Source organism: Peromyscus leucopus, chromosome 9 (assembly GCF_004664715.2).
Source record: "Peromyscus leucopus breed LL Stock chromosome 9, UCI_PerLeu_2.1, whole genome shotgun sequence".
In the NCBI taxonomy this organism is placed as follows: Eukaryota; Metazoa; Chordata; class Mammalia; order Rodentia; family Cricetidae; genus Peromyscus; species Peromyscus leucopus.
In genome coordinates this window covers 71,805,776-71,877,864 of record NC_051070.1, presented here as the reverse complement: position 1 = coordinate 71,877,864, position 72,089 = coordinate 71,805,776, and the positions used below count along the sequence as shown (strand labels likewise).

The 72,089-nt window shown below is 37.6% G+C and overlaps 7 protein-coding genes and 2 pseudogenes across 7 annotated transcripts; 8 read left to right on the top strand and 1 right to left on the bottom strand.

Moving 5' to 3' along the window:
* Positions 1-4,027: 4,027 nt before the first annotated feature.
* On the top strand, positions 4,028-4,948 carry LOC114682282 (annotated as a pseudogene).
* Positions 4,949-7,530: 2,582 nt separating this feature from the next.
* Positions 7,531-8,493, bottom strand: LOC114682255 (MOB-like protein phocein). The gene is given in 1 exon segment (XM_037208546.1): positions 7,531-8,493. A coding segment is annotated over 1 exon segment (678 nt). The 3' UTR covers positions 7,531-7,815.
* Positions 8,494-15,073: 6,580 nt separating this feature from the next.
* LOC114682254 (olfactory receptor 7E24-like) lies at positions 15,074-16,040 on the top strand. Its single transcript, XM_028856107.1, has one exon. It carries the CDS (start codon positions 15,078-15,080, stop codon positions 16,038-16,040), a length of 963 nt encoding a protein of 320 aa, XP_028711940.1. The 5' UTR covers positions 15,074-15,077.
* Positions 16,041-28,337: 12,297 nt separating this feature from the next.
* LOC114682283 lies at positions 28,338-29,242 on the top strand (annotated as a pseudogene).
* A 7,460-nt stretch (positions 29,243-36,702) lies between these two features.
* Positions 36,703-37,696, top strand: LOC114682250 (olfactory receptor 7E24-like). The gene has a single exon (XM_028856102.1). The coding sequence runs from the start codon at positions 36,707-36,709 to the stop codon at positions 37,694-37,696; it is 990 nt and encodes a 329-aa protein (XP_028711935.1). The 5' UTR covers positions 36,703-36,706.
* A 4,750-nt stretch (positions 37,697-42,446) lies between these two features.
* On the top strand, positions 42,447-46,126 carry LOC114682266 (olfactory receptor 7E24-like). Its single transcript, XM_028856121.1, has 2 exons — positions 42,447-42,476; positions 45,209-46,126. The coding sequence occupies exons 1-2, from the start codon at positions 42,447-42,449 to the stop codon at positions 46,124-46,126; spliced, it is 948 nt and encodes a 315-aa protein (XP_028711954.1).
* A 7,591-nt stretch (positions 46,127-53,717) lies between these two features.
* LOC114682253 (olfactory receptor 7E24-like) lies at positions 53,718-54,644 on the top strand. Its single transcript, XM_028856106.1, has one exon. The coding sequence runs from the start codon at positions 53,718-53,720 to the stop codon at positions 54,642-54,644; it is 927 nt and encodes a 308-aa protein (XP_028711939.1).
* Positions 54,645-62,135: 7,491 nt separating this feature from the next.
* LOC114682256 (olfactory receptor 7E24-like) lies at positions 62,136-63,129 on the top strand. The gene has a single exon (XM_028856108.2). The coding sequence runs from the start codon at positions 62,140-62,142 to the stop codon at positions 63,127-63,129; it is 990 nt and encodes a 329-aa protein (XP_028711941.2). The 5' UTR covers positions 62,136-62,139.
* A 7,712-nt stretch (positions 63,130-70,841) lies between these two features.
* Positions 70,842-71,768, top strand: LOC114682257 (olfactory receptor 18-like). The gene has a single exon (XM_028856109.1). The coding sequence runs from the start codon at positions 70,842-70,844 to the stop codon at positions 71,766-71,768; it is 927 nt and encodes a 308-aa protein (XP_028711942.1).
* Positions 71,769-72,089: the final 321 nt, after the last annotated feature.

The window sequence follows — 72,089 nt, the reverse complement described above, 5'->3', positions numbered from 1 at the left end:
GATTATTTCCTGGCGTCTATTTCTCCTGGGTGAGTTTGTTTCTTTTTGTTCTAGAGCTTTCAGTTGTGCTGTTAATTTATTGGTATGGGATTGCTCCATCTTCTTTATGTGTGCATTTAGAGTTATGAATTTTCCTCTTAGCACTGCTTTCATAGTGTCCCATAAGTTTGGGTATGTTGTACTTTCATTTTCATTGAATTCTAGGAAATCTTTAATTTCTTTTTTTATTTCTTCCTTGACCCATTGATGTTTCAGGTGGGCATTATTCAGTTTCCATGAGTTTGTGGGTTTTCTATAATTTTTGTTGTTGATGAGGTCTAACTTTAAGGCATGGTGGTCTGATAAGATACAGGAGGTTATTCCAATTTTTTTGTATCTGTTGAGATTTGTTTTGTGTCCAAGCATGTGGTCAATTTTTGAGAAGGTTCCATGGGGTGCTGAGAAGAAGGTATATTCTTTTGTGGTAGAATGGAATGTTCTGTAGATATCAATTAAGTCCATTTGAGTCATAACATCTGTTAGGTCCTTTATTTCTTTGCTAAGTTTCAGTCTGGTAGATCTGTCTTTTGGTGAGAGTAGTGTGTTAAAATCTCCCACTACTAATGTGTGGGGTTTGATGTGCGTTTTAAACTTTAGTAGTGTTTCTTTTATGAATGTGGGTGCTTTTGAATTTGGAGCATAAATGTTTAGAATCGAGACTTCATCTTGGTGGATTTTTCCCGTGATAAATATGTAATGTCCATCCTGATCTCTTTTGATTGATTGTAGTTTGAAGTCTATTTTATTAGATATTAGGATAGCTACACCAGCTTGTTTCTTAGGTCCATTTGCTTGGAAAGCTTTTTCCCAGCCCTTTACTTGGAGGTAGTGTCTGTCTTTGAAGTTAAGGTGTGTTTCTTGTATGCAGCAGATGGATGGGTCCTGTTTTCTTATCCATTCTGTTAGCCTGTGTCTTTTTATAGGTGAGTTGAGACCATTGATATTGATGGATATTAATGACCAGTGATTGTTAATTCCTGTTATTTTTGTGGTTGTGTTGTGTTCTCCTTCTGTGGTGTATGTTGGTGTGGGATTATCTATTGCTTGATTTTTCATGGATGTGTTTAGCTTCTTTGGGTTGGATTTTCCCTTCTAGTGCTTTCTGTAGGGCTGGGTTTGTGGACAGGTATTGATTAAATCTGGTTTTATCCTGGAATATTTTGTTTACTCCGCCTATGGTGATTGAGATTTGCTGGGTATAATAGTCTGGGTTGGCATCTGTGGTCTCTTAGTGTCTGCATGAGTTTTGTACATGATCTTCTAGCTTTCCTAGTCTCTATTGAGTAGTCTGGTGTTATTCTGATGGGTTTGCCTTAATATGTTACTTGGTCTTTTTCCTTTGCAGCTCTTAATATTTTTTCTTTGTTCTGTGTGTTTAGGGTTTTGATTATTATGTGGCGAGGGGACTTTTTTTTTGGACCCAGCCTATTCGGTGTTCTGTAAGCTTCTTGTATCTTCACAGGTATTTGTTTCTTTAGGTTAGGAAAGTTTTCTTCTATGATTTTGTTGAATATATTTTCTGTGCCTTTGAGTTGGTATTCTTCTCCTTCTTCTATCCCTATTTATTCTTAGGTTTGGTCTTTTTATGGTGTCTCAAATTTCCTGGACGTTTTGTGTTACCACTTTTTTGTCTTTAGTGTTTTCTTTGACTGACGAGTCTATTTTCTCTATTGTGTCTTCAGTGTCAAAGATCCTCTGTTCCATCTCTTGCAATCAGTTGGTTATGCTTGTTTCTGTAGTTCCTGTTCGTTTAGTCAGGATTTCTATTTCCAGCATTCCCTCAGCATGTGTTTTCTTTATTGTCTTAAATTCATTTTTCAGATCTTGGAATGTTTCTTTCATCTGTTTAATTGCTTTTTCTTGGCTTGATTTGATTTCTTCCCATTTTTTGTTCGTTTTTTCTTCCATTTCATTAAGGGAATTTTTTATTTCCTCTTTAATGGAGTTTTTCATTTCCTCTTTAAGGGAAGTTTTTATTTCCTCTTTAAGGGAGTTTTTCATTTCCTCTTTAAGGAAAGTTTTTATCTCCTCTTTGAGGGAATGTTTTATTTCTTCTTTAAGGGCCTCTATCATCTTCTTAAAGTCATTTTTAGGGTTGATTTCTTCTGTTTCTTTTGTCTTGGTATGTTCAGGTGTAGAATCACTAAGTTCTGATGTTGCCATATAGGTCTTTATATTGTTGCCTGTATTTTTGCACTGGCGTCTACTCATCTCTTCCTCTGTGCGGTGCAGGTGGTGTCTGTGTCTGAGAGTGCCTCTCTTGTTCTAATTTTTAGTCTTGGTTTAGTAGGGGTTCTTGGTTAAATTGGAGCTACTGGGCTATTTCTTCAGGGGCAGCTGATTTCAATCGGTGAATTATATACTTATGATTCTGGTGATCTGGTTTGGTGGCTGGGTAGCGCCTTCTTCTGTGTTCCCAGGTCACGTTTTGTTCATTCGTCAACTCCTCAGCTGATCTTGTTTCTTCAGACTTCAAACTGTAGGCATCTGAATCCTCTCCCAGATGGGTTTCAGCTGAGCGGGGTAGTCTCACCAACACCCCTGTTGGGTTTCACAGGATCAGCAGCTGGGCCCTTGGTTGTCCTCAGACAGAGTGTTCAGATTCGTTCTGGTTCCGTCCCATGGAGATAGCTTCTTCCTCAGGTGTTGGGGTTAGAGGCATCCCTGTTCCAAGCTGCGTCTGCTTTTCTCCATCCCTGGGCCTGCCTACCTCTGCGGTCTGCGCCGGGCCTGTATGTCCCTGTCAGCTGCCGCTGGGTCTGTCTGCCTTTGCGGGCTGCCGCCGGGCCTGTATGTCTCTGCCAGCTGCTGCTGCCGGGCCTGTATGTCTCTGCCGGCTGCTGCCGCCGCGGGCCTACCTACCTCTGCTTGTCACTGCCGCTGGGCCCATCTACTGTATGTCTCTGTATGTCTCTGCCGGCTGCTGCTGGGCCTGTATGTGCCTGTCTGCCGCCTCTGCAGGGCCCGTCTACCTCTGTGGACCGCCGCTGGGCTCGTCTACCTCTGCGGGCCACCACCGGGCCTGTATGTCTGTGCTGGCTACCTGTTGGCCGCCGCCGCCAGGCCTGTCTACCCCTCTGGGCCGCCGCTGGGCTCGTCTACCTCTGTGGGCCACTGCCGCAGGCCTGCCTGTGTCTGCTTGTCTCCTCCGCCAGGCCTGTCTACCTCTGTGGACCACTGCTGGGCCTGAATGTCTCTGCCTGCTGCCGCAGGGCCTGAATGTCCCTGTCGGCCGCCGCCGGGCCTGTCTACCTCTGCGGGTCGCCGCTGGGCTCTACCTTTGTGGGCCGCCGCCGCAGGCCTGCCTGCATCTGCTTTTCTCTGCCTCATGGCCTGTCTACGTACTAATAGGTTTTAAAGATCTAATTTTGAAAGGAAGACTTAAATCTCAAAACAAAAATATGAAGAATATTCTTTTTAAGTAAAGCAAAAAACAAACAAAAAGAAACCTATAGAAGACACTGGAACCTGAAAATAATTATCTGGGTAGGAATTGTTAATTTTTAGTTATAGACTAGGACTTTACACTGTCAGATATATACTAAGAAAAATAAACCTGCTCCATGTTATTGCAATAAAAAGCAGTATGTTTAAGTGCTTCAAGTTTTTATTTGATTTAATTGACAGATTTCTTAAAGTGAAGCTTCTGCAAAATATCCATTTTGTCTTAAAGGTATTTGCTTCATTTTACTGTGCTACAGGCCAGCTGTTTACAGTAATTCTAGCTTCACATCACATAGATCACTGTATTCAATAAGGTTCTCATAATAGGTAACACATGAGCCAAGAACACAACACTATTTGGTAAATGGCATTTACCACAACTGAGGAATTATGAATGAAGTCACAATAGGCTTGAGAAAATACTATTTGAACTTACTTTACTCAAATTATGAAAAATGTCTATATGCATGCTGGTACCATTGTTAAAAACATTTTTGGTTTCCTCCAGAAGATGTTCAAGAAATAAAAACATGAGAAACTCAACATGTGTACCAGAATTCCATTTCATTCACTCTCGGAGGATCCAGACGTCCAGCCTGTCCTCTTAGGTCCTCTTAGGCCTTTTGTTGTCTATGTATCTCTTGGCCGTGTTTGGAAACCTGCTCATCATCCTGACCGTAAGCTCTGACTCCCATCTCCACACACCCATGTACTTCTTCCTCTCCAACCTGTCCATAGTTGATATTTGTTTCATCTCCACCACTGTTCCAAGGGTAATTGTGGACTTCCAAAATCACTGCCAAGTCATCTCCTATGTGGGCTGCCTGACACAGATGTCACTGTTTATAATTTTTGGATGTATGGATGACATGCTTCTGGCTGTGATGGCATATGACCGGTTTGTGGCCATCTGCCATCCCCTGTACTAACAGGTCATTATGAATCCAACTCTCTGTGGGGTGTTGCTTCTAGGGTCTTTTCTCCTTAGCTTTGCAGAATTGCAGTGGCACTATGTAGCAATATTCAATTTTTCCAAATGTGAGGATTTTATTGAAATTTACAACTTCTTCTGTGGCCCTTCTGAAGTCCTTAAACTTGCCCATTTTGATACTGTCACCAATACCATAGTCAAATTCAGTATAGGCACTGTCTTTGGGTTAATTCCTATTTCAGGAATTGTTTTCTCTTACTTTAAAATAGTTTCCTCCATCATAAGATCACCATCATCAAGTGGGAAGCACAAAACCTCTCCACCTGTGGGTCTCATTTGTCCGTTGTTTGCCTGTTTTATGGAACAGGACTAGGAGTGTACTTGAGCTCCTCTTGGTCACATACTCCAAGAAGCAATGCAGTGGCCTCAGTGATGTACACTGTGGTCACACCTATGTTGAATCCCTTCATCTACAGCCTGCGGAACAAGGACATTAAAACTGCCTTAAGGAAGATTCTTAGCAGAGCATTCTAATCACTGACATTCTTTATAAATTTACACACACACACACACACACACACACACACACACACACAGCCACATACATGCACAAACTGTACATGTAAATCCCAGTTATTGACTCATGCATTATTACTAAATGATACTTCACAATATTGCATGATAAAATGGTGGTCATTGAAGTTGTATTATGGTGGATGGGTAGTTTTAGAAATGCACAAAAATTGAAGTTGAAACTTTTCTATCGACGAATGGTGCACATTATTGAACAACACCTTACAGTATGAATGAGAGCAACACCTAAATGCTGCTCATCAGCCAATTTAAAGTGGCTAGTCTGCTGAGATTGTGTTTTAGAAATGACAGATAACCAGTCTTGTCAACCAGGCTGCCTTGAAGAGGCCATGAATAAGGGAGAAATGAATAGACATGATTATGTGGAAGGGGAAAGCTCAGTATGCCTCATCTTTAGACATCCTAGACCTGAAGGTTTCACTTGGATTTTCTCTCCCATTGATCCTGAGGATAGCTTGAGACAATGATCAATGGTGGATGTTAGATATGAGCCCCTCTACTTGCCCCTCTATCTCCCAGAAATCAAGCTACACTCTCCTGTAGTCTGTCTTCTCTAAAGACAACCCTGCTTAGAGCACTTACTCTGGAGTGAGTGAATGGATGGGGGGCGGGAACCAGTCTAATTCCAACTCCTTACAATGGCAAGATAAATTCATGATCCTACTCAGTACCTGACTCTTCCATTTCCCTTGGCATGCTGGTTAGTTTTTCCCAAATAGAGTCAGTGGGAAGAAGGAATGTCTATTGAGGAAAAGCTCCCATTAGAATTTTCTGTAAGCATGTCTACGTGACATTTTCTTGAGTGATGATTGATGTGGTAGGGCCCAGCCCACTTTGGGCACTGCTACCTTTGGGCAGGTGGTTCCTGGAGGTATAAGAAAGGTACTTGAAAAAGAGCTTAGAAACAAGCCAGTAAGTAGCTTTCTTCCATGATTTCCACTTCTTCTTCTTTTTTTTTTTTTTAGGAAAAAAAAACATACTTTATTTTCCTGTTAACACTAAGCCATATATTCACAAAGCGTTCCAATTACTCAGTCAGCTCTACAGCCCAGTCACTACCTTAAATGTTCACTGAGAAATAGTCAAGAGACAGAAATCACTATGGGGCTCCCAACTGGAGAACAGCAGCATTGCTACATATAATTTATGCACTTATCCAGTCTCTCAGATATTTACCCCGTTTTTTAAAAAATTACTAACACCAGTGGTTATGGTAACAGTAATATAAACACCTGATTTCAGTCGATGTTCTAGTCACTGTGAACATAAAACTTCAAAGACAGTTGCAGACTACAGTGCAGTGGTGACCATGACCGCAGGCACAGGGCAGGCTGGGACAGGCATCAACTATACACTCTCAGTATGCTGTCATTTCCCACACTGTTCTGTGCACACTTGTCTCATAATATAAACCATTTCTTCAAATAATTAGAAAAACAAACAAGATGAATGCATTTTTCAATTTCATTTGAAAATAACTTAAAAAAATAAGTTCCTCGTTTGTCAAGTCAGTAGAAATGGCTGGCTCCAACTGTCCCAACTGAGGCACAGTCCCATCCCATCTTACTGCCATCACAGCGTGGCACTGAGACCCCAGCATGTTAGGAGAACTTCACCAAATACGTTGCACTAAATCTGCACTTAAATTTTTAAGACAGAAGAAATCAAAAAGTATGACAATTCATCAACACCACTGGAACCTGTGAATTATTGTAAATAATCTTATATGTGCATATAGTCCAAACAATAAGCTTCTGGAGGGAGAATAAAATAAATACACTCTTTTCCATATGTATTTAATGCTGCCTAGAGTTAGATGAAAAGATTAATATTACTAACAGGAAGAACCAAACTATATTCAGGACTATTTTCTAAGTAGTTACAACAATTTCCCAAAATAAAGGTAGGCAGGAGCCTCTGCAGTACAGACTTCCTGTAGTGTAGCGTCACTTGCTATTATGAGGTATGCTCTGTAAGCAATTAATACGAATATAAATAGGGAGAAGCCACCACTAACCATAGGTTGGTAAATAAATGTCTTGACTAATATAGTTTAGGGAAAGGACCAAGGGAAACAAGAAGGGGCAGGTATCCATGGGAACATCATGTATGTGCCTTATTATCACCAGGGGCAGGTGTCCATGGGAACGTCCTGTATGTGCCTTATCATCATCACCAGCTATTCGACAATCTACTGTCACAAAAAAAGATAATGTTTCCAAGTACACTGCCTAGAATATACTTTATGTAGCAGAGTGAGATTATTTAAGTATTACTAACACCTCCTTGCATTTCTCTGAACATATACATAATTGGTTATGCATATCAAAAATTATAAACAGACCTTTTAAACACTTTTATCTCATTTTGGAAAAGTTAGCAGTACAGATGGAATACTACTGAATTTTCTAAAATATCAAAACTTACAGGGTGAAACTAAAGAAAATATCTCTTTAGTAAATGGCTTGTGTGAAACCCAAGCTCACTCTTATAGATTTGAAAGGATTGTGATCCAATGATTGTTTAGCAGCAATTTTACCAAACTGTAAATTCTTTTATTAACAAGCATTATAAACAGATAACACTAAACTTATTTAAAAACCATGAGTGCCACACCAGTGAATATACAGCTCATGAATAACTTAAAATGTATTTCCCATTTTAAAAGGCAACACATAGCATACAAAAACCTACCCTAAACAAATAAGCTATACTATGGATACATGATTGACATGTCTAAAATGATAGATATATACAGTACATAATTGTTAATTATGTGATCAGTACATTGTTCTACACGACTCCCTTCATGCTTCACTTTCTCCAGAAACTGAATTCTGAACTTCCTCTTCTAAAATTGGTACAATCAGGTTATCCTTTGACATCAAATTATATTTCTTCACAAATTTAGTAAACCGATGACATAAAAATGTTTCATTTTCATATTCATCAAATATCTGCCGGTGATGAAAATAGGCATGTGAAAATATTCTATAAATCCTACGGCACACTGACCCTAGTTTTGCTACAGATGATTCTTTTATGCTAACCCTGCTGGGAAAATATTTATTGCTATTCAGAAGACATGCAGCACCATCAAGCGTGTGTCTTGTGTAATCTATAGCAGGATACTCTTATGGAGTTTTATGAACTGCACAAAGAAAAATCCACTGTTCAGTTGCTGTCATTTGAGTACAGGTATCTGGATGGCATTCACTCTGAAGTTTGACAGCAAGTCCATTTAGTTCAAGACAGAATTGCCTTAAATGTTTATACTTCCATACACCTTCATCTTGGCCTTCAGGTGGTTCAAGAATTTTGTCAATATTGGAGCAGTCTGCCCTTATATTCTGCTGAATATACTGTTGAACAGCAAGTGTACTGTCCATTTCATCAAATGATTCATCAGGCCAATTATAGAAATCCTGCGCCTTCGTGCCTGGCCTGTTCCGCCTAAGCATTGCTGTCCCCTCTACCATGACCATAGTGCCAGCAGCATCTGGGCGGCTGGCATCAGGACCCGGATGTGGGGGGGCCGGCGACTTGCGCGGGGGGCGGGGCGCTCAGGGCGACGCCTGCTGCGGCAGCAGCGGCGCTCCGTGCGGCTGCAGGGAGGGGCGGCCCATCTCCACTTCTGTTTGAGTTCTGACACCAGCTTCCCTCAATGGTGGACAGTGATTGGGATGTATACATCAAATAAACTGTTTCCTACCCAAGTTGCTTTTGGTCATGGCATTTATCACAGCAGTAGAAAGCACTAGGAAACATGTACACTGTGTCTGACCAATGAAATGGTGAGGGACTTCCTACCCCCAGACAAACTATACAAGTAATAAACACTTGTTCTGTAGGATGTTTCTGAGGGCCACTGAGGGGCCTATCTTTTTCTTTTAGAACTCACATCATGCTGTACATGGCAGGTAACTTTCCTTTTCTCTCACATCAAGCATCTCACCCTTCACAGCCCCACCATGCTGCCTCTGGTGTGAGGTCCTTTGAATGAACTTCTGCTTCAAGGTCTGATAATACCCCTTTCACACTATGGCCACAAGACTATCTCCTAATTGATGAATCTTGTGTCACCTCCTTTCTGGATTCTGCTGCCCTGACATTCTGTTCTCTGATTTATAACAGTGAAGGACTGGGAAAATATCATTTTCCATTATATGCACTGGGATTTATGGCTGTGTGGAATTGTCTGGATGATTTCCTGTGAAGGTGTTTGCCTCCCTCCAGAATGAGACAGAGTGAGAGCCTAACCTGTGGATGCACTCCTGGGGTTGTTTGGAGTCCACAGTTGTTTACTCTGACTGACTTTGTTGGTAATGTATGGTTACTCTATTTAGAGAGATAGCCTTGGATGAAGAAATGTACTTAAAGTGGAAAATTTATAAAAGTAAAATAAAATTGTGAATTAAACAGATGTTTCAATGGCATTTGTTCTTAATGTATTGATCCTGGTCTTAGTCCACTAATTTCCTGATCATTGGAGATCACAAATGTTACTAGAGGGAATGTGCCCTCTGAAAATTATATGTACACTTGAATGTAATACTATATAATGAACAGTATGTCTTTTAATTCACACCTGTATTTTGAATAACATTTGTGAAGGCTTTTCTGTCATAACCATGGTCAGTGAAACAAATTAAAACAGGATTTTAATCTTCTCTTCCTCCTTTTTCTCATCATTTTCATCTCTAAATAGAGCTTGTTAACTGATTTGGAAATAAAATCATTACAATTTTTTTTAAACTTTTTCTTTTTGTGTTTTTGAAATAGGATTTCTTGGTGTAACAGCCCTGGCTATCACAGAACTCACTTTGTAGATGAGTCTGGCCCTGAACTCATAGAGATATCCTGCCACTGTGAGGGTCTTTTAGATGTCAGTGGAGGCACTGCTGAGCACAGAAGCTTGTAAGAGACCATTTGAGGAACAGAGGTCAATCTCAACAGTGGGATTCTCTGAGCGTCAAAGATCTCTCTGGCATATATCTTGAGATTGAATCTTGGTCTTCAGATTGTCACACAAGAAAGAAATAGATTTCTGCAGATACAGAAGAGCACATTCAGTTGAATTTAACAACACAAAACAACAACATCATCATCAACAACAGAACTACTAAAGAGAGCCCAAACTGAAATAAAATGGAAAACGAATAAATTTAGGACCTCATACTTAATGCATTGATAACATCTCTTCTGCTTCCTCCATTAACAGCAGGAATTCCTTGGAGACTGCAATATTTTGAACCACTATTAGTAATCACCAGCTCTGTGCATTGAGTTTCTAAGGTTTTGTAAGAATAATTAGTTAACCTGTCCCTCCTGGTCGTCAGGTTGGTCTGTGTAATTGGGACTATATATCCCTATTTGCTCTTCCTACAGTGTTGTTTCTGCATCAGGAAGCTCTTGCTTTTATATTCACTTCAGGATTCAAGTGAGCCTTCACCAGCAAACAAGCAAGGAATGTTTGCCATATCTACAGCCTTTCATCATGGCCACACAGACCCACAGTTTAGTCATGTAAGTTCTGAGGGAATTGAGGATGAAGAAGAGTTGACAAGAATTATTATTTCTTTCTAATCATATGAACTGTGATAATTTGGGTAGCCTGATGGTATAATAACTATAATTTGAACCTATCTTCTGGTATCTCATGTTCTTAGTTGAGATGGTAGTCCTCAAATTCTCATCAGACTGTCCCTAGTGTCTCTTCTGCTTACTCCTATGACCAAAGAGAGCAGCAAATATGTCCAACTAAGTTGTTTTATAAGCAATCTAAAGTACTGCGAATGGGATGGTAGGGTGATTCAGTAATTACAGATTTGAAGAAAGCAACTATGGGTGTGTGACCTTTAAGATCTTCCCTGATGAAGATCTGAGCTCTATATTTTATGTATCTTACTTCAACTGAATAGTTTTCCAAAGTTCCAAAATTATAAGCTTCTGCCTAATTATTATTTTATAGAAAATGAAATGGGTGAAGTTTGTGTTAGTTACTTTGCCTGAGTAAAACACAAAATGATCTTTTCTGTTAACAGTTATTTCATGATGCTTTATTCCAGAAAATAAAAGGCCCATGTCTTCTTTCCCTTGTGGTTTCTAGATCTTTTATAATGGAATGTTTAGTTCTGCTGTGTGAATTGCGGGTAGTATATTCGAGGTGCATTTGGAACAGTCTCAAAACAATGAAACAATAATTCAACTCAGTCTTTTCTAGTTCCCTTGGTCCATATTTGGCTTCACCCTCTGAAGTGCTGGGTTTACAGGTCTACAAAGACTGTGTTCTATTTTCCTGGATATTTTTGTGGCTCTCAGCATCCTCCATCATTTTGAATCTCAGCCAGTAATTTTTCATGAGGAAATGCGATCAGATAGCTATATAATTTGTAGTTTGAAAACATGAGTGCTTAAAAAAAAGATATGTGCTATTAAGACCTCTGAATTTCTTGTTAAAACCATATGATTAGTAAAATGAAAAAAATATACACTTTAATGAAATGATAATGAATGTGCACAACAGCTATGAATGTGAAGTAGAGTGGGGTGAGTTATATAGAGGGTTTTGAGAGTGAAATGGAAGGAAGTATATATATGTTATATTATCATTTTACTATAATTTGATATATAAAAATAATCAAATAAAAAATAAAACTAGACCAAAACACTCCTGATTAAAAGAATGACACATTTATTTTGAATTATTTTGTCTCCGCTATATATTTATGTGAGTTAGGACATGTCATTAATAATTCTGAGATACCTTAAGTATCATGTGACCAAATTTTAGTATTTTTTCTATGTGTTATCCTTCTTATATAAATATATTTTGTACATTGATATAACTTAACACTTTTAACGTTCATCTTTTGGTTTCATAGGGCGTAAAGAGTCATTGGCACAGATGTGAAATAAACAATACACATTTTAAACATAAAGTAGACCCTTTCTCCTCTCAAAACACTGACTTCCACATATTTGTTTCCTTTACATTTTATTCAATTCAAGGATGTAACCTAGAAATTGATGCAAGATAAATTTTTCTGGTGTTTGGTTCTGTGTCATGTTGGGTCATCTCATGGTATTTGATAGCTGCACTACTGGGTTATCCAAAAATGGAGCATAACTCCCCAGAAGACAAAAGGATGTACAGGCATCAAAAGAAATGGAAGGTCAATTTTGTGTATTGTGTGAAGACACACTTTAGAGTTTCACATAATTCTATGGTCCAATGGCCTTTGGAAATACTCCCCAGTAAATTCATATTTTCTATATTCATAGGATTTTAAATTTGGACAGATAAATCCAATGCCAATTTTATCAGTTTCTGAATGGTGATGGGTTGTTATCCTGTGGTGTATATGAGCATGTGGCTATGGAACAAATCATAAATTTTCTCTCAGTTCAGTGTTTCCAAATCACGGGTCACTGTTTTCCTTATTGGAAACAAATGGAAGTATATTCTACATGTGAGTGCATGTCCTATTGCATTATCTTAGAAGAATTATAATTAAGTATATTTTGCCTTTTTTGATGGCACATATTAGGAGGATGTCATTCATGGGTAAAAGGCGAAAATAATCATACAAAGCAGATGATATTTATATGTTATAGTATCAAAAATTCAATAGTTTAAACAGTGATACAAAAAGGGGTAATAGGATTCAGGTGCTATTGACTGTTTTTATAGGAACAATTAACTGATGAATATTAATAGACACATACATCTCTTGTTGCAAGTCTGACAGTTACCACATTTTTTCTAATTACCATATTTTTTAAAAGGTAACTAAGTAGCTACTGGCATGAACAGAGGAAGATAGATGCACTTTTGGATGACTGAAGTAATTTTGTGACAGAATTAACAAGCCTGGTCAGTTAGAAACCACTTGACTACTTAGAGATTAACAAGGGAAAATTCTTTTAGTCAGTGTGCATGCCTGGGTGAATGGACAAAAGGGAGCCAGTCAGGGTCAGAAATCTCTGTTAGCTTTTATACTTTCATATCCCCAAGTTACGATTTGAGTAATTAACTATGTTTTACAGAGACAGAAATTCCAATGTGATTGTTTGGACAAAGGGGAGATTTTCAATGTATACTGTTGTCATAGTTCTCTGGGGACAGACCAGGACTGCTTTGACGGGGTGGCTGTTGATCAAAGTTCTTCTGTCTGCCTGGCAGAACTGTGCTCTCCTGAAAAGACAACTGGGAGCACTCCTTTAGCTACTTTCTGTGGTTTAATATTTCCTAAGCAATCTATAGGTCCTATTAAATGTCAGTTTATTATCCTTAGTTTCCAGTTTTTCCTATAATAATATGGCACTTAAACACTAATGCATGTCTGTCCATGAGAGAATGATTCAGCTAATACCTGTACAATAGATACGGGAAACTCACAGACAGACTTAGAACCACATTTCAGTGTCAGCAAATAGGTTTTAGGAACAGCATGTGCTGTGTTGCATACTACTGAATGAGTATCACATATGTATTAGGTTAGTTTAAAATGTCTTTTTATAAATACTTCAATAGATATTTATATAGTAATATCGCTGTAAAAAATTCTTTCTGCTGAGTTTCTATCAGCCATTGACATAGATGAACTAGACAATGAAATCACGCAGAGCACTAAACTCAACGTATATTGATCATAAATCAAATTTCTGTAAAATATCACATCTAACATACATAATATAAAAAATGCTTATAATTTATTAATGGTGGGTTTCTTGTTAAAAGTATTATTGCTTAGAAAGTATTAATTGAATACTTCGTAAATGCCAGGAAATAATCTAAGGCAGTGGTCTCTTATCCAGGTTTAAGTAAGTATGATGTAGTATTTCCCATGTACATATTCTGATTAAGTTAGCCTGTGAAGTCCAAGATCTTGTGATACTTTAAGTAGTCATGGAAAAAATAGACTGTTCACTGTTTCAGAGACCCACTAGTCTACACAACTGAAATGATCTTTAACAACATTATCTCCTCTAACAGACCTAGTAGAGAAGCAAGTGGTATCTACTTTAGCCATTAGGGCATTGTGCATGTGTTTACATCACTAATACTTTCTGTATTTAAAACCTGTTATGTTTTAAGCATGTGCTCTGACTGAAGAGTGAACCTGAAATTTCCTCTGTAGCTGTATTAAGAACATTGACATCTATGCACCAGGCCTGACTCACATGCAAATCACTTTACTCTAAAGTAAAGTGTAAATCACTTTACTCTGATTGCACTTCAGAAAATCAATGGCATTGCTTCAACATAGGAAAACCATGTTTTTATACCACATATTTTACTGAGATTATGTGGATGTTCCCCGCAAACTAGTTATGCAGGATAAAGTTTCAACTATATTTACTGACATTTTTTAACATCACTGGATATCTTAGCAGTTGTGAACAGAGATGTTCTGTGATAATATGGATTTAACTAAGATATATTTACAAAAATTTGAAATATACTAAGAGAAATAAGTGGTACATGTACTAATAGGTTTTAAAGATCTAATTTTGAAAGGAAGACTTATCTCAAAACAAAAAAATGAAGAATATAAGAATATTCTTTTTAAGTAGGGCAAAAAAAAAAAAGAAAAAGAAACCTATAAAAGACACTGGAACCTTAAAATAATTTTCTGGATAAGAATTGTTAATTTTACTTATAGACTAGGACTTTACACTGTCAGATATATACTAAGAAAAATAAACCTGCTCCATGTTATTGCAATAAAAAGCAGTATGTTTAAGTGCTTCAAGTTTTTATTTGATTTAATTGACAGTTTTCTTAAAGTGAAGCTTCTGCAAAATATCCATTTTGTCTTAAAGGTATTTGCTTCATTTTACTGTGCTACAGGCCAGCTGTTTACAGTGATTCTAGGTTCACATCACATAGATTACTGTATTCAATAAGGTTCTCATAATAGGTAACAACACATGAGCCAAGAACACAACACTATTTAGTAAATGGCATTTACCACAACTGAGGAATTATGAATGAAGTCACAATAGGCTTGAGAAATTACTATTTGAACTTACTTTACTCAAATTATGAAAAATGTCTATATGCATGCTGGTACCATTGTTAACAACATTTTTGGTTTCCTCCAGAAGATGTTCAAGAAATAAAAACATGAGAAACTCAACATGTGTACCAGAATTCCATTTCATTCAACTCTCTGAGGATCCAGACGTCCAGACTGTCCTCTTAGGCCTTTTGTTGTCTATGTATATCTTGGCCCTGTTTGGAAACCTGCTCATCATCCTGACAGTAAGCTCTGACTCCCATCTCCACACACCCATGTACTTCTTCCTCTCCAACCTGTCCATAGTTGATATTTGTTTTATCTCTGTCACAGTTCCAAGGGTGATTGTGGACATCCAAAGTCACTGCCAAGTCATCTCCTATGTGGGCTGCCTGACACAGATGTCACTGTTCATAATATTTGCATGTATGGATAGCATGCTTCTGTCTGTGATGGCATATGACCGGTTTGTGGCCATCTGCCATCCCCTGTACTACCAGGTCATTATGAATCCCACTCGCTGTGGGGTGTTGCTTCTAGGGTCTTTTCTCCTTATCTTTGCAGATTTGCAGTATCACTATGTGGCAATATTCAATTCTTCCAAATGTGTGGATTTTATTGAAATTTACAACTTCTTCTGTGACCCTTCTGAAGTCCTTAAACTTGCCCATTTTGATACTGTCACCAATACCATAGTCAAATTCAGTATAGGCACTGTCTTTGGGTTAATTCCTATTTCAGGAATTGTTTTCTCTTACTTTAAAATACTTTCCTCCATCATAAGATCACCATCATCAAGTGGGAAGCACAAAACCTTCTCCACCTGTGGGTCTCATTTGTCCGTTGTTTGCCTGTTTTATGGAACCGGAGTAGGAGTGTACTTCAGCTCCTCTTGGTCACATAATCCAAGAAGCAATGCAGTGGCCTCAGTGATGTACACTGTGGTCACACCTATGTTGAATCCCTTCATCTACAGCCTGCGGAACAAGGACATTAAACTGCCTTAAGGAAGATACTTAGCAGAGCATTATAATCACTGACATTCTTTATAAATTTACACACACACACACACACACACACACACACACACACACACACAGAGCCACATACATGCACAAACTGTACATGTAAGTCCCAGTTATTGACTCACGCATTATTACTAAATGATACTTCACAATATTGCATGATAAAGTGGTCGTCATTGAGGTTGTATTATGGTGGATGGGTAGTTTTAGAAATGCACAAAAATTGCAGTTGCAGAGATGAAACTTTTCTATCGACGAATGGTGCACATTATTGAACAACACCTTACAGTATGAATGAGAGCAACACCTAAATGCTGCTCATCAGCCAATTTAAAGTGGCTAGTCTGCTGAGATTGTGTTTTAGAAATGACAGATAACCAGTCTTGTCAACCAGGCTGCCTTGAACAGGCCATGCACGAGGAAGATATAAATAGACTTGCTAATGTGCAAAGGAAAAGCTCAGTATGCCTCATCATTAGATATCCTAGACTTGCAGGTTTCTCGTGGATTTTCTCTGCATTGATCCTGAGGATAGCTTGAGACAATGATCAATGGTGGATGTTAGATATGAGACCCTCTACCTGCCCCTCTATCTCCCAGAAATCAAGATACACTCTCCTGTAGTCTGTCCTCTATAAAGACAACCCAGCTTTGAGTACTCAGACTGGGGTGTGTGGGTAGGTGGATTAGGTGAGAGCAATCCAGTTCCCCTCCTTACAATAGCAAGATAAATTCATGATCCTACTCAGTACCTGAATCTTCCATTTCCCTTGGCATGCTGGTTAGTTTTTCCCAAATAGAGTCAACATGAAGAAGGAACATCCATTGAGGAAGAACTTCCATTACAAGTGTCTGTGTGACATTTTCTTGAGTGATGATTGATGTGGGAGGGCACAGCCCACTTCGGGCACTGCTACCCTTGGGCAGGTGGTTCTTGGAGGTATAAGAAAGGTACTTGAAAAAGAGCTTAGAAATAAGCCAGTAAGTAGCTTTCTTCCATGCCTTCCACTTCTGTTTGAGTTCTGACACCAGCTTCCCTCCTTGGTGGACTGTGATTGGGATGTATACATCAAATAAACTGTTTCCTATCCAAGTTGCTTTTGGTCATGGCATTTATCACAGCAGTAGAAGGCACTAGGACACATGTACACTGTGTCTGACCAATGAAATGGTGAGGGACTTCCTACCCCCAGACAAACTATTCAAGTAATAAACATTTGTTCTGTAGGATGTTTCTGAGGGCCACTGATGCGCCTATATTTCCCTTTTAGAACTCACATCATGCTGTACATGGCAGGTAACTTTCCTCCTCTCCAAAATCAAGCTCTCTACCTTCACGGCCCCACCATGCTTCCTCTGGTGTGAGGTCATTTGAATGCACTCCCACTTTAAGGTCTGATCATGTCCCCTTCACACTATGGTCACAAGACTTTCTCCTAATGGAGCAAACTTGTTTCAGCTCCTTTCCTGAACCTGCTGCGCTGACATTCTGCTCTCTGAGTTATAACAGTGAAGGACTGGGAAGATATCATTTTCCTGTCTATGCATTGTTATTTGTGGCTGTGTGGAATTGTCTTCAGTTGATTTCCTGTGAAGGAGCTTACCTTCCTCCAGAATGAGACAGAGTGAGAGCCTAACCTGGGGATGCTCTGATGGGGTTGTTTGGAGTCCACAGTTGTTTACTCTGACTGAGTTTGTTGGTAATGTATGGTTACTCTATTTAGAGAGATAGCCTTGGATGAAGAAATGTACTTAAAGTGGAAAATTTATAAAAGTAAAATAAAATTGTGAATTTAACAGATGATTCAATGGCATTTGTTCTTAATGTATTGATCCTGGTCTTAGTCCACTAATTTCCTGATCATTGGAGATCACAAATTTTACTAGAGGGAATGTGCCCTCTGAAAATTATATGTACACTTGAATGTAATGCTATATAATGAACAGTATGTCTTTTAATTCACACCTGTATTTTGAATAACATTTGTGAAGGCTTTTCTGTCATAACCATGGTCAGTGAAACAAATTAAAATAGGATTTTAATCTTCTCTTCCTCCTTTCCCTCATCATTTTCATCTCTAAATAGAGCTTGTTAAGTGATTTAGAAATAAAATCATTACAATTTTTTTTTTAACTTTTTCTTTTTGTGTTTTTGAAATAGGATTTCTTTGTGTAACAGCCCTGGCTGTCACAGAACTCACTTTGTAGATGAGGCTGGCCTTTAACTCACAGAGATCTCCTGCCTCTGTGAGGGCCTTTTAGGTGTTAGTGGAGGCACTGCTGGGCCAAGAAGCCAATAAGAGACTTTTTGAGGAACACAGGTCAATCTCATCAGTGGGATTCCCTAGAGTGAAAGATCTCTTTGGCATATATCTCGAGATTGAATCTTGGTCTTCAGATTGCCACACCAGAAAGAAATAGATTTCTGCAGACACAGAAGAGCACATTCAGTAGAATTTAACAACACAAAACAACAACATCATCATCAACAACAGACTACTAAAGAGAGCCCAAACTGAGATAAAATGGAAAACGAAAAATTTAGGACCTCATACTTAATGAATTTATAACATCTCTTCTGCTTCCTCCATTAACAGCAGGAATTCTTTAGAGACTTCAGTATTTTGAACCACTATGAGTAATCACCAGCTCTGTGCATTGAGTTTCTAAGGTTTTGTAAGAATAATTAGTTAGCCTGTCCCTCCTGGTCATTAGCTTGATCTGTGTCATCCGGGACTATATATCCCTGTTTGGTCACAAGACTATCTCCTAATGGGGCAAACTTGTGTCAGCTCCTTTCTTGAACCTGCTGCCCTGACATTCTGGTCTCTGATTTATAACAGTAAAGGACTGGGAAGATACCATTTTCTAGTCTATGCATTGGGATTTGTGGCTGTGTGGAATTGTCTCCAGTTGATTTCCTGTGAAGGAGTTTGCCTTCCTTCAGAATGAGACAGAGTGAGAGCCTAAACCTTTGGATGCACTGATGGGGTTGTTTGTGGTTCACAGCTGTTAACTCTGACTTACTTTGTTGGTAATGTGTGGTTACTCTACTTAGAGAGATAGCCTTGGATGAAGAAATGTACTTAATGTGGAATATTTATAAAAATATAATCAAATGGTAAATTAAACAGATGATTCCATGGCAATTGTTCTTAATGTACTGATCCTGGTCTTAGCCCTCTAATTTCCTGATCATTGGAGATCACAAATGTTACCAGAGGGAATGTGCCCTCTGAAAATTATATGTACACTTGAATGTAATACAATATAATAAACAGTATATCTTTTAAATCACACCTATATTTTGAATAACATATGTGAAGGCTTTTCTGTTGTAACCATGGTCAATGAAACAAATTAAAATAGGATTTTAATCTTCTCTTCCTCATTTCCCTCATCATTTTCATCTCCAAATAGAGCTTGTTAACTGATTTGGAAATAAAACCATTACAATTTAAAAAAATTTTCTTTTTGTGTTTTTGAAATAGGATTTCTTTGTGTAACAGCCCTGGCTGTCCCAGAACTCTCTTTGTAGATGAGTCTGGCCTTGAACTCACAGAGATCTGCTGCCTCTGTGAGGGTCTTTTAGATGTCAGTGGAGGCACTGCTGGACACAGAAGCTTGTAAGAGACCCTTTGAGGAGAAGTCAATGTCAACAGTGGGGTTTCCTGCAGTCAAAGATCTCTCTGGCCTGATTCTTTTTTGTCCTCTCTCTCATTTTTCTCTATTTAGAAACCCTCCACTCACTCCACAAACCATACACAGATCCCCTCTCCTCCCTTCTATAACTTTCAGATCCCTCTCCCAAACCACCCTGCATCCTTACATCCCCCAAATGGAGGTCTCCCACGGGGAGTCTGCAGAGCCCAGCCGACTGAGATCAGGCAGGCCCACGCCCATTTCCACTGCACCAAGGCTGTGCATGGAGTCACACCTCAGGCACCTGATTCCCAGAAGCCCGCCCATAGACCAGGGACAGATCTCAATCCCACTGCCTGGGCACCCGAAAACAGTTGGAGCCAAACAACCATCTTCCGTATCCAGAGGGCCCTGTCCTGTCCCATGGGGGCTCCACTGCTACCAGCCCACAGTTCATGGGTTTCCACCAGTGCGGCAGGTCATCTCCCCAGGTCCTCCCATTATGACCTCAACATCCCCCGCCTGCAGAATCTTTCCTCTCTCTCATCAACTGGATTCCCGGAGCTCAACCTGGTGCCTGGCAGTAGATCTCTGTATCTGCTTCCATCTGTCACTGGACAAAGGCTCTATGATGACAGATAGGTTATTTGCTAGGCTGGTCACCAGAGTACACTGGTCCAGGCACCCTCTGGACCACTGCCAGCAGACTAAGTTGGGGTCAGCCTTGTGGACTCCTCAGAGCCTCCCCAGCATCCTGCATCCTCCCACTCCCATGATGTCCCAATATACCATGGCATCTTCCTCCCTGCCCTCCCACTCTGTCCCTGCTCCAGTCCGATCCTCCCATTTCCCTATGTTCCTACCTCCCACTCCTTGCCCTCCACCATCCTCCCCCCCCACATCCAGTCTGCTCATGTAGATCTCATCCACCTATCCTTTGCAGGGTCATCCATGTGTTTTGGCATGAATCTTGAGATTTAATCTTGGTCTTCAGATTGCCACACAGGAAAGAAATAGATTTCTGCAGACACAGAAGAGCACATTCAGTAGAATTTAACAACAGAAAACAACAACAACAACAACAACAACAACAACAAGAACTACTAAAGAGAGCCCAAACTGAAATAAAATGGAAAATGAAAAATTTAGGAGCTCATACCTAACCTCTTGAGAACATCTCTTCTGCTTCCTTCATCAACAGCAGGAATTCCTTAGAGACTGCAATATTTTGGAACAGTATGAATAATCACCAGCTCTGTGCATTGAGTTTCTAAGGTTATGTAAGAATAATTAGTTAGCTTGTCCCTCCAGGTCATCAGCTTGATCTGTGTAATCTGGGACTATATATTCCTGTTTGCTCTTCTTACAGTGTTCTTTCTGCATCAGGAAGCTCTTGCTATTATATTCACTTCAGGATTCAAGAGTGAGCCTTCACCAGCCAAAAAGCAGGGAATGTTTGCCATATCTACAGCCTTTCATCATGGCCACACAGACCCACAGTTTAGTCACGTAAGTGTCCTGCCTGTAGGGCTACAACGGGTACTCAACTACCCTATGGAGGGAATGTAGGGACAGGAGAACCAAAGGAAATACAACAAGTCTAGATTCTGATCAAGGTGCAACTTTATTTTTTTCCAGAAGGGTTTATATAGTTCCTACAAGGTGGGGGGAACAAGAAGCTGTCATCTGCTTAAGGTGGGGCAAGCTAATAAGATGTTTGTATAAGATATTTACAGGGTAAAAGGGTCAAGGGCTCTGACTCAATGTCCTGTTGCTAGGCAACCTGTCAGTAAAATGATCTAGTTCCCTGTCTTATCTGGGGTCTGTATTTTTCCATTAACTAGAGATTCTGTCCTTGTCCCTGACATGTAAGTTCTAGGGAATTGAAGATGAAGAAGAGATAACAAGAATTATTATTTCTTTCTAATCATATGAACTGTGATAACTTAGGTAGCCTGATGGTATAATAACTATAATTTGAACCTATCTCCTGGTATCTTATGTTCTTAGTTGAGATGGTAGTCCTCAAATTCTCATCGGACTGTCCCTAGTGTCTCTTCTGCTTACTCCTATGCCCAAAGAGAGCAGAAAATATGCCCAACTAAGTTGTTTCATAAGCAATCTAAAGTACTGTGACATGATGGTGAGGGTGGTTTTGTAACTATAGCTTTTAAGAAAGCTACTATGAGTGTATGACTATAAGGTCTTCCCTGGTTGGAAGATCTGAGCTCTATGTTTTATGTATCTTAATCTTACTTACTTCATTAGTTCTTCAAAGTTCCAAAATTATAAGCTTCTGCCTAATTATTATTTTATAGAAAGTGAAAGACAAAGACAGTGTTTCTGTGTAACGTGTACTAGGTGGTCAGGTAGAAAAGAGTGAAGTCTTGTGTGAGTTACTTTGTCTGAGTAAAACACAAAATGATCTTTTCTGTGAAGAGTTGTTTCTTAATGATTTAAACAAAAAAAATGCCCATGTTTTCTTTCCCTTGTGGTTTCTAGACCTTTTATAATGGAATGTTTAGTTCTGCTGTGTGAATTGCAGGTAGTATATTTGAGGTGCATTTGGAACAGTCTCAAAACATTGAAACAACAATTCAACTCAGGCTTTTCTACTTCCCTTGGTCCACATTTGGCTTCACCCTCTGAAGTGCTGGGTTTACAGGTCTACAAAGACTGCATTCTGCATTCTACTTTTCTGAGTATTTTTGCTGCTCTCAGCATCCTCCATCATTCTGAGGCTCAGCCAGTAAGTTTTCAATGAGGAAATGCGGTCAGATCCCTCTGTCATTTGTGGTTTGAAAACATGAGAGCCTAAAAAGATATGTGCTGTTAAGACTCTGGATATATTGTTAAAACTATATGATTATTAAAATGAAAATATGTGTACATGAATAAAATAACAATGAGTGGGTAGAGAAGCTATGAATGTGAAGTAGAGTGCAGTGAGTTATAAAGGGGGTTTGAAGGTGAAATGGAAGGCAGTATATATATGTTATATTATCATTTTACTATAATTTGAAATATAAAAATAATCAAAAAAGAGCCGGGCGGTTGGTGGCGCACGCCTTTAATCCTAGCACTTGGGAGGCAGAGGCAGGCGGATCCCTGTGAGTTCGAGGCCATCCTGGCCTACCAAGTGAGTTCCAGGAAAGGCGCAAAGCTGCACAGAGAAACCCTGTCCCAAAAAACAAAAAACAAAAAACAAAACAAAAAAAAAATCAAAAAAGTAAAACCAAATCAAAACACCCCAGAATCAAAGAATGACACATTTGTTCCAAATTATTTTGTTTCTGCTATATATTTATGTGATTTAGGACATGTTATTTGTAATAATGAGACTCCTTAACAATCATATGACGAAGTTTTAGTAAGTATTTTTCCTATGTACTCTCCTCCTTATATAAGTATATTTTGTACATTGATATAAATTAACACTTTTAACTTTCATTTTTAGGTTTCATGGGGCCTAAAGAGTCATTGGCACAGATGTGCAATGAACAATACCTATTTTAACCATAAAGTAGACGCTTTCTCCTCTCAAAACACTGACTTCCACATATTTGATTTCCTTTACATTTTCTTTCAATTTAAGAATGTGACCTGGAAATTGATCCAAGTTAAATTTTTCTGGTGTTTGATTCCATGTCATGAACTTGTTGGGTCATCTCATGGTATTTGATAGCTGCACTACTGGGTTATCCAAAACATATACATATTCTCACCAGAAGATAAAAGAACATACAGGCATAAAGAGAAATGGAACGTCAATTTTGTGTATTGTGTGAAAACCCACTTTAGAGTTTCACATAATTCTATGGTTCAATGCCCTTTGGAAATACTCCCCAGTGAATTCATATTTTCTATATTCATACGATTTTAAATTTGGACAAATAAATCCAATGCCAATTTTATCATTTTATGAATGGATATGGGGTTTTATCCTGTGGTTTTTGTATGAGCATGGGCTATGGAATAAATCATAAATGTTCTCGAAATTCACTGATTCCGAACCAAGGCCACAGTCTTTTTTATTGGAAACAAATAGAAATATATTCTACATGTGAGTGCATCTCTTATTGCATTATTTTGGAAGAATTATAATTAGGAAGATTTTGCCATTTTTGGTGGCACATATTAGGAGGATGTCATTCATGGGAAAAGTAGGGAAATCATCATGCAAAGCAGATGGTATTTATATCTTGTAGTATCATAAAGTCAATAGTTCATACAGTGATACAAAAAGGGGTAATAGGATTCAGGTGATATTGACTGTTTTTATAGGGACAATTAACTGATGAATATTAATAGACACAGACATCTCTTGTTGCAAGTCTGACAGTTAACACATTTTTTCCAGTTACCATATTTTTTTATATATATTTTATTTTACAATACCATTCAGTTCTACATATCAGCCATGGGTTCCCCTATTCTCCCCCCTCCCACTCCCTCCCCTTACCCCCAGCCTACCCCCCATTCCCACCTCCTCCAGGACAAGTCCTCCCCCGAGGACTGCGATCAACCTGGTAGACTCAGTCCAGGCAGGTCCAGTCCCTTCCTCCCAGACTGAGCCAAGTGTCCCTGCATAAGCTCCAGGTTTGAAACAGCCAACTCATGCAATGAGCACAGGACTTGGTCCCACTGCCTAGTTGCCTCCCAAACAGATCAAGCCAGTCAACTGTCTCACCTATTCAGAGGGCCTGATCCAGCTGGGGGTCCCTCAGCCTTTGGTTCACAGTTCATGTGTTTCCATTCATTTGGTTATTTTTTTCAATAATTGAGTAAAACCGAAATTTATTATAAGCCACAGTCGTCCTAGGGACCTCCATGCTATATATATAGCCTCTATGCTTCTATGGGTTGTGGTCTGATTGTTCTTTATTTTATATCTAGAATCCACCTATGAGTGAGTACATACCATGACTGTCTTTCTGGGTTTGGGTTACCTCACTCAGGATGATTTTTTCTAGTTCCATCCATTTGCCTGCAAATTTCATGCTTTCATTGTTTTTCTCTGCTGAGTAGTACTCCATTGTGTATATGTACCACATTTTTTTCATCCATTCTTCCGTTGATGGGCATCTAGGTTGTTTCCAGGTTCTGGCTAATACAAATAGTGCTGCTATGAACATAGCTGAGCATGTATCTTTATGATATGAATCAGCATTCCTTGGGTATATGCCCAAGAGTGGGATGGCTGGGTCTTGAGGTAGTTCGATTCCTAATTTTCTGAGAAACCGCCATACTGATTTCCACAGTGGTTGTACAAGTTTACATTCCCACCAACAGTGGAGGAGTGTTCCCTTTGCTCCACATCCTCTCCAACATTGGTTGTCATTGGTGTTTTTGATGGTAGCCATTCTGACAGGTGTAAGGTGGTATGTCAGAGTCATTTTGATTTGCATTTCTCTGATGATTAAGGATGTTGAGCATTTCTTTAAATGTCTTTCAGCCATTTGCAGTTACCATATTTTTAAAAGGTAACTAAATAGCTAATGGCATGAACAGAGGAAGGTAGATGCACTTTTGGATGACTGAAGTAATTTTTTGACTGAATTAACAAGCCTGCTCAGTTAGAAACCACTTGACTACTTAGAGATTAACAAGGGAAAATTCTTGTAGTCAGTGTGCATGCCTGCATCATGGACAGAAGGGAGCCAGTCAGGGTCAGAAATCCCTGTTTGCTTTTACAGTTTCATAGCCCGAAGTTACGATTTGAGTAATTAACTATGTTTTACAGAGACAGAAATTCCAATGTGATTGTTTGGACAAATGGGGAGATTTTCATGTATAGTGTTGTCATAGTTCTCTGGAGACAGACCAAGACTGCTTTGACGGGGCGGCTGTTGATCAAAGTTCTTCTGTCTGCCTGGCAGAACTGTGCTCTCCTGAAAAGACAACTGGGAGCACTCCTTTAGCTACTTTCTGTGGTTTAATATTTCCTAAGCAATCTATAGGTCCTATTAAATGTCAGTTTATTATCCTTAGTTTCCAGTTTTTCCTATATAAATATGACACTTAAACACCAATGCATGTGTGTCCATGAGAGAATGATTCAGCTAATACTTGTGCAATAGATATGGGAGACTCACAAATAGACTTAGTACCACCTTTCAATGTTAGCAAATCCGTTTTAGGAACAGCATGGGCTGTGTTGCATACTACTGAATGAGCATCAAGTATATATTAGGTTAATTTAAAATGTCTCCTTATACGTATTTCAATAGACATTTATATAGAAATATCACTGGAAAAATCTGTCCCCTGAGTTCCTATCAGCCATTGAGCAGATGAACTAGACAATGAAATCATGTAGAGCCACTGAATTCAAAGTTCATTCATCATAATTCAAATTTCTGTAAAATATCACATCTGACATACATAATATAAAACACTTATAATTTAGTAATGGTGAGTTTCTGGTTAAAAGTATTATTGCGGGGCTAGAGAGATGGCTCAGAGGTTAAGAGAACTGCCTGCTCTTCCAGAGGTTCTGAGTTCAGTTCCCAACACCTACATGGTGGCTCACAACCATCTGTAGTGAGATCTGGCGCCCTCTTCAATGTACATAATAAATAAATAAATCTTTTAAAAAAAAGCGTTATTGCTTAGAAAGTATTAATTGAATACTTTGTAAATGCCAGGAAATATTCTAAGGCAGTGGTTTCTTTTTTTTAAAATTTTATTTTTCTTTATTAAGAAATTTTCTACTCACTCCTCTTCTCCTCCCTCCTTCTACCCTCCAGCCCTCTTTCCCAAGCCACCCCACATCCCCACATCCCCCAAATCGAGGTCTCCCATGGGGAGTCAGCACAGCCCAGCATACTGAGCCTAGGAAGGTCCAAGTTCCTTCCCACTGAACCAAGGCTGTGCAAGGTGTCATACCACTGTCACCCGATTCCCAGAAGGATGCCCATGCACCAGGGACAGATCTCGATCCTCCTGCCTGGGTGCCCTCCAAACAGTTGGAGCCAAACATCCGTCTTCAGTGTTCAGAGGGCCTAGTGCAGTCCAATGGGGGCTTCATAGCCACCAGTTCACAGTTCATGGGTTTCCACTAGTGTGGCCAATCATCTCTGCAATTCTTCTGTCATGATCTCGATATCACTTGTCTGCAGTAACTCTCCTCTCTCTCAGCAGTTGGATTCCCAGAACTCAGCCTGGTGCCTGGCCTTGGATCTCTGTATCTGCCTCCATCTGTCACTGGACAAAGGCTCTATGAGGACAGCTAGGTTATTTGCTAGGCTAGTCACCAGAGTAGACCGGTCCAGGCACCTTCTGGACCACAAGGCAGTGGTTTCTAACCCAGGTTTAAGTAAGTATAATCTAGTACTTCCCATGTACATATTCTGATTAAATTGGGCTGTAAAGTCCAAGATCTTGTGATACTTTGAAAAGCCATGGGAAAAATACACTGCTAACTGTTCAGAGACTCAGTACTCTACACAATTTAAGTGATCTTTAATAATAATATCTGCTCTAACAGACCTAGTGGAAAAGCAAGTGGTATCTGCTTTAGCCATTAGGGCATTGCCCATGTGTTTACATCACTAATACTTTCTGTATTATAAACCTTTTATGTTTTAAGCATGTGCTCTGACCAAAGAGTGAACCTGAAATTTCCTCTGTAGCTGAGATAAGAACCTTGACATCTATGCACCAGGCCTGACTTACATGCAAATCACTTTACTCTCGAAGGAGGAGGGACTTAAATTAGGGCTCTGGATCAACCTGATTGCACTTCAGAAAATCAATGGCATTGCTTAAAATAGGAAAATCATGTTTGGTTTTTTGTTTGTTTGTTTCTTTGAGACAGGGTTTCTCTGTGTAGCTTTGCGCCTTTCCTGGAACTCACTTGGTAGCCCAGGCTGGCCTCGAACTCACAGGGATCCGCCTGCCTCTGCCTCCCGAGTGCTGGGATTCAAGGCTTGCGCCACCGGCGCCCGGCGATAATGTGGATTTAACTAAGATATATTTACAAAATTTTGAAATATATAAGAGAAATAAGGGATACAAGTACTAATAGGTTTTAAAAATCTAAGTTTTAAAGGAAGGCTTGAATCTCAAAACAAAAAAAGTGGAGAATATTCTTTTTAAGTAAAAAAAAAAAAATACCTATAGGAGACATTGGAACCTGAAAATAATTTTCAGGGTAGGAATTGTTAATTTTTTCTTAGAGACTAGGACTTTACACTGTCAGATATATTTTAAGAAAAATCAGCCTGCTCCATGTTATTGCAATAAAAAGTAGCTTCAAGTTTTTATTTGATTTGATTCAGAGTTCTCCTGAAGTGAAGCTTCTGCAAAATATCCATTTTGTCCTAAAAAGGGTTTGCTTTATTTTATTGTGTCTACAGGTCAGCTGTTTACAGTAATTCTGGCCTCACATCATCTAGATTACTGTATTCAAAACGGTTCTCATAAGAGGGAATACATGAGCCAAGAACAAAACAACATTTAGGGTGTGACATTTACTACAATTGAGGAATTATTAATGAAGTCACAATAGGCTTGAGAAAATAATCAATATTTGTATTTACTTGATTCAACTTGTGAAGAGGGTATATATGCATGGTGGTACCATTGTTAACAACATTTTTGGCTTCCTCCAAAAATTGTTCAAAAAATAAAAACATGAGAAACTCAACATGTGTACCAGAATTCCGTTTCATTCAACTCTCTGAGGATCCAGACGTCCAGACTGTCCTCTTAGGCCTTTTGTTGTCTATGTATATCTTAGCCCTGTTTGGAAACCTGCTCATCATCCTGACAGTAAGCTCTGACTCCCATCTACACACACCCATGTACTTCTTCCTCTCCAACCTGTCCATAGTTGATACTTGTTTCATCTCCACCACAGTTCCAAGGGTGATTATGGACCTCCAAAGTCACTGCCAAGTCATCTCCTATGTGGGCTGCCTGACACAGATGTCACTGTTCATAATATTTGGATGTAGGGATAACATGCTTCTGTCTGTGATGGCATATGACCGGTTTGTGGCCATCTGCCACCCCCTGTACTACCAGGTCATTATGAATCCCAGTCGCTGTGGGGTCTTATTTCTAGGGTCTTTTCTCTATAGCCTTGTGGAATTACAGTTGCACTATGTGGCAATATTAAATTTTACAAATGTGAGGATTTTATTGAAATTTGCTACTTCTTCTGTGACCCTTCTGAAGTCCTTAAACTTGCCCATTTTGATACTGTCACCAATGTCGTTGTCAGATTCAGTACAGGCACTCTCTTTGGGTTAATTCCTATTTCAGGGTTATTTTTTTCTTACTTTAAAATAGTTTCCTCCATCATAAGATCACCATCATCAAGTGGGAGGCACAAAACCTTCTCCACCTGTGGGTCTCATTTGTCCATTGTTTGCCTGTTTTATGGAACCGGAGTAGGAGTAGGAGTGTACTTCAGCTCCTCTCCAACACATTCTCCTAGAAGTAATGCGGTGGCCTCAGTGATGTACACTGTGGTCACACCTATGTTGAATCCCTTCATCTACAGCCTGCAGAACAAGGACATAAAACTGCCTTAAGGAAGATTCTTAGCAGAGCATTCTAATCACCACATTCTTTATCAATTTACACACACACACACACACACACACACACACACACACACCCGTACATGTAATTTCCAGTTATTGACTCACACACTATTACTAATTGATACTTCACAATATTGCATGATAAAGTGGTAGTCACTAAGGTTTCACATATGGTGAATGGGTAGTTTTAGAAATGCACAAAATTGAAGTTAGAGAGATGAAACTTTTCTAGGGATAAAAGATGCACAATGAACAATCTCTAGAGTATGAGTGTAAGCAACACCTAAAAGCTGCACATAAGCCAATTTAAAATGGTTAGTCTGCTGAGATTGTGTTTTAGAAATGACAGATAACCAGTCTTGTCAACCAGGCTGCCTTGAACAGGCCATGCATGAGGAAGATATAAATAGACTTGCTAATGTGCAAAGGGAAAGCTCAGTATGCCTCATCATTAGATATCCTAGACTTGCAGGTTTCTCTTGGATTTTTTCTCCCATTGATTATGAGGATAGCTTGAGACAATGATCAATGGTGGATGTTAGATATGAGACCCTCTACCTGCCCCTCTAAGTCCCAGAAATCAAGCTACATTCTCCTGTAGTCTGTCCTCTCTAAAGACAACCCTGCTTTGAGTACTCAGGCTGGGGTGGGTGGGTAGGTGGATGAGGCAAGAGCAATCCAGTTCCCCCTCCTTACAATAGCAAGATAAATTCATGATCCTACTCAGTACATGAATCTTCATTTCCCTTGGTATGCTGGTTAGTTTTTCCCAAATAGAGTCAGTGGGAAGAAGGAATATCCATTGAAGAAAAGCTCCCATTAGAATTTTCTGTAAGCATGCCTATGTGACATTTCTTGAGTGATGTGGGAGGGCACTTCAGGCAGTGCTACCCTTGGGCAGGTGGTTCTTGAAGGTATAAGAAAGGTACTTGAAAAAGAGCTTAGAAACAAGCCAGTAAGTAGCTTTCTTTCATGATTTCCACTTCTGTTTGAGTTCTGACACGAGCTTCAGTCAATGATGGACTGTGATTGGGATGTATATATCAAATAAACTATTTCCTACCCAAGTTGCTTTTGGTCATTGCATTCATCACAGCAGTAAAAAGCACTAGGAAACAAATACACTGTGTCTGACCAATCAAATGGTGAGGGACTTCCTACCCCCAGACAAACTATACAAGTAATAAACACTTGTTCTGTAGGATGTTTCTGAGGGCCACTGAGGGGCCTATCTTTCCCTTTTAGAACCCACATCATGCTGTACATGGCAGGTAATTTTCCTTTTCTTTCACATCAAGCATCTCACCCTTCACAGCCCCACCATGCTGCCTCTGGTGTGAGGTTCTTTGAATGAACTTCTACTTCAAGGTCTGATCATGTCCCCTTCACACTATGGTCACAAGACTATCTCCTAATTGATTAATCTTTTGTCACCTCCTTTCTGGAACCTGCTACCCTGACATTCTGTTCTCTGATTTATAACAGTGAAGGACTGGGAAGATATCATTTTCCAATCTATGCACTGGAATTTATGGCTGTGTGGAATTTTCTGGAGCTGATTTCCTTTGAAGGTATTTGCCTCCCTCCATGAGAAAGAGTGAGAACCTAACCCTTGCATGCACTCCTGGGGTTGTTTGGAGTACACAGTTGTTTACTCTGACTGACTTTGTTGGTAATGTATGATTACTCTATTTTGAGAGATAGCCTTGGATGAAGAAATGTACTTAAAGTGGAAAATTTATAAAAGTAAAATAAATAAACAGATGATTCAATGGCATTCGTTCTTAATGTATTGATCCTGGTCTTAGTCCACTAATTTCCTGATCATTGGAGATCACAAATGATACCAGTGGGAATGTGCCTTCTGAAAATTATATGTACACTTGAATGTAATACTATATAATAAACAGTATGTCTTTAAATTCACACCAGTATTTTGAATAACATTTGTGAAGGCTTTTCTGTCATAACCATGGTCAGTGAAACAAATTAAAATAGGATTTGAATCTTCTCTTCCTCCTTTACCTCATCATTTTCATCTCCAAATAGAGCTTGTTAAGTGATTTAGAAATAAAATCATTACAATTTTTTTTTAACTTTTTCTTTTTGTGTTTTTGAAATAGGATTTCTTTGTGTAACATCCCTGTCTGTCACAGAACTCACTTTGTAGATGAGTCTGGCCCTGAACTCATAGAGATCTGCTGCCTCTGTGAGGGCCTTTTAGGTGTTAGTGGAGGCACTGCTGGGCCGAGAAGCCAATAAGAGACCTTTTGAGGGACAGAGGTCAATCTCAACAGTGGGATTCCCTGAGAGTCAAAGATCTCTCTGGTATATATCTCGAGATTGAACCTTGGTCTTCAGATTGCCACACCAGAAAGAAATAGATTTCTGCAGACACAGAAGAGCACATTCAGTAGAATTTAACAACACAAAACAACAACAATAAAACCATCAACAAAGGAACTACTAATGAGAGCCCAAACTGAGATAAAATGGAAAATGAAAAATTTGGGACCTCATACTTAATGGATTGATAACATCTCTTCTGCTCCCTCCATTAACAGCAGGAATTCCTTAGAGACTGCAATATTTTGAACCACTATGAGTAATCACCAGCTCTGTGCATTGAGTTTCTAAGGTTTTGTAAGAATAATTAGTTTGCCTGTCCCTCCAGGTCTTCAGCTTGGTCTGTGTAATTGGGACTATATATCCCTATTTGCTCTTCCTACAGTGTTGTTTCTGCATCAGTTAGCTCTTGCTATTATATTCACTTCAGGATTCAAGAGTGAGCCTTCACCAGCCAATAAGCAAGGAAGGTTTGCCATATCTAGTGCCTTTCATCATGGCCACACAGACGCACAGTTTAGTCATGTAAGTTCTGAGGGAATTGAGGATGAAGAAGAGATGACAAGAATTATTATTTCTTTCTAATCATATGAACTGTGATAATTGGGTTAGCCTGATGGTATAATAACTGTAATAAAAATTTGAGTCTGTACTGGGACTTCGTGTTCTTAGTTGAGATGGTAGTCCTCAAATTCTCATCGGACTATCCCCAGTGTCTCTTCTGCATACTCCTATGACCAAAGAGAGCAGCAAATATGTCCAACTAAGTTGTTTCATAAGCAATCTAAAGTACTGTGATATGATGGCGAGGGTGATTCAGTAACTATAGATTTGAAGAATGCTACTATGAGTGTGTGACTATTAAGGTCTTCCCTGGTGGAGATCTGAGCTCTGTATTTTATGTATCTTACTTCAACTGAATAGTTTTTCAAGGTTCCAAAATTATAAGCTTCTGCCTAATTATTATTTTATAGAAAGTGAAAGACAAATACAGTGTTTTTGTGTAACATGTCCTAGTATTCAGGTAGACATGGGTGAAATCTTGTGTGAGATACTTTGCCTGAGTAAACACAAAATGACCTTTTCTGTGAACAGTCATTTTATGATGCTGTATTCCAGAAAAAAAGACCCAGGTCTTCTTTCCCGTGTGGTTTCCAGATGCTTGATAATGGAATGTTCCGTTCTGCTGTATGAACTGAGGGTAGTATATTTGAGGTGCATTTGGAACAGTCTGAAAACATTGAAACAATAATTTAACTCAGGCTTTTCTAGTTTCCTTGGTCCATATTTGGGTTCACCCTCTGAAGTGCTGGGTTTACAGGTCTACAAAAACTGTGTTCTATTTTCCTGGATATTTTTGTTGCTGTCAGCATGCTTCATCTTTCTGAAGCTCTGCAGTAATTTTTCATGAGGAAATGCGGTCAGATACCTGTATCATTTGTAGTTTGAAAACATGAACACTTAAAAAATATATGTGCTATTAAGACCTTTGAATTTCTTGTTAAAACCATATGATTAGTAAAATGAAAAAATATATACATTAATGAAATAACAATGAATGTGCACAACAGCTATGAATGTGAAGTAGAGTGGGGTGAGTTATATAGAGGGTTTTGAGAGTGAAATGGAAGGAAGTATATATATGTTGTACTGTCATTTTATCATAATATGAAATATAAAAATAATCAAATAAAAAAGTAAAACTAGACCAAAACACTCCTGATTAAAAGAATGACACATTTGTTTTGAATTATTTTGCCTCTGCTATATATTTATGTGAGTTAGGACATGTCATTAATAATTCTGAGATACCTTAAGTATCATGTGACCAAATTTTAGTATTTTTTTCTATGTGCTGTTCTTCTTATATAAGGATATTTTATACATTGATATAACTTAACACTTTTAACTTTCATTTTTTGGTTTTATAGGGCCTAAAGAGTCATTGGCACAGATGTGAAAAGAAAGATACATATTTTAAACATAAAGTAGACCCTTTCTCCTCTCAAAACACTGACTTCCACATATTTGGTTTCCTTTACATTTTATTCAATTCAAGGATGTAACCTAGAAATTGATGCAAGATAAATTTTTCTGGTGTTTGGTTCTGTGTCATGTTGGGTCATCTCATGGTATTTGATAGCTGCACTACTGGGTTATCCAAAAATGGTGCATAACATACCAGAAGACAAAAGGATGTACAGGCATCAAAAGAAATGCAAGGTCAATTTTGTGTATTGTGGGAAGACACACATTAGAGTTTCACATAATTCTATGGTCCAATGGCCTTTGGAAATATCACTAGTGAATTCATATTTTCTATATTCATAGGATTTTAAATTTGGACAAATAAATCCAATGCCAATTTTATCAGTTTCTGAATGGTGATGGGTTGTTATCCTGTGGTTTATATGAGCATGTGGCTATGGAACAAATCATAAATTTTCTCTCAATTCAGTGTTTCCAAATCACGGGTCACTGTTTTCCTTATTGGAAACAAATAGAAGTGTATTCTACATGTGAGTGCATCTCCTATTGCATTATCTTAGAAGAATTATAATTAAGTATATTTTGCCATTTTTGATGGCACATATTAGGAAGTTGTCATTCATGGGAAAAAGGCGAAAATAATCATGCAAAGCAGATGGTATTTATATGTTATAGTATCAAAAAGTCAATTGTTTAAACAGTGATACAAAAAGGGGTAATAGGATTCAGGTGCTATTGACTGTTTTTATAGACAATTAACTGATGAATATTAATAGACACAGACATCTCTTGTTGCAAGTCTGACAGTAACTACATTTTTTTTCAGTTACCTTATTTTATTTAAAAGGTCACTAAATAGCTACTGGCATGAACAGAGGAAGGTAGATGCACTTTTGGATGACTGAAGTAATTTTGTGACAGAATTAACAAGCCTGGTCAGTTAGAAACCACTTGACTACTTAGAGATTAACAAGGGAAAATTCTTTTAGTCAGTGTGCATGTCTGGATGAATGGAGAAAAGGGAGCCAGTCAGGGTCAGAAATCTCTGTTAGCTTTTATATTTTCATATCCGCAAGTTACGATTTGAGTAATTAACTATGTTTTACAGAGACAGAAATTCCAAATGTGATGGTTTGGACAAATGGGGAGATTTTCAATGTATACTGTTGTCATAGTTCTCTGGGGACAGACCAGGACTGCTTTGATGGGGTGGCTGTTGATCAAAGTTCTTCTGTCTGCCTGGCAGAACTGTGCTCTCCTGAAAAGACAACTGGGAGCACTCCTTGAGCTACTTTCTGTGGTTTAATATTTCCTAAGCAATCTATAGGTCCTATTAAATGTCAGTTTATTATCCTTAGTTTCCAGTTTTTCCTATATAAATATGGCACTTAAACACTAATGCATGTCTGTCCATGAGAGAATGATTCAGCTAATACCTGTAAAATAGATACGGGAAACTCACAGACAGACTTAGAACCACATTTCAATGTTAGCAAATACGTTTTAGGAACAGCATGTGCTGTGTTGCATACTACTGAATGAGTATCACATATGTATTAGGTTAGTTTAAAATGTCTTTTTATAAATACTTCAATAGATATTTATATAGTAATATCGCTGTAAAAAAATCTGTCCCCTGAGTTTCTATCAGCCATTGACATAGATGAACTAGACAATGAAATCATGCAGAGCCACTGAACTCAAAGTTCTTTTATTATAAATCAAATTTCTGTAAAATATCACATCTAACATACATAATATAAAAAATGCTTATAATTTAGCAATGGCGGGTTTCTTGTTAAAAGTATTATTGCTTAGAAAGTATTAATTGAATACTTCATAAATGCCAGGAAATAATCTAAGGCAGTGGTCTCTTATCCAGGTTTAAGTAAGTATGATCTAGTATTTCCCAGTACATATTCTGATTAAATTAGCCTGTGAAGTCCAAGATCTTGTGATACTTTAAGTAGCCATGGAAAAAATACACTGTTCACTGTTTCAGAGACCCACTAGTCTACACAACTGAAATGAGCTTTAACAACATTATCTCCTCTAACAGACCTAGTAGAGAAGCAAGTGGTATCTACTTTAGTCATTAGGGCATTGTACATGTGTTTACATCACTAATACTTTCTGTATTTAAAACCTGTTATGTTTTAAGCATGTGCTCTGACCAAAAAGTGACCCTGAAATTTCCTCTGTAGCTGAAGTAAGAACATTGACATCTATGCACCAGGCCTGACTCACATGCAAATCAGTTTACTCTAAAGTAAAGTGTAAATCACTTTACTCTGATTGCACTTCAGAAAATCAATGGCGTTGCTTAAACATAGGAAAACCATGTTTTTCTACCAGATATTTTACTGAGATTATGTGGATGTTCCCGGCAAATTAGTTTTGCAGGATAAAATTCAACTATATTTACTGACTTTTTTTTCATATCACTGGATATCTTAGCAGTTGTGGACAGAGATGTTCTGTGATAATATGGATTTAACTAAGATATATTTACAAAAATTTGAAATATACTAAGAGAAATAAGGGACACATGTACTAATAGGTTTTAAACGTCTAATTTTGAAAGGAAGACTTAAATCTCAAAACAAAAAATGAAGAATATTCTTTTTAAGTAAAGCAAAAAAAAAAAAAAACCTATAGAAGACACTGGAACCTGAAAATAATTATCTGGGTAAGAATTGTTAATTTTTACTTATAGACTTGGACTTTACACTGTCAGATATGTACTTAGAAAAATAAACCTGCTCCATGTTATTGCAATAAAAAGCAGTATGTTTAAGTGCTTCAAGTTTTTATTTGATTTAATTGACAGTTTTCTTAAAGTGAAACTTCTGCAAAATATCCATTTTGTCTTAAAGGTATTTGCTTCATTTTACTGTGCTACAGGCCAGCTGTTTACAGTGATTCTAGCTTCACATCACATAGATTACTGTATTCAATAAGGTTCTCATAATAGGTAACAACACATGAGCCAAGAACACAACTCTATTTAGTAAATGGCATTTACCACAACTGAGGAATTATGAATGAAGTCACAATAGGCTTGAAAAAATACTATTTGAACTTACTTTACTCAAATTATGAAAAATGTCTATATGCATGCTGGTACCATTGTTAACAACATTTTTGGTTTCCTCCAGAAGATGTTCAAGAAATAAAAACATGAGAAACTCAACATGTGTACCAGAATTTTATTTCATTCAACTCTCGGAGGATCCAGACGTCCAGACTGTCCTCTTAGGCCTTTTGTTGTCTATGTATATCTTGGCCCTGTTTGGAAACCTGCTCATCATCCTGACAGTAAGCTCTGACTCCCATCTCCACACACCCATGTACTTCTTCCTCTCCAACCTGTCCATAGTTGATATTTGTTTCATCTCCACCACTGTTCCAAGGGTAATTGTGGACCTCCAAAGTCACTGCCAAGTCATCTCCTATGTGGGCTGCCTGACACAGATGTCACTGTTTATAATATTTGGATGTATGGATGACATGCTTCTGGCTGTGATGGCATATGACCGGTTTGTGGCCATATGCCATCCCCTGTACTACCAGGTCATTATGAATCCAACTCGCTGTGGGGTATTGCTTCTAGGGTCTTTTCTCCTTAGCTTTGCATATTTGCAGTGTCACTATGTGGCAATATACAATTCTTCCAAATGTGAGGATTTTATTGAAATTTACAACTTCTTCTGTGACCCTTCTGAAGTCCTTAAACTTGCCCATTTTGATACTGTAACCAATGTCATACTCAAATTCAGTATAGGCACTGTCTTTGGGTTAATTCCTATTTCAGGAATAATTTTTTCTTACTCTAAAATAGTTTCCTCCATCATAAGATCACCATCATCAAGTGGGAAGCACAAAACCTTCTCCACCTGTGGGTCTCATTTGTCCGTTGTTTGCCTGTTTTATGGAACAGGACTAGGAGTGTACTTGAGCTCCTCTTGGTCACATAATCCAAGAAGCAATGCAGTGGCCTCAGTGATGTACACTGTGGTCACACCTATGTTGAATCCCTTCATCTACAGCCTGCGGAACAAGGACATTAAAACTGCTTTAAGGAAGATACTTAGCAGAGCATTATAATCACTGACATTCTTTATAAATTTACACACACACACACACACACACACACACACACACACACACAGGCACATACATGCACAATCTGTACATGTAAATCCCAGTTATTGACTCACGCATTATTACTAAATGATACTTCACAATATTGCATGATAAAGTGGAGGTCATTGAGGTTGTATTATGGTGGATGGGTAGTTTTAGAAATGCACAAAAATTGAAGTTGTAGAATTGAAACTTTTCTAGAGTCCAATGGTGCACATTATTGAACAACACCTTACAGTATGAATGAGAGCAACACCTAAATGCTGCTCATCAGCCAATTTAAAGTGGCTAGTCTGCTGAGATTTTGTTTTAGAAATGACAGATAACCAGTCTTGTCAACCAGACTGCCTTGAACAGGCCATGCACGAGGATGACATAAATAGACTTGCTAATGTGCAAAGGGAAAGCTCAGTATGCCTCATCATTAGATATCCTAGACTTGCAGGTTTCTAGTGGATTTTCTCTCCCATTGATCCCGAGGATTGCTTGAGATAATGATCAATGGTGGATGTTAGATATGAGCCCCTCTACCTGCCCTTCTATCTCCCAGAAATCAAGCTACACTCTCCTGTAGTCTTTCCTCTATAAAGACAACCCAGCTTTGAGCAGTCAGACTGGGGTGGGTGGGTAGGTGAATGAGGTGAGAGCAATCCAATTCCCCCTCCTTACAATAGCAAGATAAATTCATGATCCTACTCAGTACCTGAATCTTCCATTTCCCTTTGCATGCTGGTTAGTTTTTCCAAAATAGAGTCAACATGAAGAAGGAGCATCCATTGAGGAAGAACTTCCATTACAAGTGTCTGTGTGACATTTTCTTGAGTGATGATTGATGTGGGATGGCACAGCCCACTTTTGGCACTGCTACCCTTGGGCAGGTGGTTCATGGAGGTATAAGAAAGGTACTTGAAAAAGAGCTTAGAAATAAACCAGTAAGTAGCTTTCTTCCATGCCTATCACTTCTGTTTGAGTTCTGACACCAGCTTCCCTCAATGATGGACTGTGATTGGGATGTATACATCAAATAAACTGTTTCCTACCCAAGTTGCTTTTAGTCATGGCATTTATCACAGCAGTAGAAAGCACTAGGACACAAGTACACTGTGTCTGACCAATGAAATGGTGAGGGACTTCCTACCCCCAGACACACTGTACAAGTAATAAACATTTGTTCTGTAGGATGTTATTGAGGCCCACTGAGGGGTCTCTCTTTCCCTTTTAGAACTCATATCATTCTGTACAAGGCAGATAACTTTCCTCCTCTCCCACATCAAGCTCTCTACCTTCACAGCCCCACCATGCTTCCTTTAGTGTGAGGTCCTTTGAATGCACTCCCACTTTAAGTCTGATCATGTCCCCTTCACACTATGGTCACAAGACTATCTCCTAATGCGGCAAACTTGTTTCAGTTCCTTTATGGAACCTGCTGCCCTGACATTCTGGTCTCTGATTTATAACAGTGAAGGACTGGGAAGATATCATTTTCCAATCAATGCATTGGGATTTGTTGCTCTGTGGAATTGTCTGCAGTTGATTTCCTGTGAAGGAGTTTGCCTTCCTCCAGAATGAGACAGAGTGAGAGCCTAACCCGTGGATGCACTCATGGGGTTGTTTGGAGTCCACAGTTGTTTACTCTGACTGACTTTGTTGTTAATGTATGGTTACTCTATTTAGAGAGATAGCCTTGGATGAAGAAATGTACTTAAAGTGAAAAATTTATAAAAGTAAAATAAAATTGTGAATTTAACAGATGATTCAATGGCATTTGTTCTTAATGTATTGATCCTGGTCTTAGTCCACTAATTTCCTGATCACTGGAGATCACAAATGTTACCAGAGGGAATGTGCCCTCTGAAAATTCTATGTACACTTGAATGTAATACTATATAATAAACAGTGTGTCTTTTAATTCACACCTGTATTTTGAATAACATTTGTGAAGGCTTGTCTGTCATAACCATGGTCAGTGAAACAAATTAAAATAGGATTTTAATCTTCTCTTCCTTCTTTCCCTCATCATTTTCATCTCCAAGTAGAGCTTGTTAACTGATTTGGAAATAAAATCATTACAATTTTTTTTTTAACTTTTTCTTTTTGTGTTTTTGAAATAGAATTTGTCTCTGTAACAGCCCTGGTTGTCACAGAACTCACTTTGTAGATGAGGCTGACCTTGCACTCATAGAGATCTCCTGCCTTTGTGAGGGTCTTTTAGGTGTTAGTGGAGGCACTGCTGGGCAGAGAAGCCAATAAGAGACCTTTTGAGGAAAAGAGGTCAATCTCAACAGTGGGCTTTCCTGAGAGTAAAGATCTCTCTGGCATATATCTTGAGATTGAATCTTGGTCTTCAGATTGCTACACAAGAAAGAAATAGATTTCTGCAGACACAGAATGGCACATTCAGTAGAATTTAACAACACAAAAAAACAACAACAATATCATCAACAAAGGAACTACTAAAGAGAGCTCAAACAGAAATAAAATGGAAAATGAAAAATTTAGGACCTCATACTTAATGAATTGATAACATCTCTTCTGCTCCCTCCATTAACAGCAGGAATTCCTTAGAGACTGCAATATTTTGAACCACTATGAGTAATCACCAGCTCTGTGCATTGAGTTTCTAAGGTTGTGTAAGAATAATTAGTTTGTCTGTCCCTCCAGGTCTTCAGCTTGGTCTGTGTAATTGGGACTATATATCACTTTTTGCTCTTCCTACAGTGTTGTTTCTGCATCAGGAAGCTCTTGCTATTATATTCACTTCAGAATTCAAGAGTGAGCCTTCACCAGCCAATAAGCAAGGAAGGTTTGCCATATCTAGTGCCTTTCATCATGGCCACACAGACCCACAGTTTAGTCATGTAAGTTCTGAGAGAATTGAGGATGAAGAAGAGATGACAAGAATTATTATTTCTTTCTAATCATATGAACTGTGATAACTTGGGTAGCCTGATGGTATAATAACTGTAATAAAAATTTGAGTCTCTGTACTGGGACTTCGTGTTCTTAGTTGAGATGGTAGTCCTCAAATTCTCATCGGACTATCCCCAGTGTCTCTTCTGCATATTCCTATGACCAAAGAGAGCAGCAAATATGTACAACTAAGTTGTTTCATAAGCAATCTAAAGTACTGTGACATGATGGTGAGGGTGATTTTGTAACTATAGATTTGAAGAAAGCTACTATGAGTGTGTGACACTTAAGGTCTTCCCTGGTGGAGATCTAGCTCTATATTTTATGTATCTTACTTCAACTGAATAGTTTTTCAAAGTTCCAAAATTATAAGCTTCTGCCTAATTATTATTTTATAGAAAGTGAAGGACAAAGACAGTGTTTCTGTGTAACATGTAGTAGGTGGTCAGGTCGAAATGGGTGAAGTTTGTGTGAGTTACTTTGCCTGAGTAAAACACAAAATGACCTTTTCTGTGAACAGTCATTTTATGATGCTGTATTCCAGAAAAAAAGGCCTATGTCTTCTTTCCCGTGTGGTTTCCAGATGCTTGATAATGGAATGTTCCGTTCTGCTGTATGAACTGAGGGTAGTATATTTGAGGTGCATTTGGAACATTCTGAAAACATCGAAACAGTAATTTAACTCAGGCTTTTTTAGTTCCCTTGGTCCATATTTGGCTTCACCCTCTGAAGAGCTGTGTTTAAAGGCCTACAAAGACTGTGTTCTATTTTCCTGGATATTTTTGTTGCTGCCAGCATCCTCCATCATTCTGAAGCTCTGAAGTAATTTTTCATGAGGAAATGTGGTCAGATACCTGTATCATTTATAGTTTGAAAACATGAACACTTAAAAAAGATATGTGCTATTAAGACCTTTGAATTTCTTGTTAAAACCATATGATTAGTAAAATGAAAAAAAATATATACGTTAATGAAATAACAATGAATGTGCACAACAGCTATGAATGTGAAGTAGAGTGGGGTGAGTTATATAGAGGGTTTTGAGAGTGAAATGGAAAGAAGTATATATATGTTATATTATCATTTTACTATAATTTGAAATATAAAAATAATCAAATAAAAAAGTAACACCAGACCAAAACACTCCTGATTAAAAGAATGACAATTTGTTTTTTAATTATTTTGTCTCTGCTATATATTTATGTGAGTTAGGACATGTCATTAATAATTCTGAGATACCTTAAGTATCATGTGACCAAATTTTCGTGTTTTTTCTATGTGCTGTCCTCCTTATATAAGGATATTTTATACATTGATATAACTTAACACTTTTAACTTTCATTTTTTGGTTTTATAGGGCCTAAAGAGTCATTGGCACAGATGTGAAATAAACAATACATATTTTAAACATAAAGTAGACCCTTTCTCCTCTCAAAACACTGACTTCCCTTTACATGTTATTCAATTCAAGGATGTAACCTAGAAATTGATCCAAGATAAATTTTTCTGGTGTTTGGTTTTGTGTCATGTTGGGTCATCTCATGGTATTTGATAGGTGCACTACTGGGTTATCCAAAAATGGTGCATATTCTCACCAGAAGACAAAAGGATGTACAGGCATCAAAAGAAATGCAAGGTCAATTTTGTGTATTGTGGGAAGACACACTTTAGAGTTGCACATAATTCTATGGTCCAATGGCCTTTGGAAATACTCCCCAGTGAATTCATATTTTCTATATACATAGGATTTTAAATTTGGACAAATAAATCCAATGCCAATTATATCAGTTTCTGAATGGTGATGGGTTGTTATCCTGTGGTTTATATGAGCATGTGGCTATGGAACAAATCATAAATTTTCTCTCAATTCAGTGTTTCCAAATCACGGGTCACTGTTTTCCTTGTTGGAAACAAATAGAAGTGTATTCTACATGTGAGTGCATCTCCTATTGCATTATCTTAGAAGAATTATAATTAAGTATATTTTGCCATTTTTGATGGCACATATTAGGAGGATGTCATTCATGGGAAAAAGGCGAAAATAATCATGCAAAGCAGATGATATTTATATGTTATAGTATCAAAATTCAATAGTTTAAACAGTGATACAAAAAGGGGTAATAGGATTCAGGTGCTATTGACTGTTTTTATAGAAACAATTAACTGATGAATATTAATAGACACATACATCTCTTGTTGCAAGTCTGACAGTTACCACATTTTTTTCAGTTACCTTATTTTTTTTAAAAGGTCACTAAATAGTTAATGGCATGAACAGAGGAAGGTAGATGCACTTTTGGATGACTGAAGTAATTTTGTGACAGAATTAACAAGCCTGCTCAGTTAGAAACCACTTGACTACTTAGAGATTAACAAGGGAAAATTCTTTTAGTCAGTGTGCATGCCTGGGTGAATGGACAAAAGGGAGCAAGTCAGGGTCAGAAATCTCTGTTAGCTTTTATATTTTCATATCCCCAAGTTACGATTTGAGTAATTAACTATGTTTTACAGAGACAGAAATTCCAAAGTGATTGGACAAATGGGGAGATTTTTAATGTATACTGTTGTCATAGTTCTCTGGGGACAGACCAGGGCTGCTTGACGGGGCGGCTGTAGATCAAGGTTCTTCTGTCTGCCTGGCAGAACTGTGCTCTCCTGAAAAGACAACTGGGAGCACTCCTTGAGCTACTTTCTGTGGTTTAATATTTCCTAAACAATCTATAGTTCCTATTAAATGTCAGTTTATTATCCTTAGTTCCAGTTTTTTCTATAATAATATGGCACTTAAACATTAATGCATGTCTGTCCATGAGAGAATGATTCAGCTAATACCTGTACAATAGATACGGGAAACTCACAGACAGACTTAGAACCACATTTCAATGTTAGCAAATACGTTTTAGGAACAGCATGTGCTGTGTTGCATACTACTGAATGAGTATCACATATTTATTAGGTTAGTTTAAAATGCCTTTATATATACTTTAATAGATGTTTATATAGTAATATCGCTGTAAAAAATCTGTCCCCTGAGATTCTATCAGCCATTGACATAGATGACCTAGACAATGAAATCATGCAGAGCCACTGAACTCAAAGTTCTTTTATTATAAATCAAACTTCTGTAAAATATCACATCTAACATGCATAATATAAAAAATGCTTATAATTTATTAATGGTGGCTTTCTTGTTAAAAGTATTATTGCTTAGAAAGTATTAATTGAATACTTCCTAAATGCCAGGAAATAATCTAAGGCAGTGGACTCTTATCCAAGTTTAAGTAAGTATGATCTAGTATTTACCATGTACATATTCTGATTAAATTAGCCTGTGAAGTCCAAGATCTTGTGATACTTTAAGTAGCCATGGAAAAAATACACTGTTAACTGTTTCAGAGACCCACTAGTCTACACAACTGAAATGATCTTTAACAACATTATCTCCTCTAACAGACCTAGTAGAGAAGCAAGTGGTATCTACTTTAGCCATTAGGGCATTGCACATGTGTTTACATTACTAATACTTTCTGTATTTAAAACCTTTTATGTTTTAAGCATGTGCTCTGACCAAAGAGTGACCCTGAAATTTCCTCTGTAGCTGAAGTAAGAACATTGACATCTATGCACCAGGCCTGACTCACATGCAAATCACTTTACTGTCTGAGGAGGAGGGACTTAAATTAGAGTTCTGGATCAGCCTGGCTGCACTTCAAAAAATAAATGGCATTGCTTAAACGTAGGAAAATCATGTTTTTATACCACATATTTTACTGAGATTTTATGGAGATGTTCCCCCCAAATTAACTTGGCAGCATAAATTTTCAACTGTATTTATTGACATTTCATTTTCTTTTTTCCATCACTGGACATCTTAACAGTTGTGAACGGAGTTGTTCTGTGATAATGTGGATTTAACTAAGATATATTTACAAAAATTTGAAATATTCTAAGATAAATAAGGGATACATATACTAATATATTTTAAAAACCTAAGAAATGTTCAACAAAGACTAAAATACCAAAACAAAAAAAATGGAGAATTTTTTTTTAAAGTCAAAGAAAAAAGAAACCTATAGAAGACACTGGAACCTGAAAATATTTTACTGGGTAGGAATCATTAATTTTTATTTAGAGACTATGACTTCACACTGTTAGATATATTCCAAGTAAGATAAACCTGCTCCATGCTATTGCAATAAAAAGAAGTATGCTTAAGTGCTTCAAGGTTTCATTTGATTTCATTGACAATTTTCCTAAAGTGAAGTTTCTGCAACATATCCATTTTGTCTTAAAGGTGTTTGCTTTATTTTACTGTGTCTACAGGGCACCTGTTTACAGTAATTCTGGCCTCACAACATGTAGATTACTGAATTCAATATGGCTTTCATAAGAAGTAACAAATGAACTAAGAAGAAAACAGTATTTAGAGTATGGTATTTGCCACAACTGAGGAATTATTAATAAAGTCACAATTAGCTTGAGAAAATAATCAATATTTGAAATTACTTTACTCTAATTGTAAAAAATATGCGTGCTGGTACCATTGTTAAAAACATTTTTGACTACCTCCAGAAGATTTCAAGAAATAAAAACATGCAAAATTCAACATGTGTACCAGAATTCCACTTCATTCAACTCTCGGAGGATCCAGATGTCCAGACTGTCCTCTTTGGACTATTTTTGTTCATGTATATCTTGGCCCTGTTTGGAACCCTGCTCATCATCCTGACAGTAAGCTCTGACTCCCATCTCCACACACCCATGTACTTCTTCCTCTCCAACCTGTCTATAGTTGATATTTGTTTTATCTCTGTCACAGTTCCAAGGGTGATTGTGGACTTCCAAAGTCACTGCCAAGTCATCTCCTATGTGGGCTGCCTGAAACAGATGTCACTGTTCACAATATTTGCATGTATCGATGACATGCTTCTGTCTGTGATGGCATATGACCGGTTTGTGGCCATCTGCCACCCCCTGTACTACCAGGTCATTATGAATCCCAGTCGCTGTGGGGTGTTGCTTCTATGGTCTTTTCTCCTTAGCTTTGCAGATTTGCAGTGGCATTATGTAGCAATATTCAATTCTCCCAAATGTGAAGATTTTATTGAAATTTACAACTTCTTCTGTGACCCTTCTGAAGTCCTTAAACTGGCCTATTTTGATACTGTCACCAATACCATAGTCAAATTCAGTATAGGCACTCTCTTTGGGTTAATTCCTATTTCAAGAATAATTTTTTCTTACTTTAAAATACTTTCCTCCATCATAAAATCACCATCATCAAGTGGGAAGCACAAAACCTTCTCCACCTGTGGGTCTCATTTGTCCACTGTTTGCCTGTTTTATGGAACAGGACTAGGAGTGTACTTCAGCTCCTCTCCATCACATACTCCAGGAAGCAATGTGGTGGCCTCAGTGATGTACACTGTGGTCACCTATGTTGAATCCCTTCATCTACAGCCTGCGGAACAAGGATATTAAAACTGCCTTAAGGAAGATACTTAGCAGAGCATTCTAATCACTGACATCTTTATAAATTTAGACACGCACACACACACACACACAGAGGCACATACATGCACAAACTGTAATGTAAATCCCAGTTATTGACTCACACATTATTACTAAATGATACTTCACAATATTTCATGATAAAGTGGTAGTCATTGAGGTTGTATTATGGTGGATGGGTTGTTTTAGAAATGCACAAAAATTGAAGTTGGAGAGATGAAACTTTTCTAGAGACGAATGGTGCACATTATTGAACAACACCTTACAGTATGAATGAGAGCAACACCTAAATGCTGCTCATCAGCCAATTTAAAGTGGCTAGTCTACTGAGATTTTGTTTTAGAATTGACAGATAACCAGTCTTGTCAACCAGGCTACCTTGAACAGGCCATGCAGGAGGAAGACATATATAGACTTTCTATGTGCAAAGGGAAAGCTCAGTATGCCTCATCATTAGATATCCTAGACTTGCAGGATTCTCTCAGATTTTCACTCCCATTGATCCAGAGGATAGCTTGAGACAATGATCAATGGTAGATGTTAGATATGAGCCCCTCTACCTGTCCCTCTATCTCCCAGAAATCAAGCTACACTCTCCTGTAGTCTGTCCTCTATAAAGACAACCCAGCTTTGAGTACTCAGGCTGGTGTGGGTGGGTAGGTGGATGAGGTGAGAGCAATCCAGTTCCCCCTCTTTACAATAGCAAGATAAATTCATGATCCTACTCAGTACCTGACTCTTCCATTTCCCTTGGCATGCTGGTTAGTTTTTCCCAAATAGAGTCAACATGAATAAGGAACATCCATTGAGGAAGAACTTCCATTATAAGTGTCTGTGTGTCATTTTCTTGAGTGATGATTGATGTGGGAGGGCACAGCCCACTTCAGGCAGTGCTACCCTTGGGCAAGTGGTTCTTGGAATTATAAGAAAGGCACTTGAAAAGGAGCTTAGAAATAAGGCAGTAAGTAGCTTTCTTCCACAATTTCCACTTCTGTTTGAGTTCTGACACGAGCTTCAGTCAATGATGGACTGTGATTGGGATGTATACATCAAATAATCTGTTTCCTACCCAAGTTGCTTTTGGTCATGGCATATATCACAGCTGTAGAAAGCACTAGGACACATGGACACTGTGTCTGACCAATGAAATGGCGAGGGACTTCCTATCCCCAGACAAACTATTCAAGTAATAAACATTTGTTCTGTAGGATATTTCTGAGGGCCACTGAGGGGCCTCTCTTTCCCTTTTAGAACTCACATAATGCTGTACAAGGCAGGTAACTTTCCTCCTTTCCCACATCAAGCTCTCTACCTTCACAGCCCCACCATGCTTCCTCTGGTGTTAGGTCCTTTGAATGCACTCCCACTTCAAGGTCTGATCATGTCCCCTTCACACTATGGTCACAAGACTATCTCCTAATGCGGCAAACTTGTTTTTGCTCCTTTCTTGAACCTGCTGTCCTGATATTCTGGTCTCTGATTTATAACAGTGAAGGACTGGGAAGATATAATTTTCCAATCCACACATTGGGATTTGTGGCTGTGTGGGATTGTCTCCAGTTGATTTCCTGTGAAGGAGTTTGCCTTCCTCCAGAATGAGACAGAGTGAGAGCCTAACCCGTGGATGCACTCATGGGGTTTTTTGGAGTCCACAGTTGTTTACTCTGACTGACTTAGTTGGTAATGTATGGTTACTCTATTTAGAGAGATAGCCTTGGATGAAGAAATGTACTTAGAGTGGAAAATTTATAAAAGTAAAATAAAATTGTGAATTTAACAGATGATTCAATGGCATTTGTTCTTAATGTATTGATCCTGGTCTTAGTCCACTAATTTCCTGATCAATGGAGATCACAAATGTTACCAGAGGGAATGTGCCCTCTGAAAATTATATGTACACTTGAATGTAATACTATATAATAAACAGTATGTCTTTTAATTCACACCAGTATTTTGAATAACATTTGTTAAGGCTTGTCTGTCATAACCATGGTCAGTGAAACAAATTAAAATAGAATTTTAATCTTCTCTTCCTCCTTTCCCTCATCATTTTCATCCTCAAATAGAGCTTGTTAACTGATTTGGAAATAAAATCATTACAATTTTTTTTTTAACTTTTTCTTTTTGTGTTTTTGAAATAGAATTTGTCTCTGTAACAGCCCTGGCTGTCACAGAACTCACTTTGTAGATGAGGCTGGCCCTGAACTCCTAGAGATCTCCTGCCTCTGTGAGGGCCTTTTAGGTGTTAGTGGAGGCACTGCTGGGCCAAGAAGCCAATAAGAGACCTTTTGAGGAACAGAGGTCAATGTCAACAGTGGGATTCCCTGAGAGTCAAAGATCTCTCTGGCATATATCTCGAGATTGAATCTTGGTCTTCATATTCCCACACCAGAAAGAAATAGATTTCTGCAGACACAGAAGAGCACGTTCAGTAGAATTTAACAACACAAAACAACAACAACATCATCAACAACAACAGAACTACTAAAGAGAGCCCAAACTGAGATAAAATGGAAAATGAAAAATTTAGGACCTCATACTTAATGCATTGATAACATCTCTTCTGCTTCCACCATTAACAGCAGGAATTCCTTAGAGATTGCAAAATTTTGAACCACTATGAGTAATCACCAGCTCTGTGCATTGAGTTTCTAAGGTTTTGTAAGAATAATTAGTTTGCCTGTCCCTCTTGGTCATCAGCTTGATCTGTGTCATCCGGGACTATATATCCCTGTTTGCTCTTCCTACAGTTGTTTCTGCATCAGGAAGCTCTTGCTATTATATTCACTTCAGGATTCAAGTGAGCCTTCACCAGCCAACAAGCAAGGAATGTTTGCCATATCTACAGCCTTTCATCATGGCCACACAGACCCACAGTTTAGTCATGTAAGTTCTGAGGGAATTGAGGATGAAGAAGAGATGACAAGAATTATTATTTCTTTCTAATCATATGAACTGTGATAATTTGGGTAGCCTGATGGTATAATAATGGTAATAAAATATTTAAGTCTCTGTACTGGGATCTTATGTTCTTAGTTGAGATGGTAGTCCTCAAATTCTCATCAGACTGTCCCCAGTGTCTCTTCTGCATATTCCTATGACCAAAGAAAGCAGCAAATATGTCCAACTAAGTTGTTTCATAAGCAATCTAAAGTACTGTGATATGATGGTGAGGGTGATTTTGTAACTATAGATTTGAAGAAAGCTACTATGAGTGTGTGACTATTAAGGTCTTCCCTGGTGGAGATCTGAGCTCTATATTTTATGTATCTTACTTCAACTGAATAGTTTTTCAAAGTTCCAAAATTATAAGCTTCTGCCTAATTATTATTTTATAGAACGTGAAAGACAAAGACAGTGTTTCTGTGTAACGTGTACTAGGTGGTCAGGTCGGAATGGGTGAAGTTTTTGTGAGTTACTTTGCCTGAGTAAAACACAAAATGACCTTTTCTGTGAACAGTCATTTCATGATGCTGTATTCCAGAAAAAAAGGCCCATGTCTTCTTTCCCTTGTGGTTTCTAGATCTTTTATAACAGAATATTTAGTTCTGCTGTATGAACTGAGGGTATTATATTTGAGGTGCATTTGGAACAGTCTCAAAACAGTGAAACAATAATACAACTCAGGCTTTTCTAGTTCCCTTGGTCCATATTTGACTTCACCCTCTGAAGTGCTGGGTTTACAAGTCTACAAAGACTGTGTTCTATTTTCCTGGATATTTTTGTTGCTCTCAGCATCCTCCATCATTCTGAATCTCAGCCAGTAATTTTTCATGAGGAAATACGATCAGATACCTATATCATTTGTAGTTTGAAAACATGATCGCTTAAAAAAAGATATATGTGCTATTAAGACCTCTGAAATTCTTGTTAAAACCATATGATTAGTAAAATGAAAAAAATATTCGTTAATGAAATAACAATGAATGTGCACAACAGCTATGAATGTGAAGTAGAGTGGGGTGAGTTATATAGAGGGTTTTGAGAGTGAAATGGAAGGAAGTATATATATGTTATATTATCATTTTACTATAATTTGAAATATAAAAATAATCAAATAAAAAAGTAACACCAGACCAAAACACTCCTGATTAAAAGAATGACACATTTGTTTTTTAATTATTTTGTCTCTGCTATATATTTATGTGAGTTAGGACATGTCATTAATAATTCTGAGATACCTTAAGTATCATGTGACCAAATTTTAGTATTTTTTCCATGTGCTATCCTTCTTTTATAAGTATGTTTTGTACATTGATATAACTTAACGCTTTTAACGTTCATCCTTTGCTTCCATAGGGCCTAAAGAGTCATTGGCACAGATGTGAAATAAACAATACACATTTTAAACATAAAGTAGACCCTTTCTCCTCTCAAAACACTGACTTCCACATATTTGGTTTCCTTTACATTTTATTCAATTCAAGGATGTAACCTAGAAATTGATGCAAGATAAATATTTCTGGTATTTGGTTCTGTGTCATGTTGGGTCATCTCATGGTATTTGATAGCTTCACTACTGGGTTATCCAAAAATGGTGCATATCTCACCAGAAGACAAAAGGATGTACAGGCATCAAAAGAAATGGAGGTCAATTTTGTGTATTGTGGGAAGACACACTTTAGAGTTGCACATAATTCTATGGTCCAATGGCCTTTGGAAATACTCCCCAGTGAATTCATAATTTCTATATTCATAGGATTTTAAATTTGGACAAATAAATCCAATACCAATTTTATCAGTTTCTGAATGGTGATGGGTTGTTATCCTGTGGTTTATATGAGCATGTGGCTATGGAACAAATCATAAATTTTCTCTCAATTCAGTGTTTCCAAATCACGGGTCACTGTTTTCCTTATTGGAAACAAATAGAAGTGTATTCTACATGTGAGTGCATCTCCTATTGCATTATCTTAGAAGAATTATAATTAAGTATATTTTCCATTTTTGATGGCACGTATTAAGAGGATGTCATTCATGGGAAAAAGGCGAAAATAATCATGCAAAGGAGATGATATTTATATGTTATAGTATCAAAAAGTCAATTGTTTAAACAGTGATACAAAAAGGGGTAATAGGATTCAGGTGCTATTGACTGTTTTGATAGGAACAATTAACTGGTGAATATTAATAGACACAGACATCTCTTGTTGCAAGTCTGACAGTTACCACATTTTTTTCAGTTACCATATTTTTTAAAAGGTAACTAAATAGCTACTGGCATGAACAGAGGAAGGTAGATGCACTTTTGGTTGACTGAAGTAATTTTGTGACAGAATTAACAAGCCTGCTCAGTTAGAAACCACTTGACTACTTAGAGATTAACAAGGGAAAATTCTTTTAGTCAGTGTGCATGCCTGGGTGAATGGACAAAAGGGAGCCAGTCAGGGTCAGAAATCTCTGTTAGCTTTTATATTTTCATATCTCCAAGTTACGATTTGAGTAATTAACTATGTTTTGCAGAGACAGAAATTCCAAATGTGATTGTTTGGACAAATGGGGAGATTTTCAATGTATACTGTTGTCATAGTTCTCTGGGGACAGACCAGGACTGCTTTGACGGGGCGGCTGTTGATCGAGGTTCTTCTGTCTGCCTGGCAGAACTGTGCTCTCCTGAAAAGACAACTGGGAGCACTCCTTGAGCTACTTTCTGTGGTTTAATATTTCCTAAGCAATCTATAGGTCCTATTAAATGTCAGTTTATTATCCTTAGTTTCCAGTTTTTCCTATAATAATATGGCACTTAAACACTAATGCATGTCTGTCCATGAGAGAATGATTCAGCTAATACCTGTACAATAGATACGGGAAACTCACAGACAGACTTAGAACCACATTTCAATGTTAGCAAATACGTTTTAGGAACAGCATGTGCTGTGTTGCATACTACTGAATGAGTACCACATATGTATTAGGCTAGTTTAAAATGTCTTTTTATATATACTTCAATAGATGTTTATATAGTAATATCGCTGTAAAAAAATCTGTCCCCCAAGTTTCTATCAGCCTTTGACATAGATGAACTAGACAATGAAATCATGCAGAGCCACTGAACTCAAAGTTCTATTATCATAAATCAAATTTCTGTAAAATATCACATCTAACATACATAATATAAAAAATGCTCATAATTTAGTAATGGTGGCTTTCTTGTTAAAAGTATTATTGCTTAGAAAGTATTAATTGAATTCTTCCTAATGCCAGGAAATAATCTAAGGCAGTGGTCTCTTATCCAGGTTTAAATAAGTATGATCTAGTATTTCCCATGTACATATTCTGATTAAATTAGCCTGTGAAGTCCAAGATCTTGTGATACTTTAAGCAGCCATGGAAAAAATACACTATTAACTGTTTCAGAGACCTACTAGTCTAAACAACTGAAATGATCTTTAACAACATTATCTCCACTAACAAACCTAGCAGAGAAGCAAGTGGTATCTACTTTAGTCATTAGGGCATTGCGCATGTGTTTACATCACTAATACTTTCTGTATTTAAAACCTTTTATGTTTTAAGCATGTGCTCTGACCAAAGAGTGACCCTGAAATTTCCTCTGTAGCTGAAGTAAGAACATTGACATCTATGCACCAGGCCTGACTCACATGCAAATCACTTTACTGTCTGAGGAGGAGGGACTTAAATTAGAGTTCTGGATCAGCCTGGCTGCACTTCAAAAAATAAATGGCATTGCTTAAACGTAGGAAAATCATGTTTTTATACCACATATTTTACTGAGATTTTATGGAGATATTCCCCCCAAATTAGCTTTGCAGCATAAATTTTCAACTGTATTTATTGATATTTCATTTTCTTTTTTCCATCACTGGACATCTTAACAGTTGTGAACGGAGATGTTCTGTGATAATGTGGATTTAACTAAGATATATTTACAAAAATTTGAAATATTCTAAGATAAATAAGGGATACATATAATAATAGAATTTAAAAACCTAAGAAGTGTTCAACAAAGACTAAAATACCAAGACAAAAAAAATGGAGATTTTTTTTTTAAAGTCAATGAAAAAAGAAACCTACAGAAGACACTGGAACCTGAAAATATTTTACTGGGTAGGAATCATTAATTTTTATTTAGAGACTATGACTTCACACTGTTAGATATATTCCAAGTAAGATAAACCTGCTCCATGCTATTGAAATAAAAAGAAGTATGCTTAAGTGCTTCAAGGTTTCATTTGATTTCATTGACAATTTTCCTAAAGTGAAGTTTCTGCAACATATCCATTTTGTCTTAAAGGTGTTTGCTTTATTTTACTGTGTCTACAGGGCACCTGTTTACAGTAATTCTGGCCTCACAACATGTAGATTACTGAATTCAATATGGCTTTCATAAGAAGTAACAAATGAACTAAGAAAAAAACCGTATTTAGAGAATGGTGTTTGCCACAATTGAAGAATTATTAATAAAGTCACAATTAGCTTGAGAAAATAATCAATATTTGAAATTACTTTACTCAAATTGTAAAAAATGCCTATATGCATGCTGGTACCATTGTTAAAATCATTTTTGACTTCCTCCAGAAGATGTTCAAGAAATAAAAACATGCAAAATTCAACATGTGTACCAGAATTCCACTTCATTCAACTCTCGGAGGATCCAGACGTCCAGACTGTCCTCTTTGGACTATTTTTGTTCATGTATATCTTGGCCCTGTTTGGAAACCTGCTCATCATCCTGACAGTAAGCTCTGACTCCCATCTCCACACACCCATGTACTTCTTCCTCTCCAACCTGTCCATAGTTGATATTTGTTTTATCTCTGTCACAGTTCCAAGGGTGATTGTGGACATCCAAAGTCACTGCCAAGTCATCTCCTATGTGGGCTGCCTGACACAGATGTCACTGTTCACAATATTTGCATGTATGGATGACATGCTTCTGGCTGTAATGGCATATGACCGGTTTGTGGCCATCTGCCACCCCCTGTACTACCAGGTCATTATGAATCCCAGTCGCTGTGGAGTCTTACTTCTAGGGTCTTTTCTCTTTAGCCTTGTGGAATTACTGTTGCATTATGTAGCAATATTCAATTTTTCCAAATGTGAAGATTTTACTGAAATTTCCAACTTTTTCTGTGACCCTTCTGAAGTCCTTAAATTTGCCCATTTTGATACTGTCACCAATGTCATAGTCAGATTCAGTTTAGGCACTCTCTTTGGGTTAATTCCTATTTCAGGAATAATTTTTTCTTACTTTAAAATAGTTTCCTCCATCATAAGATCACCATCATCAAGTGGGAAACACAAAACCTTCTCCACCTGTGGGTCTCATTTGTCCACTGTTTGCCTGTTTTATGGAACAGGACTAGGAGTGTACTTCAGCTCCTCTCCATCACATAGTCCAGGAAGCAATGTGGTGGCCTCAGTGATGTACACTGTGGTCACACCTATGTTGAATCCCTTCATCTACAGCCTGCGGAACAAGGACATTAAAACTGCTTTAAGGAAGATACTTAGCAGAGCATTTTAATCACTGACATTCTTTATAAATTTACACACACACACACACACAAACACACACACATACACACCACACACAAATTGTACATGTAAATCCTAGTTAATGACTCACCCATTATTACTAACTGATGCTGCACAATATTGCATGATAAAATGATGGTCATTGAGGTTGCACATATGGTGAATGGGTAGTTTTAGAAATGCACAAAATTGAAGGTGGAGAGATGAAACTTTTCTAGGGATAAAAGGTGCACAATAAACAACCCCTTACACGAGGAGTGTAAGCAACACCTAATAGCTGCACCTAAGCCAATTTAAAGTGACTAGTCTGATGAGATTGTGTTTTAGAAATGACAGATTACGAGTCTTGTTAACCGGGCTGCCTTGAACCGGCCATGAACAAGGAATTTATGAATAGACATGCTAATGTGGAAGGGGAAAGCTCAGTGTGCTTCATCCTTAGACATCCTAGACCTGAAGGTTTCACTTGGATTTTCTCTCCCATTGATCCTGAGGATAGCTTGAGACAATGATCAATGGTAGATGTTAGAAATGAGACCCTCTACATGCCCCTCTATCTCCCAGAAATCAAGCCATACTCTCCTGTCGTCTGTCCTCTCTAAAAACAACCCTGCTTTGAGCACTTAGGCTGGAGTGAGTGAATGGACAGGGGGAAAACCATCTAATTCCAACTCCTTACAATGGTAAGATAAATTCATGATCCTATTCAGTACCCGACTCTTCCATTTCCCTTGGCATGCTGGTTAGTTTTTCCCAAATAGAGTCAACATGAAGAAGGAGCATCCATTGAGGAAGAACTTCCATTACAAGTTTCTGTGTGTCATTTTCTTGAGTGATGATTGATGTGGGAGGGCCCCGCCCACTTTGGGCACTGCTACCCTTGGGAAGGTGGTTCTTGGAGTTATAAGAAAGGCACTTGAAAAAGAGCTTAGAAACAAGCCAGTAAGTAGCTTTCTTCCATGATTTCCATCTCTGTTTGAGTTCTGACACGAGCTTCAGTCAATGATGGACTGTGATTGGGATGTATACATCAAATAATCTGTTTCCTACCCAAGTTGCTTTTGGTCATGGCATTTATCACAGCAGTAGAAAGCACTAGGACACATGTACACTGTGTCTGAGCAATGAAATGGTGAGGGACTTCCTACCCCCAGACACACTGTACAAGTAATAAACATTTGTTCTGTAGGATGTTTCTGAGGGCCACTGAGGGGCCTCTCTTTCCCTTTTGGAACTCACATCATGCTGTACATGGCAGGTAACTTTCTTCCTTTCCCACATCAAGCATCTCACCCTTCACAGCCCCACCATGCTTCCTCTGGCGTGAGGTCCTTTGAATACACTCCCACTTTAAGGTCTGATCATGTCCCCTTCACACTATGGTCACAAGACTATCTTCTAATTGATGAATCTTGTGTCATCTCCTTTCTTGAACCTGCTGCCCTGACATTCTGCTCTCTGAGTTATAACAGTGATGGACTGGGAAGATATCATTTTCCAATCTATGCATTGGGATTTGTGGCTGTGTGGAATTGTCTCGAGCTGATTTTCTATGAAGGAGTTTGCCTCCCTCTAAAATGAGACAGAGTGAGAGCCTAACCTGGGGAAGCACTGATGGTGTTTTTTGGGGTCCACAGCTGTTGACTCTGACTGACTTTGTTGTTAATGTATGGTTACTCTATTTAGAGAAATAACCTTGGATGAAGAAATGTACTTAAAATGGAAAATTTATGAAAGTAAAATAAAATGGTGAATTAAACAGATGATTCAATGGCATTTGCTCTTAATATATTGATCCTGGTCTTAGTCCACTAATTTCCTGATCATTGGAGATCACAAATATTACCAGAGGAAATGTCCCCTCTGAAAATTATATGTACACTTGAATGTAATACTATATAATAAACAGTATGTCTTTTAATTCACACCAGTATTTTGAATAACATTTGTGAAGGCTTTTCTGTCATAACCATGGTCAGTGAAACAAATTAAAATAGGATTTTAATCTTCTCTTCCTCCTTTCCCTCACCATTTTCATTTCTAAATAGAGCTTGTTAACTGATTTAGAAATAAAATCATTACAATTTTTTTTTAACTTTTTCTTTTTGTGTTTTTGAAATAGAATTTGTCTCTGTAACAGCCCTGGCTGTCACAGAACTCACTTTGTAAATGAGGCTGGCCCTGAACTCATAGAGATCTCCTGCCTCTGTGAGGGCCTTTTAGGTGTTAGTGGAGGCACTGCTGGGCCGAGAAGCCAATAAGAGACCTTTTGAGGAACAGAGGTCAATCTCAACAGTGGGATTTACTGAGAGTCAAAGATCTCTCTGGCATATATCTTGAGATTGAATCTTGGTCTTCAGATTGCTACACAAGAAACAAATAGATTTTTGCAGACACAGAATGGCACATTCTGTAGAATTTAACAACACAAAACAACAACAACATTATCATCAACAAAGGAACTACTAAAGAGAGCTCAAACTAAAATAAAATGGAAAATGAAAAATTTGGGACCTCATACTTAATGCATTGATAACATCTCTTCTGCTTCCTCCATTAACAGCAGGAATTCCTTAGAGACTGCAATATTTTGAACCACTAGGAGTAATCACCAGCTCTGTGCATTGAGTTTCTAAGGTTTTGTAAGAATAATTAGTTTGCCTGTCCCTTCAGGTCTTCAGCTTGGTCTGCGTAATTGGGACTATATATCCCTATTTGCTCTTCCTACAGTGATGTTTCTGCATCAGGAAGCTCTTGCTATTATATTCACTTCAGGATTCACGAGTGAGCCTTCACCAGCCAATAAGCAAGGAAGGTTTGCCATATCTAGAGCCTTTCATCATGTCCACACAGACCCACAGTTTAGTCATGTAAGTTCTGAGGGAATTGAGGATGAAGAAGAGATGACAAGAATTATTATTTCTTTCTAATCATATGAACTGTGATAATTTGGGTAGCCTGATGGTATAACAAAGGTAATAAAAATTTGAGTCTCTGTACTGGGACCTCGTGTTCTTAGTTGAGATGGTAGTCCTCAAATTCTCATCGGACTATCCCCAGTGTCTCTTCTGCATATTCCTATGACCAAAGAGAGCCGCAAATATGTCCAACTAAGTTGTTTCATAAGCAATCTAAAGTACTGTGATATGATGGTGAGGGTGATTTTGTAACTATAGATTTGAAGAAAGCTACTATGAGTGTGTGACTATTAAGGTCTTCCCTGGTGGAGATCTGAGCTCTATATTTTATGTATCTTACTTCAACTGAATAGTTTTTCAAAGTTCCAAAATTATAAGCGTCTGCCTAATTATTATTTTATAGAAAGTGAAGGACAAAGACAGTGTTTCTGTGTAACATGTAGTAGGTGGTCAGGTCGGAATGGGTGAAGTCTTGTGTGAGTTACTTTGCCTGAGTAAAACACAAAATGACCTTTTCTGTGAACAGTCATTTCATGATGCTGTATTCCAGAAAAAAAGGCCCATGTCTTCTTTCCCGTGTGGTTTCCAGATGCTTGATGATGGAATGTTCTGTTCTGCTGTATGAACTGAGGGTAGTATATTTGAGGTGCATTTGGAACATTCTGAAAACATTGAGACAATAATTTAACTCAGGCTTTTCTAGTTCCCTTGGTCCATATTTGGCTTCACCCTCTGAAGTGCTGGGTTTAAAGGCCTACAAAGACTGTGTTCAATTTTCCTGGATATTTTTGTTGCTGTCAGCATCCTTCATCATTCTGAAGCTCTGAAGTATTTTTTCATGAGGAAATGCGGTCAGATACCTGTATCATTTGTAGTTTGAAAGCATGAACGCTTAAAAGAGATATGTGCTATTAAGACCTCTGAATTTCTTGTTAAAACCATATGATTAGTAAAATGAAAAAAAATATATAGGTTGATGAAATAACAATGAATGTGCAAAACAGCTATGAATGTGAAGTAGAGTGGGGTGAGTTATATAGAGGGTTTTGAGAGTGAAATGGAAGGAAGTGTATATATGTTATATTATCATTTTACTATAATTTGAAATATAAAAATAATCAAATAAAAAAGTAACACCAGACCAAATCACTCCTGATTAAAAGAATGACACATTTGTTTTGAATTATTTTGTCTCTGCTATATATTTATGTGAGTTAGGACATGTCATTAATAATTCTGAGATACCTTAAGTATCATGTGACCAAATTTTAGTATTTTTCTATGTGCTGTCCTACTTATATAAGGATATTTTATACATCGATATAACTTAACACTTTTAACTTTCATTTTTTGGTTTTATAGGGCCTAAAGAGTCATTGGCACAGATGTGAAAAGAAAAATACATATTTTAAACATAAAGTAGACCCTTTCTCCTCTCAAAACACTGACTTCCACATATTTGGTTTCCTTTACATTTTAGTCAATTCAAGGATGTAACCTAGAAATTGATCCAAGATAAATTTTTCTGGTGTTTGGTTCTGTGTCATGTTGGGTCATTTCATAGTATTTGATAGCTGCACTACTGGGTTATCCAAAAATAGTGCATAACTCACCAGAAGATAAAAGGATGTACAGGCATCAAAAGAAATGGAAGGTCAATTTTGTGTATTGTGGGAAGACACACTTTAGAGTTTCACATAATTCTATGGTCCAATGGCCTTTGGAAATACTCCCCAGTAAATTCATAATTTCTATATTCATAGGATTTTAAATTTGGACAAATAAATCCAATGCCATTTTTATCAGTTTCTGAATGGTGATGGGTTGTTATCCTGTGGTTTATATGAGCATGTGGCTATGGAACAAATCATAAATTTTCTCTCAATTCAGTGTTTCCAAATCACGGGTCACTGTTTTCCTTATTGGAAACAAATAGAAGTGTATTCTACATGTGAGTGCATCTCCTATTGCATTATCTTAGAAGAATTATAATTAAGTATATTTTGCCATTTTTGATGGCACATATTAAGAGGATGTCATTCATGGGAAAAAGGCGAAAATAATCATGCAAAGCAGATGATATTTATATGTTATAATATCAAAAAGTCAATAGTTTAAACAGTGATACAAAAAGGGGTAATAGGATTCAGGTGCTATTGACTGTTTTTATAGGAACAATTAACTGATGAATATTAATAGACACATACATCTCTTGTTGCAAGTCTGACAGTAACCACATTTTTTTCAGTTACCATATTTAACTTAAAAGGTAACTAAATAGCTACTGGCATGAACAGAGGAAGATAGATGCACTTTTGGATGATTGAAGTAATTTTGTGACAGAATTAACAAGCCTGGTCAGTTAGAAACCACTTGACTACTTAGAGATTAACAAGGGAAAATTCTTTTAGTCAGTGTGCATGTCTGGATGAATGGACAAAAGGGAGCAAGTCAGGGTCAGAAATCTCTGTTAGCTTTTATACTTTCATATCCGCAAGTTACGATTTGAGTAATGAACCATGTTTTACAGAGACAGAACTTCCAATGTGATTGTTTGGACAAATGGGGAGATTTTCAATGTATACTGTTGTCATAGTTCTTTGGGGACAGACCAGGACTGCTTTGACGGGGCGGCTGTTGATCAAAGTTCTTCTGTCTGCCTGGCAGAACTGTGCTCTCCTGAAAAGACAACTGGGAGCACTCCTTGAGCTACTTTCTGTGGTTTAATATTTCCTAAGCAATCTATAGGTCCTATTAAATGTCAGTTTATTATCCTTAGTTTCCAGTTTTTCCTAAAATAATATGGCACTTAAACACTAATGCATGTCTGTCCATGAGAGACTGATTCAGCTAATACCTGTACAATAGATACGGGAAACTCACAGACAGACTTAGAAACCACATTTCAATGTTAGCAAATAGGTTTTAGGAACAGCATGTGCTGTGTTGCATACTACTGAATGAGTATCACATATGTATTAGGTTAGTTTAAAATGTCTTTTTATATATACTTCAATAGATGTTTATATAGTAATATTGCTGTAAAAAATCTGTCCCCTGAGTTTCTATCAGCCATTGACATAGATGAACTAGACAATGAAATCATGCAGAGCCACTGAACTCAAAGTTCTTTTATCATAAATCAAATTTCTGTAAAATATCACATCTAACATACATAATATAAAAAATGCTTATAATTTAGTAATGGCGGGTTTCTTGTTAAAAGTATTATTGCTTAGAAAGTATTAATTGAATACTTCCTAAATGCCAGTAAATAATCTAAGGCAGTGGTTTCTTATCCAGGTTTAAGTAAGTATGATCTAGTATTTCCCATGTACATATTCTGATTAAATTAGCCTGTGAAGTCCAAGATCTTGTGATACTTTAAGTAGCCATGGAAAAAATACACTCTTAACTGTTTCAGAGACCCACTAGTCTAAACAACTGAAATGATCTTTAACAACATTATCTCCTCTAACAGACCTAGTAGAGAAGCAAGTGGTATCTACTTTAGCCATTAGGGCATTGCGCATGTGTTTACATTACTAATACTTTCTGTATTTAAAACCTTTCATGTTTTAAGCATGTGCTCTGACCAAAGAGTGACCCTGAAATTTCCTCTGTAGCTAAAGTAAGAACATTGACATCCATGCACCAGGCCTGACTCACATGCAAATCACTTTACTGTCTGAGGAGGAGGGACTTAAATTAGTGCTCTGGATCAGCCTGACTGCACTTCAGAAAATAAATGGCATTGCTTAAACGTGGGAAATCAGGTTTTTATACCACATATTTTACTGAGATTTTATGGAGATATTCCCCCCAAATTAGCTTTGCAGCCTAAATTTTCAACTGTATTTATTGACATTTCATTTTCTTTTTTCCATCACTGGACATCTTAACAGTTGTGAACGGAGATGTTCTGTGATAATGTGGATTTAACTAAGATATATTTACAAAAATTTGAAATATTCTAAGATAAATAAGGGATACATATACTAATATATTTTAAAAACCTAAGAAGTGTTCAACAAAGACTAAAATACCAAAACAAAAAAAAATGGAGAATTTTATTTTTAAAGTCAAAGAAAAAAGAAACCTATAGAATACACTGGAACCTGAAAATGTTTTACTGGGTAGGAATCATTAATTTTTATTTAGAGACTATGACTTCACACTGTTAGATATATTCCAAGTAAGATAAACCTGCTCCATGCTATTGAAATAAAAAGAAGTATGCTTAAGTGCTTCAAGGTTTCATTTGATTTCATTGACAATTTTCCTAAAGTGGGGCTTCTGCAACATATCCATTTTGTCTTAAAGGTGTTTGCTTTATTTTACTGTGTCTACAGGCCAGCTGTTTACAGTAATTCTGGCCTCACAACATCTAGATTACTGAATTCAATATGGCTTTCATAAGAAGTAACAAATGAACTAAGAAGAAAACAGTATTTAGAGTATGGTATTTGCCACAACTGAGGAATTATTAATAAAGTCACAATTAGCTTGAGAAAATAATCAATATTTGAAATTACTTTACTCAATTTGTAAAAAATGCCTATATGCATGCTGGTACCATTGTTAAAAACATTTTTGACTTCCTCCAGAAGATGTTCAAGAAATAAAAACATGCAAAACTCAACATGTGTACCAGAATTCCACTTCATTCAACTCTCGGAGGATCCAGACGTCCAGACTGTCCTCTTTGGACTATTTTTGTTCATGTATATCTTGGCCCTGTTTGGAAACCTGCTCATCATCCTGACAGTAAGCTCTGACTCCCATCTCCACACACCCATGTACTTCTTCCTCTCCAACCTGTCCATAGTTGATATTTGTTTTATCTCTGTCACAGTTCCAAGGGTGATTGTGGACATCCAAAGTCACTGCCAAGTCATCTCCTATGTGGGCTGCCTGACTCAGATGTCACTGTTCATAATATTTGCATGTATGGATGACATGCTTCTGTCAGTGATGGCATATGACCGGTTTGTGGCCATCTGCCACCCCCTATATTACCAGGTCATTATGAATCCAACTCGCTGTGGAGTCTTACTTCTAGGGTCTTTTCTCTTTAGCCTTGTGGATTTACTGTTGCACTATGTAGCAATATTCAATTTTTCCAAATGTGAAGATTTTACTGAAAGTTCCAACTTTTTCTGTGACCCTTCTGAAGTCCTTAAACTTGCCCATTTTGATACTGTCACCAATGTCATAGTCAGATTCAGTTTAGGCACTCTCTTTGGGTTAATTCCTATTTCAGGAATAATTTTTTCTTACTTTAAAATAGTTTCCTCCATCATAAGATCACCATCATCAAGTGGGAAACACAAAACCTTCTCCACCTGTGGGTCTCATTTGTCCACTGTTTGCCTGTTTTATGGAACAGGACTAGGAGTGTACTTCAGCTCCTCTCCGTCACATACTCCAGGAAGCAATTCGGTGGCCTCAGTGATGTACACTGTGGTGACACCTATGTTGAATCCCTTCATCTACAGCCTGCGGAACAAGGACATTAAAACTGCTTTAAGGAAGATACTTAGCAGAGCATTTTAATCACTGACATTCTTTATAAATTTACACACACACACACACACACACAAACACACATACATACACACCACACACAAATTGTACATGTAAATCCTAGTTAATGACTCACCCATTATTACTAACTGATGCTGCACAATACTGCATGATAAAATGATTGTCATTGAGGTTGCACATATGGTGAATGGGTAGTTTTAGAAATGCACAAAATTGAAGGTGGAGAGATGAAACTTTTCTAGGGATAAAAGGTGCACAATAAACAACCCCTTACAGTAGGAGTGTAAGCAACACCGAAAAGCTACAACTAAGCCAATTCAAAGTGGCTAGTCTGCTGAGATTGTGTTTTAGAAATGACAGATAACCAGTCTTGTCAACCAGGCTGCCTTGAACTGGCCGTGAACAAGGAATTTATGAATAGACATGCTTATGTGGAAGAGGAAAGCTCAGTGTGCTTCATCCTTAGACATCCTAGACCTGAAGGTTTCACTTGGATTTTCTCTCCCATTGATCCTGAGGATAGCTTGAGACAATGATCAATGGTAGATGTTAGAAATGAGACCCTCTACATGCCCCTCTATCTCCCAGAAATCAAGCCATACTTTCCTGTCGTCTGTCCTCTCTAAAGACAACCCTGCTTGGAGCACTTAGGCTGGAGTGAGTGAATGGATAGGGGGAAAACCATCTAATTCCAACTCCTTACAATGGTAAGATAAATTCATGATCCTACTCAGTTCTCGACTCTTCCATTTCCCTTGCATGCTGGTTAGTTTTTCCCAAATAGAGTCAACGTGAAGAAGGAGCATCCATTGAGAAAGAACTTCAATTACAAGTGTCTTTGTGTCATTTTCTTGAGTGATGATTGATGTGGGAAGGCGCAGCCCACCTCAGGCAGTGCTACCCCTGGGCAGGTGGTTCTTGGAATTATAAGAAAGGCACTTGAAAAGGACCTTAGATATAAGGTAGTAAGTTGCTTTCTTCCACAATATCCACTTCTGTTTGAGTTCTGACACGAGCTTCAGTCAATGATGGACTGTGATTGGGATGTATACATCAAATAATGTTTCCTACCCAAGTTGCTTTTGGTCATGGCATTTATCACAGCTGTAGAAAGCACTAGGACAAATGGACACTGTGTCTGACCATTGAAATGGTGAGGGACTTCCTATCCCCAGACAAACTATTCAAGTAATAAACATTTGTTCTGTAGGATATTTCTGAGGGCCACTGAGGGGCCTCTCTTTCCCATTTAGAACTCACATCATGCTGTACAAGGCAGGTAACTTTCCTCCTCTCCCACATCAAGCTCTCACCGTTCACAGTCCCACCATGCTTCCTCTGGTGTGAGGTCCTTTGAATGCACTCCCACTTCAAGGTCTGATCATGTGCTCTTCACACTATGGTCACAAGACTATCTCCTAATGGGACAAACTTGTTTCAGCTCCTTTCTGGAACCTGCTGCCCTGACATTCTGCTCTCTGAGTTATAACAGTGAAGGACTGGGAAGATATCATTTTCCAATCAATGCATTGGGATTTGTGGCTGTGTGGGATTGTCTCCAGTTGATTTCCTGTGAAGGAGTTTGCCTTCCTCCAGAATGAGACAGAGTGAAAGCCTAACACGTGGATGCACTGATGGGGTTGTTTGGAGTCCACAGTTGTTTACTCTGACTGACTTTGTTGGTAACGTATGGTTACTCTATTTAGAGAGATAGCCTTGGATGAAGAAATGTACTTAGAGTGGAAAATTTATAAAAGTAAAATAAAATGGTGAATTAAACAGATGATTCAATGGCATTTGTTCTTAATGTATTGATCCTGGTCTTAGTGCACTAATTTCCTGATCATTGGAGATCACAAATGTTACCAGAGGGAATGTGCCCTCTGAAAATTATATGTACACTGGAATGTAATACTATATAATAAACAGTATGTCTTTTAATTCACACCAGTATTTTGAATAACATTTTTGAAGGCTTTTCTGTCATAACCATGGTCAGTGAAAAAGATTAAAATAGGATTTTAATCTTCTCTTCTTTCTTTCCCTCATCATTTTCATCTCCAAGTAGAGCTTGTTAACTGATTTGGAAATAAAATCATTACAATTTTTTTTTTTAAACTTTTTCTTTTTGTGTTTTTGAAATAGGATTTCTTTGTGTAACAGCCCTGGCTGTCACAGAACTCACTTTGTAGATGAGGCTGACTCTGAACTCATAGAGATCTCCTGTCTCTGTGATGGCCTTTTAGGTGTTAGTGGAGGCACTGCTGGGCAGAGAAGCCAATAAGAGACCTTTTGAGGAAGAGAGGTCAATCTCAACAGTGGGATTCCCTGAGAGTGAAAGATCTCTCTGGCATATATCTTGCGATCGAATCTTGGTCTTCAGATTGCCACACCAGAAAGAAATAGATTTCTGCAGACACAGAAGAACACATTCAGTAGAATTTAACAACACAAAACAACAACATCATCAACAACAACAGAACTACTAAAGAGAGCCCAAACTGAGATAAAATGGAAAATGAAAAATTTAGGACCTCATACTTAATGCATTGATAACATCTCTTCTGCTTCCTCCATTAACAGCAGGAATTCCTTAGAGACTGCAATATTTTGAACCACTATGAGTAATCACCAGCTCTGTGCATTGAGTTTCTAAGGTTGTGTAAGAATAATTAGTTAGCCTGTCCCTCCTGGTCATCAGCTTGATCTGTGTCATCCGGGACTATATAACCCTGTTTGCTCTTCCTACAGTGTTGTTTCTGCATCAGGAAGCTCTTGCTATTATATTCACTTCAGGATTCAAGAGTGAGCCTTCACCAGCCAACAAGCAAGGAATGTTTGCCATATCTACAGTCTTTCATCATGGCCACACAGACCCACAGTTTAGTCATGTAAGTTCTGAGGGAATTGAGGATGAAGAAAACTTGACAAGAATTATTATTTCTTTCTAATCATATGAACTGTGATAATTTGGGTATCCTGATGGTATAATAATGGTAATAAAATATTTAAGTCTCTTTACTGGGATCTTATGTTGTTAGTTGAGATGGTAGTCCTCAAATTCTCATTGGACTATCCCCAGTGTCTCTTCTGCATATTCCTATGACCAAAGAGAGCAGCAAATATGTCCAATTAAGTTGTTTTATATGCAATCTAAAGTACTGTGATATGATGGTGAGGGTGATTTTGTAACTATAGATTTGAAGAAAGCTACTATGAGTGTGTGACACTTAAGGTCTTCCCTGGTGGAGGTCTGAGCTCTATATTTTCTGTATCTTACTTCATCTGAATAGTTTTTCCAAGTTCCAAAATTATAAGCTTCTGCCTAATTATTATTTTATAGAAAGTGAAGGACAAAGACAGTGTTTCTGTGTAACATGCAGTAGGTGGTCAGGTCAGAATGGGTGAAATGTTGTGTGAGTTACTTTGCCTGAGTAAAACACAAAATGACCTTTTCTGTGAACAGTCATTTCATGATGCTGTATTCCAGAAAAAAAGGCCCATGTCTTCTTTCCCATGTGGTTTCCAGATGCTTGATAATGGAATGTTCCGTTCTGCTGTATGAACTGAGGGTAGTATATTTGAGGTGCATTTGGAACAGTCTCAAACATTGAAACAATTCAACTCAGGCTTTTCTAGTTCCCTTGGTCCATATTTGGCTTCACCATCTGAAGTGCTGGGTTTACAGGTCTACAAAGACTGTGTTCTATTTTCCTGGATATTTTTGTTGCTCTCAGCATCCTCCATCATTCTGAATCTCAGCCAGTAATTTTTCATGAGGAAATGCGATCAGATTCCTAAATCATTTGTAGTTTGAAAACATGAGCGCATAAAAAAAGATATGTACTGTTAAGACTTCTGAATTTTTGTTAAAACCATATGATTAGTAAAATGAAAAAAATATATACGTTAATGAAATAACAATGAATGTGCACCACAGCTATGAATGTGAAGTAGAGTGGGGTGAGTTATATAGAGGATTTTGAGAGTGAAATGGAAGGAAGTATATATATGTTATATTATCATTTTACTATAATTTGAAATATAAAAATAATCAAATAAAAAAGTAAAACCAGACCAAAACACTCCTGATTAAAAGAATGACACATTTGTTTTGAATTATTTTGTCTCTGCTATATATTTATGTGAGTTAGGACATGTCATTAATAATTCTGAGATACCTTAAGTATCATGTGACCAAATTTTAGTATTTTTTTCTATGTGCTATCCTTCTTATATAAGGATATTTTGTACATTGATATAACTTAACACTTTTACGTTCATCCTTTGGTTTCATAGGGCCTAAAGAATCATTGGCACAGATGTGAAATAAACAATACACATTTTAAACGTAAAGTAGACACTTTCTCCTCTCAAAACACTTACTTCCACATATTTGGTTTCCTTTACATTTTATTCAACTCAAGGATGTAACCTAGAAATTGATCCAAGATAAATTTTTCTGGTGTTTGGTTCTGTATCATGTTGGGTCTTCTCATGGTATTTGATAGCTTCACTACTGGGTTATCCAAAAATGGTGCATAGCTCACCAGAAGACAAAAGGATGTACAGGCATCAAAAGAAATGGAAGGTCAATTTTGTGTATTGTGGGAAGACACACTTTAGAGTTTCACATAATTCTATGGTCCAATGGCCTTTGGAAATACTCCCCAGTGAATTAATATTTTCTATATTCATAGGATTTTAAATTTGGACAAATAAATCCAATGCCAATTATATCAGTTTCTGAATGGTGATGGGTTGTTATCCTGTGGTTTATATGAGCATGTGGCTATGGAACAAATCATAAATTTTCTCTCAATTCAGTGTTTCCAAATCACGGGTCAAAAATTTCCTTATTGGAAACAAATAGAAGTATATTCTACATGTGAGTGCATCTCTATTGCATTATCTTAGAAGAATTATAATTAAGTATATTTTGCCTTTTTTGATGGCACATATTAAGAGGATGTCATTCATGGGAAAAAGGCGAAAATAATCATGCAAAGCAGATGATATTTATATGTTATAGTATCAAAAAGTCAATAGTTTAAACAGTGATACAAAAAGGGGTAATAGGACTCAGGTGCTATTGACTGTTTTGATAGGAACAATTAACTGGTGAATATTAATAAACACAGACATCTCTTGTTGCAAGTCTGACAGTTACCACATTTTTTTCAGTTACCATATTTTTTAAAAGGTAACTAAATAGCTACTGGCATGAACAGAGGAAGATAGATGCACTTTTGGATGATTGAAGTAATTTTGTGACAGAATTAACAAGCCTGCTCAGTTAGAAACCACTTGACTACTTAGAGATTAACAAGGGAAAATTCTTTTAGTCAGTGTGCATGCCTGGGTGAATGGAAAAAAGGGAGCCAGTCAGGGTCAGAAATCTCTGTTAGCTTTTATATTTTCATATCTCCAAGTTATAATTTGAGTAATTAACTATGTTTTACAGAGACAGAAATTCCAATGTGATTGTTTGGACAAATGGGGAGATTTTCAATGTATACTGTTGTCATAGTTCTCTGGGGACAGATCAGGGCTGCTTGACGGGGCGGCTGTTGATCAAAGTTCTTCTGTCTGCCTGGCAGAACTGTGCTCTCCTGAAAAGACAACTGGGAGCACTCCTTCAGCTACTTTCTGTGGTTTAATATTTCCTAAGCAATCTATAGGTCCTATTAAATGCCAGTTTATTATCCTTAGTTTCCAGTTTTTCCTATAATAATATGGCACTTAAACACTAATGCATGTCTGTCCATGAGAGAATGATTCAGCTAATACCTGTACAATAGATACGGGAAACTCACAGACAGACTTAGAACCACATTTCAATATTAGCAAATATGTTTTAGGAACAGCATGTGCTGTGTTGCATACTACTGAATGAGTATCACATATGTATTAAGTTTGTTTTAAAATGTCTTTTTATATATACTTCAACTGATATTTATATAGTAATATTGCTGTAAAAAAATCTGTCCCCTGAGTTTCTATCAGCCATTGACATAGATGAACTAGATAATGAAATCATGCAGAGCACTAAACTCAAAGTTCATTGATCATAAATCAAATTTCTGTAAAATATCACATCTAACATACATAATATAAAAAATGCTTATAATTTAGTAATGGCAGATTTCTTGTTAAAAGTATTATTGCTTAGAAAGTATTAATTGGATACTTTGTAAATGCCTGGAAATAATCTAAGGCAGTGGTCTCTTATCCAGGTTTAGGTAAGTATGATCTAGTATTTCCCATGTACATATTCTGATTAAATTAGCCTGTGAAGTCCAAGATCTTGTGATACTTTAAGTAGCCATGGAAAAAATACACTGTTAACTGTTTCAGAGACCCACTAGTCTACACAACTGAAATGATCTTTAACAGCATTATCTCCTCTAACAGACCTAGTAGAGAAGCAAGTGATATCTACTTTAGCCATTAGGGCATTGCACATGTGTTTACATCTGTAATACTTTCTGTATTTAAAACCTTTTATGTTTTAAGCATGTGCTCTGACCAAAGAGTGAACCTGAAATTTCCTCTGTAGCTAAAGTAAGAACATTGACATCTGTGCACCAGGCCTGACTCACATGCAAATCACTTTACTCTAAAGTAAAGTGTAAATCACTTTACTCTGATTGCACTTCAGAAAATCAATGGCATTGCTTAAACATAGGAAAACCATGTTTTTCTCCCAGATATTTTACTGAGATTATGTGGATGTTCCCTGCAAATTCGTTTTGCAGGATAAAATTTCAACTACATTTACTCACATTTTTTCATATCACTGGATATCTTAGCAGTTGTGGACAGAGATGTTCTGTGATAATATGGATTTAACTAAGATATATTTACAAAAATTTGAAATACACTAAGAGAAATAAGGGATACATGTACTAATAGGTTTTAAAGATCTAATTTTGAAAGGAAGACTTAAATCTCAAAACAAAAAAATGAAGAATATTCTTTTTAAATAAAGAAAAAAAAGAAACCTATAGAAGACACTGGAACCTGAAATTAATTATCTGGGTAGGAATTGTTAATTTTTACTTATAGACTAGGACTTTACACTGTCAGATATATACTAAGAAAAATAAACCTGTACCATGTTATTGCAATAAAAAGCAGTATGTTTAAGTGCTTCAAGTTTTTATTTGATTTAATTGACAATTTTCTTAAAGTGAAGCTTCTGCAAAATATCCATTTTTTTAATAGTGTTTGCTTCATTTTACTGTGCTATAGGCCAGCTGTTTACAGTAATTCTAGCTTCACATCAAGACTACTGTATTCAATAAGGTTCTCATAATAGGTAACACATTAGCCAAGAACACAACTCTATTTGGTAAATGGCATTTACCAAAACTGAGGAATTATGAATGAATTCACAATTAGCTTGAGAAAATACTATTTGTTTTTTTTTTTGTTTTTTGTTTTTTGTTTTTTGCTTTTTGTTTTTCGAGACAGGGTTTCTTTGTGTAGCTTTGTGCCTTTCCTGGAACTCGCTTTGGAGACCAGGCTGGCCTCGAACTCACAGAGATTCACCTGCCTCTGCCTCCCGAGTGCTGGGATTAAAGGCGTGCGCCACCACCGCCCGGCAAGAAAATACTATTTGAACTTTACTCAAATTATGAAAAATGTCTATATGCATGCCGGTACCATTGTTAACAACATTTTTGGTTTCCTCCAGAAGATGTTCAAGAAATAAAAACATGAGAAACTCAACATGTGTACCAGAATTCCATTTCATTCAACTCTCTGAGGATCCAGATGTCCAGACTGTCCTCTTAGGTCTTTTGTTGTCTATGTATATCTTGGCCCTGTTTGGAAACCTGCTCATCATCCTGACAGTCAGCTCTGACTCCCATCTTCACACACCCATGTACTTCTTCCTCTCCAACCTGTCCATAGTTGATATTTGTTTAATAACCAACACTGTTCCAAGGGTAATTGTGGACTTCCAAAATCACTGCCAAGTCATCTCCTATGTGGGCTGCCTGACACAGATGTCACTGTTTATAGTATTTGGATGTATGGATAACATGCTTCTGGCTGTGATGGCATATGACCGGTTTGTGGCCATCTGCCACCCTCTGTACTACCAGGTCATTATGAATCCAACTCGCTGTGGAGTCTTACTTCTAGGGTCTTTTCTCCTTAGCTTTGCAGAATTGCAGCTGCACTATGTAGCAATATTCAATTTTTCCAAATGTGAGGATTTTATTGAAATTTACAACTTCTTCTGTGACCCTTCTGAAGTCCTTAAACTTGCCCATTTTGATACTGTCACCAATACCATAGTCAAATTCAGTATAGGCACTGTCTTTGGGTTAATTCCTATTTCAGGAATTGTTTTCTCTTACTTTAAAATAGTTTCCTCCATCATAAGATCACCATCATCAAGTGGGAAGCACAAAACCTTCTCCACCTGTGGGTCCCATTTGTCTGTTGTTTGCCTGTTTTATGGAACAGGACTAGGAGTGTACTTCAGCTCCTCGTGGTCACATACTCCAAGAAGCAATGCAGTGGCCTCAGTGATGTACACTGTGGTCACACCTATGTTGAATCCCTTCATCTACAGCCTGCGGAACAAGGACATTAAAACTGCCTTAAGGAAGATTCTTAGCAGAGCATTATAATCACTGACATTCTTTATAAATTTACACACACACATACACACACACACACACACACACAGGTACATACATGCACAACCTGTACATGTAAATCCCAGTTATTGACTCATTCATTATTACTAAATGATACTTCACAATATTGCATGATAAAGTGGTGGTCAATGAGGTTGTATTATGGTGGATGTGTAGTTTTAGAAATGCACAAAAATTGAAGTTGGAGAGATGAAACTTTTCTAGAGATGAGTGGTGCACATTATTGAACAACATCTTACAGTATGAATGAGAGCAACACCTAAATGCTGCTCTTCAGCCATTTTAAAGTGG

What these genes read in the sequence shown, in the direction of transcription:
- LOC114682266 (XM_028856121.1), top strand. Translation starts at nt 42,447, where the DNA reads ATGGGTTGTTATCCTGTGGTTTATATGAGC. An exon ending in ATCCTGTGGTTTATATGAGC is followed by an intron (nt 42,477 to 45,208) that starts ATGTGGCTATGG and finishes AACATTTTTGAC; the next exon opens with TACCTCCAGAAGATTTCAAG.
- LOC114682256 (XM_028856108.2), top strand. Translation starts at nt 62,140, where the DNA reads ATGCTGGTACCATTGTTAAAAACATTTTTGACTTCCTCCAGAAGATGT.
- LOC114682257 (XM_028856109.1), top strand. Translation starts at nt 70,842, where the DNA reads ATGAGAAACTCAACATGTGTACCAGAATTCCATTTCATTCAACTCTCT.
- LOC114682253 (XM_028856106.1), top strand. Translation starts at nt 53,718, where the DNA reads ATGCAAAATTCAACATGTGTACCAGAATTCCACTTCATTCAACTCTCG.
- LOC114682254 (XM_028856107.1), top strand. Translation starts at nt 15,078, where the DNA reads ATGCTGGTACCATTGTTAACAACATTTTTGGTTTCCTCCAGAAGATGT.
- LOC114682250 (XM_028856102.1), top strand. Translation starts at nt 36,707, where the DNA reads ATGCTGGTACCATTGTTAACAACATTTTTGGTTTCCTCCAGAAGATGT.